We start from the raw sequence: 72,089 nt of genomic DNA, 5'->3' as shown, positions 1-72,089 counted from the left end.
AAATATCAATACAAAGTGTCAAGACAAAAAAAACTCTCTGCTGTTGCAGCAACTGAGATAAAGTATATTGGTCCGTAAGATATATAGATATCTACTATATTCATACATTGTTAATGTAGGATATACACATGTATATAACCTAATCATATTCCATCCATCCATTTTCTACCGCTTATTCCCTTTTGGGGTCGTGGGGGGAGCTGGCGCCTATCTCAGCAACAATCGGACGGAAGGCGGGGTACACCCTGGACAAGTCGCCACCTCATCGCAGACCTAATCATTTTGTTTCTTCAATTTAAAAATAGCTGACCGTTTTTTCCCCTTCTCTGGGATTATTATTCCCAGTTTTGATCTTGGACGTCTGGTCACTTATAGCATATAAGAATATTCTATTATTGTTAAGCAAACTATGAACACGCCAAACATGCGTCCTTTATCATAGTTACACGTATGACAAAAAAAGCGTGTGAAAATCAGTGGTATTCAGTGAGATAAAATGCGCTGACAGTTCATTGCTCCTGCCAAAAGAATTGCAGAGTGGAGTGGTGATGCAAGATGGCGACCCCGCGTCTCGTCTCGTCAGCGCCAGTAGGCAGTAGTGGTCGATGCTGCGTCTACTTATAAGATGTCTATGGTTCTAACGTTAGCAGTGAGTTTATAGCCTCACTGATTTAACTACACAGCAAATAAAAGTCACGTTACTCACGTTAGCTTAAATTCAAAACTTACCCGTCTTTGTGCATCTTCAAATGTCGAACGAAGTTGGAAGTTGTTGCGTCTCCGTCTGTAATCTTCCAACCGCATGTTTGCATACGGTAATTCGTTATTTGTTGACCAAGTCGTTGTTTTAATACCCGAACAAAACTATTTTTGGCATAACTTTTCCTCACTGGCGCTTTGTTTAAGAGCTCTTCTGTGTTGGTTTTCCTGCAATTTGATTGGATGAATGCTGTGTGACGAAACTAACGTGGATGTAATTTGATTGGCTGTTGGACTGACGGGTAGCGCACACACTGTCATCGGACACATGTTGACAAACACGCGTACACAATGGAAGATACGGAGCGCTCCTGAATAACTTTTTAATTGTTGGGTTTTGGGGAAAGTAGCAAGTCATGTCAAGTCAAAAGGCTCAAGTCCAAGTCAAGTCACAAGTCATTGATGTTAAAGTCTAAGTCGAGTTGGAAGTCTTTTTACATTTTGTCAAGTGGAGTCTAAAGTCATCAAATTCATGACTCGAGTCTGACTCGAGTCCAAGTCATGTGACTCGAGTCCACACCTCTGCCATTTAGTGGTCAATTGTATAGAATATGTACTGTACAGTGCAATCTACTAATAAAAGTTTCAATCAATCAATCAATCAATCAATCAAAAAACCTACAAACTTTCACAAAATCATAGATTTTTCTAAATGAATACTTTAATGGTGGAATTGGTAACTACTATTTTTGGCAATGGAGAAGACAATGAGACAATAAGTATTAATAACGGTGTGAATGATATGTTAGCAATGTTAGCTTGATTTGTCGTGTTGCTAGCTTATCCTTTTAATGCAAGACAACAGCATCGCCGTCAAAAACATTAAGAATTATCTTCCTAAGAACTACTTATAATTGGATCAATGCCTTCTGTGTTTGGCAATGGACCAGTTATTTATATAATCTGTAATTTTGTTCACGTAGACCACAGAATAGCTAACTGTATGCCTGGCTCAAGTCACTATTGTTTACAAGGTTTTGAAGCAGCATTGCAATAACATGATAAACTATAGAATAGAAAATGTTTTTATTGTCAATATACACATGCATAAATCCAGGCATGAGCATTGGAGAGATAATGACTCAGAATTATAAACTTTGCTAGCGTATATTACCTGATTTGCAGCTAGGTTTTCTTACTTTCTGTGCCCGGTGCTTTCAAGCCAAATTTCTTCTCCCTACAAAAACCTCCCCCCCCCCTCCCTTTAACTTCCGGGGTCATGATTAATACAGACGATTTGTTAACGCTACATTATAAAAATATAACGCTATATTATAAAAATACAGACGTTTGGTTAACGCTATATTATAAAAAAAATTCAAAAACAATTTACAAACACAAGCTATGCGATGACATAAGAGTAAACGTGACCCCGGAAGTAAATGCGTCATCCATAGCTTGTGTTTGTCAATTGTTTTTTTATTTTTTTTATAATGTAGCATTAACAAAACATCTGTATTTTTATAATATAGCGTCATATTTTTATAATATAGTGTCATATTTTTATAATATAGCGTTAACAAAACATCTGTATAAATCATGACCCCAGAAGTAAATGGGGAGGAACGTTTTTTCTAGGGGGGAAGAAATTTGGCGTGACAGCGCCCTCCCCACTCTGAGCCGACAACAAACCATGATGAGTCGCTGTTCTCGCTATTTCATCTGGAATCTTGTGTTGTATTAAAATTCAAGTAAAGAATACGAACCCCGTTTCCATATATGTTGGGAAATTGTGTTAGATGTAAATATAAACGGAATACAATGATTTGCAAATCTTTTTCAACCCATATTCAATTGAATGCACTACAAAGACAAGATATTTGATGTTCAAACTCATACATTTTATTTATTTTTTGCAGATAATAATTAACTTTGAATTTCATGGCTGCAACACGTGCCAAAATAGTTGGCAAAGGGCATGTTCACCACTGTGTTACATCACCTTTTCTTTTAACAACACTCAACAAACGTTTGGAAACTAAGAAAACTAATTGTTGAAGCTTTGAAAGTGGAATTCTTTCCCATTCTTGTTTTATGTAGAGCTTCAGTCGTTCAACAGTCCAGGGTCTCCGCTGTCGTATTTTACGCTTCATAATTTGCCACACATTATCGATGGGAGACAGGTCTGGACTGCAGGCGGGCAAGGAAAGTACCCGCACTCTTTTACTACGAAGCTACGCTGTTGTAACACGTGGCTTGGCATTGTCTTGCTGAAATAAGCAGGGGCGTCCATGATAACGTTGCTTGGATGGCAACATATGTTGCTCCAAAACCTGTATGAACCTCTCAGCATTAATGGTGCCTTCACAGATGTGTAAATTACCCATGCCTTGGGCACTAATACACCCCCATACCATTACAGATGCTGTTTTTTTAACTTTGTGCCTATAACAATCCAAATGGTTTTTTTCCTCTTTGTTCTGCAGGACACCACGTCCTCTGTCTCCAAATCTAATTTGAAATGTGGACTTTTCAGACCACAGAACACTTTTCCACTTTGCATCAGTCCATCTTAGATGAGCTCGGGCCCAGCTTTGCATAGTATAGTTTTAACTTATACTTATAGATGTAGCGACCAACTGTAGTTACTGTCAGTAGTTTTATGAAGTGTTCCTGAGCCCATGTGGTGATATCCTTTACACACTGATGTGGGTTTTTGATGCAGTACCGCCTGAGGGATCAAAGGTCCGTAATATCATCGCTTATGTGCAGTGATTTCTCCAGATTCTCTGAAACTTTTGATGATTTCACGGACCGTAGATGGTAAAATCCCTAAATTCCTTGCAATAGCTTGTTGAGAAATGTTGTTCTAAAACTGTTTGACTATTTGCTTACAAAGGGGTGACACTCGCCCCATCCTTGTTTGTGAATTACTTAGCATTTCATGGAAGCTGCTATATACCCAATCATGGCACCCAACTGTTTCCAATTAGCCTGCATACTTGTGGGATGTTCCATATAAATGTTTGATGAGCACTCCTCAACTTTATCAGTATTTATTGCCACCTTTCCCAACATTTTTGTCACGTTTTGCTGGCATCAAATTCTAAAGTTAATGATTATTTGCCCCCTCAAATATTTTTTATCAGTTTGAACATCATATGTTGTCTTTTTAGCATATTCAACTGAATATGGGTTGAAAATGATTTATATTTACATCTAACACAATTCCCCAACTCATATGGAAACGGGGTTTGTAGATGATTGGTGACAATCACCAGTGTCCATAGTCCATGTGGTTTTAGCAAAATGAAATAAAAGCAATTCATCAGCAAGGCTCGTCAGCGAGAGGTGGCGTGGTCACAAGTGCTTCGTTTGCTTCTCAGAACAGTTTTTGAAGGCGGCCTAAAATTTGCTTGAAAACCGTTCAAATTTTTGCTGTAAAGACCTACAAACCCTCATTACATGTTCTATAAACCAAAATGAAGTGTTTTAAAATTTATACGACCCCTTTAAAGTCAGTGAAGTGTTGTGCCAATTAGTTGTAAGAATGCTATGTATGTATTGATTGTAACTCTTTCTTGATCACATTACTGTTTGTGTGCCAGTGTGTTGACACCACTGTAAACAAAAAAAACACACTTGCCTTCCTATATTATGTGAGGTGTCTAATGGCAATTTGTTGCCCGTCACATATTTCATCAAAAGACGCCCATGGGAATCTCTTATCCGATGGACGCCTTCCAACAGCTTTGTGCTCACTAAAAGGCTGGAAAAGTCAACCATTTAGCTCAGCCCAGAGGTTTGGGATGGTGCTTTGTTTGTGGACGCTCAAAGGCTTAGAAAGGCCAAATGCTTATCATAGACCAAAAGACCTTTAAGGCTTTAAGGCCACCTGCTCACAAAATGCAATCTGTTTTGTGACTGCTGATTATTACTTACTAATATACTATTTTTAGTTAAATTATTCTTGACTTTCAATAAATGCTATTTTGTTAGAATCCAGCATCTAGATGTACTGTATGATTTAGTAGCCATTTGCTTGATGGCATAATATTTTCCCTCAAACATACAGATACCCAGGCTGCCCTCCTACCTGGTTGTCATAGAAACATATGTCACATGACCTTAAGTGAGACAAACTTTGAATGAGAGAGGATTGGCTCCCTGGAGGTTGTCCGTTGCCCTCTCGATTCATCTGACACCGTTGCCTAGGAAACAAGGCAGCTAGACAGAAAGCTGAGAAGAGATTCAAGCGCTTGTTTGTTTGTATAGTACAGAATAAGAAGCTGCTCGGCGCCCTGGGGATGTGCTATCAGATGGAAGCTTAAATTTAATGTCTCTTGATCTGTTTATCTGCTTGTCCTTTCTGTCAATCATGCACCTCTTCTGTCAATCAACGTGCATGGTTATGTATTTATCGATTGATTTCGGGAATACCTCTACATCTGCAGCCAGGCAAGGACATAACAATTACTAATCCAGGTACATCAGCACTAAGAAGGAACTACGTTGTGTCTCCCTTGGGAAACGATGCCATCATCATTTACCATAAAACAGGGTAATAGGTTCATAAAAAAGGGATGTCTAATAGTTCCAACAGCTCATTCTGACTGATGTTTCATGAGTGAGTGTCTTGGTTGAGTCTGGCATTCAATAACAGCGCCAGCCTTGATACTCATGGTGACACTAATCAGTTTTCCTTTTTGACTTGATGTAATTATTGAACTTAGCGCCCAGAAACAAATTCCTTTTTGCCCTAACTGTCTGATTTCTCACATCATTTAATGATCATAATGGCCCACTTGTCTTTTAACTATACCATTTCTTTTGTGGGACAACTGCAACAACAATCACAGAGGAGCACTCTCCTGCCTCACTTGTATAATTCTTGCCTCCTTTCATGAAACAGAGAGGCTGCTTCACAGAGTGTATTCACAACTGAGCGAACTTTGCATCATACCAATGAGCTGCTGTCTGTAAGCAAAAAGTTCGATAATCAGTTGACCCAGTTGTTTTAATTGCTTACCAGCGAACCCAAAGACGAGGAAAATAAGTAGCACAATGACGTTCCACCGGCACCAGTATCTTATGCCATAAATAACGAAGGGTCTCGCCAACAAACAGCATTTGATCAAGGCGCTCTCTGGCACACCAGCATAAAAGAGAATATATTAACCTAATATCATAATATTCCATGCAATGTTTCTGTTCAAAGCAATGGATTACAATCCAAGAAAAAATTCAAACACATTCCCACCTAATAAGAGAAGAAAGAAAGCTATGACCTTGATTTTTTGGTATACCATAATGAGCAGAGACCTTGTTTGCCATTGCTTTGAGTCTTTTATGTATTTGTCACACTTGATAGAACATAGCATTGTGTTGTCCTGCTAACACGGAAACATTTGGAAATCAGTTCTCAGTACAGGGGTACCTTAGTTTTTGTACGCCTCACTTTCTGAATGGATGGGTTTTCAACAGAAACATTTGCCAAAAGTTTACCTTCGTTTTCACATATCCTCTCGGTTGCAGCCAAACATTGTGCGTAATAATGAGTGTACAAGGCCTCATGTCTCAGAGTACAAAGTGTACCAAACAAAACAGGAAACGTCCTGACCTCAATTTGACTCAGTGTGCCAAACACTGCACATACAGGAAACAGATACTTCAGCAACAACGAACATAACAGGGAACCAAGAGTAGTTCAGCATAATTATCCCTAGACACGAGACACATAGCAACAGACGTCAGTCAGTAGACTGACCAATCAGATAACTACTGGCACAGTGTATATAGGCTGCTGCACAGCAAACTCTCATGTGATCGCTTTGGGTTTTACTGGTACTACTGTTCAAGTGTACTGTACGATCTCCGCTCTCTGCAGATTGCGTTCAATAAAATACTTCTACTTGACTCAACTTCTGCCTCCTCGAATTGTGTTCCTGCTCCCGGCCCGGGTGAGACGGCACTAAAAATGCCTCTCAACAGTAACAAAGCAATCGGTTGTGTATCATTCCACAGCATTGAGGACCCAAATACTGTCAGGCTTACCTGACAGTTTGGTTATATTTTAGTTTTAACTCTGTGTTTGTTTTATTTTCTGTCAGCGCTCTTATTTTGGTTCAGGTTCCTTCATGTCTCCCTAAGCACTGTTCCCCCTCAGCTGCGGCTGATAGGCACCAGGCCACACCTGGTGTCAATCAGCCAGCTGCTATTTATACCTGCCTTGCTCTCCAGCGTAGGCTGGAGTATTACTACCTGTCGCTGTAGCTACTACCTGTATGCTGAATCCGGATAGCTGTATGCTGTTTCCTGTGAGCTGTCTTCTAGTTCCTTGTTCCCTGTTTTCCTGGTATCCTGTTTCCTGTCTCCTTGTTCCTGGTTGTTGTTTTACCTTTATTTTGGACGATAACTTGTGTTTTCCTGCACCAAGCCTGCCGTCTCTGCATCTTGGAGTTCGTCACCAACACTTTGTGACAAATACAAAGTTTGTCATTATTTTAGTTGAGTATGGCTGCAAAATAACCCATCTTTAGGCAAAAAATGTTGGGTGACCTTTGATTGACCTATGAAAGAATCTTTAATAACTCAGAAATAAAATCAGCACAAACAACCATTTCAACTGCACAAACAAATGAGACTATTTCAACAGGGATTTTTACGAGGGGCCAATTTCACACAGGTTTTTGAATGAACTGTCAGGAAATAAACACCTGTCAGAAATGAGTAATTAGATTTTCGGGGCGATTCGATCACCATTTTGATTCTGTACTTTAGTTAAAGGATTTTTTTTTTTCTGGGAGTTACTGGAGGCATGTGCTCTTCGAGCGCTTTTCTAGTTTGTTAATCAATCAATCAATCAATGTTTACTTATATAGCCCTAAATCACGAATGTCTCAAATGCTGCCTATTATGTTTGAATGTAAAGAATGTCAGCTGGTGCAGTTGGGAAACCTCACTCCCAGACACCTTAGGTGGGACAATGAGCTGACAACACAGGCTTTTAGCTTGTTGACGAGCGCTCTTATTTCCCAATTAGTGGACTTAGCTTCCATCACCGAGTAGTGTGAAGAAGTCGGGTTACATACATTTGTGCGACACTTTTAGGTTTTGCAAATGAATGAACTAATTTATAGGCTATTTGCTGACCTGGAGAAGACCAGAAGTAAAAGCAAAAGCCTTCATTGAAAAACAAGCTTGAACATTTTTTTTAATCCACATTTTTGGACTTTTTATTTTTTTTTCCTACAGTAGATCTTTTTAATTGTTTTGGTACTTGTTGCTGAATATTGTTCTTTTTGAATGTGTACAGCAACAGTAATAGTGTCACATTTAGGCATTTAATTATTTTTTGTTTACAATCTTAATGGTGGCCTGGTCCATCGTCTTTGGCTTTGAGGCTGCGTGGTGTGCTTTTCACCGTGCCTTCTTATTATGATAAGGGTGTGTTGGTTCGGACAATTTTCGAAATGCTCGATTCGCCGAAGTATAGAGGACAGCCCGTAGCATTTAGCATTGTGTTTGCCTGCACAGAGCATTAACAGCAGACATTTGTCGGTAATTAGGTGCACCGATGTGTATGCGTGTAAGCAAAAAAGTAAAATACCAAAGTTCAACACCTCCATTCGTTATTGGTTCGACAAGATACAACACATGTAGTGCATTACACATTTTTCCATATCCAGTTACCTATAATTACATCCCAAAAACAAGATGTATTAATTTTTTCATTCTGATATTAGTTACAGACTTGGTGGAAGAGTCAGTTACCATATCTGCAGTTGGACATTAATGAAGACTTATTTTTTCATCAAGTATTTTTATTTGTATTTCATTTTCCATCCTCAGTGCAAATCGGACAAAATGATATCTAAAATCAATGTGCTTACATCTTTGACGACTCACAGGATTTTTTGCTAGCGCTGGCCTAGTGCTTGTCCTCAAAAATTGCTACTGTTGCATATTCAAGTCCATTGTCCATTTCATTCAGTAAATGTAGCAGATACAGTCCATGCTTTCCTGTGTAGCTGTTGATCCCACCATGCATTCAGCTTCAACCTACTCAGTGGCCTGGTGGTCAGAGTGTTCGCCCTGAGATCGGTAGAAGGGCTGGGCGTATCGATACCAAGTATCGATAGTATCGATACTTATTGAGTATCGGTATCGTATCGATACTTCACCAAATTAAGCGAATCACGCAGCGCAGCGCTCCTCACCACTCCGACCTCCTCCCTAGTGATGGGTCGCGAACGAGATTTAAAAACACTTTAAAAATTCATCTTCAACCCAAAATAAAATAAAATAAATACAATTAACATGATGCTTGGTGCGTTCGCGCACATGTAGTAGTTATAAAATTGCTGTAAATGTGAACATGCAGACAGTAAACAGGAAGGAAGAAAAACGAAGCTTTAATTCATTATAGAAAAACAAAGCTTTAATTCATTATAGTATCTGGTAAAAGTAAGAAAAAAAAGGGAGAAAGAACATCATAACTAATTACAAAGTTTAAAAAAAGGGTATGAAGACAAAAAGCTGTGATAAGGTGATCTGGCATCTATTACTTTTGACTGGTGCAGAAGAGTCTAAAAAGAGAAATGAAAAAAATAGTAATCTGTGTTAAAAACATTCTAATGTTTGTTTGGAAAATACTTCCTGGATTTGTGTTGTTTTTCTGTAATACCTGCGTTTTAAAAATGTTTAGTTGTGGTTTTAGTCACTGATCGGGGTTCGACTAATTTTGCCTGGCTTACCTGGTAGAGGGAGACACGTTCTTTCATTCGGCCATTACAGACTGGACCTGAATGAATAAGCATCGTGTCCGTGTTTCTGTTCAATATCCCACTCCTCTACAGGGGTGTAACACACATCAGTATAATTCGCTACGAGGTTCACTCGGACACGCACACACACACGCGTGTGTTTCCAGTGCGACTTAATGTCTTGGTTGTAAACTGTAAAGTATTTTTTTGCACTAAAATAACGATAATAATTTCTCAGTTCTTTTGTTTTGTGTTCATTTTTACAACTGTTTAATAAGTTGTGTTTTCTTTTTTACTTAAGTTCTTGTGTGTTGTGAAGCGACTAGCCAAGTTCAGTATTTGTTTTCACCTTATTTGCACTACTTACTTTATTGTAATTGATATTATTACTTTTTTATTTGAATTTCTCAGTTCTTTTGTTTTGTGTTCATGTTTACAACTTTGTTCACTAACAACAGTTTTGTTATTTACCTTAAGTGTGTGTGTGTTTTGAGGCGACAAGCAAGGTTCAGTAGTTGTTTGCACCTTTGCAGCCCTTTGAGACACTAGTGATTTAGGGCTATATAAGTAAACATTGATTGATTGATTGATTATTTGCATTACTTTATTGCTATTGATATTACTTTTGTAATAAATATTTTATTTTTTGACTTAAATCGTTGTCCTGTGTTGTATTATTATCATAATCAATTAATAAAGGCAAAACTACAAACTTATTTTTCAAAAGTATCGATACCCTCAAGTCCCCCCCTCCCCATCAGATGACGATACTTCCGGTATTGGTATCGGCGATACTGACCGGTATCGGATCGGTATCGATATCCACATTTGCGATATCGCCCACCCCTAATCGGTAGGTTGTGAGTTCAAACCCCCGCCGAGTCATACCAAAGACTATAAAAATGAGACCCGTTACCTCCCTGTTTGGCACTCAGCATCAAGGGTTGGAATTGGGGTTTAAATCACTAAAATGATTCCCGGGCACGCCCACCGCTGCTGCACACTGCTCCCCTCACCTCAGGGGGTGATCAAGGGTGATATGTCAAATGCAGAGAAAAAATTTGCCACACCTAGTGTGTGTGTGACAATCATTGGTACTTTAACTTTTAAGTTTTAACTTTAACTTCACAAATGGCTAAAGCAACAGTACCTCATAGACAACTAAAACGATAAGCAACAACGTTCCCTCCAAAATGTATACCTACACAATTGTGTGCTGCTCATGCGTCCTGTCTGAACTCTGAACAAACTAAACACAAAAAAATTTATATAATTGTGCAATGCAAATGTGAGTGACTGGCGACAACACTACGAGTGGCCACAACACATAAAACAATGTTCATTTATCGCAGGGGTAGGGAACATATGGCTCGGGAGCCAGATGTGGCTCTTTTGATGACTGCACCTGGCTCTTAGATAAATCTTAGCTGACATTGCTTAACATGATAAGTAATGAATAATTCCGCTGGTAGTCACAGTGTTAAAAATAACGTTCAAAATATAAAACATTCTCATACATTTTAATCCATCCATCTGTTTTCTACCGCACCTGTTCAAGAAGTAGCATTAATGGTAAGAAGAATTTTATTTCTCATCAGTGAGCTTCCGAATAACAATGTTATTAATAAAAAGAATAACGGACTTATGATGTGAAGATCTGTCACTTCATTTCTGTTTGTGCTTCTTTGTTTTGTATTTACTTCCCATCAGTGCTCTTATTTTGTTTCCATTTCCTGCTTGTCCCACTGGGCGCTGTTTTTTTCCCCTCACCTGCTGTTGATTGGCAGCTGGTCCACACCTGCTACCAATCAGCATGTTTCTATTTATGCTTGTCTCACGCGCTCTTCAGGGCTCAAAGATTGACTATTGTTTAGCTCGCCTCCCGGAGATGAATGGTCTCTGTTCCATTTGCTAAATTAAGAGGGGGTGGTGCAAACGGACAGACAGGTATTCGACACATTTAAACAATTACCGCAAATAAAACATGTTTTAATCGTGTGTGTGCAAGTACTGTATGTTTTAACTTTGTAAAGTTACTGTTGTGGTGTAACTTTTTAGCAATGAGAAGGGAGACATCAAGCAGCTTGTTGGGAGTGTGTTGTATGCAATTTATTACATTTAAACAACACCAACAACAAACAAACGAAATGTGTGTGTGTGTGTGTGTAACTAAACAAACGTGTTAAATGTAACAGACGTGTTATTTGTGATTAAATCGGCGCAGGAACAGTATGACTTTGTTTGTTTGTTTGGAGAACAAAAGAAATCCTAAGCTAAAATGGCCGCCATCCGCATCAAACTTTTTTTTTTCCCTAATATACTACTACTACTACTACTACTACTACTGTTGTTGTTGTTGTTGCTAGTAGTACTGCTACTGTATGACTGCTACTGTACTACTACAATAACAAATACTACTACTACTACAAGTACTGCTTCTACTACATGTACTACTACAAAAAATACAATTGCTAGCACTGCTACTACAAAAAATACAATTGCTAGCACTGCTGCAAGTGCTGCTACTACTACTACTACTACTACTACTACTACTACAACAACAACAACAACAATACAATTACTACTACTACTACTACTACTACTACTACTACTACTACTACTATTGTTGTACTGCTACTATACTACAAGTAGTACTTGTACTACAATAACAAATACTACTACTACAAGTACTACTACTACTACTACTACTACTACTACAACAACAAATACAATTACTACTACTACTACTACTACTATTGTTGTACTAAGTACTACTACTACTACAACAACAAATACAATTACTACTACTACTACTACTACTACTACTATTGTTGTACTGCTACTATACTACAAGTAATACTACTACAATAACAAATACTACTACTACAAGTACTGCTACTACTACTACTGTTGTACTGCTGCTATACTACTAAAAGTAATACTAGTACTACAATAACATTACTACTACAGTACTGCTACTAGTAAAACAAATACAATTACTACTAATACTACTACCAATGTTGTTTACTACTAATACTACTGCTACTACATATACAGCTGCTGCTACTACTATTACTACTACTACTACTGCTAAATGTTTACTACTAGTACTAATACTATTGTTGCTACATATACAGGTACTACTACTACCACTGTTGTTGTTGTTGTTGTTGTCGTCAATAATTAAAGTGTTAATCAACATGTATGTGACTTTATGCTTTGTTTTGGCAGACAATTGCTTCCTTGGACAACACAAGATGGATTTTCGCCCACTGTTTGTGTTTCATGGCTTCGCCACTGAGCTAACCCTGGAGCGTACGGCGGAGGCAGCCAAGGTGGCGAAGGCAGCCAAGGTGGCGAAGGAAGCTAAGTCCTTGGTGGCCTGCGCGGTGCAGAAAGGCGAGGAGGTGAAAGAGGAAGCCCGGGCACGCATCCGCCAGTCTGGAGGAGACCCCGGATGCCCCAAGCTGGTGCTCAGTGAGAGCAAGCTCCAGTTCGGGCAGTACCGGGGTCAAACCTTCAAGTGGCTGCTGGGGAATGACGTGGGGTACGCCTGTAGCATCGTGGTGTTGCACCAAAAGGAGCGTGCCAGCGGAGACACTTCCCGGTCACCTCTCGCGGTCAACAAAACCGCACTGGCGTCTTACGCACAGCTCTTTCCAGACATGGTCGCCGCCCTTCGCTCTCAGGCCGTGCGCATGGGGGAGATGCCCTTCAGGGAGCTGGATGGCAGAGCAGTGGGTTTTGGGGCTCATGCCAAAAGGACATACTCCGCACTGTATGAATCCCCCAACGGCGACGATCAATCGTAAGTTTGATTTGATTGATAGTGGAATACCTTCCATTGCATCTGTAACATATGTGTTGTGTCTATGCAGCTACTTGCAATGGCTACGAGGCAAGCAAACCAAACCGGGTTCCACCATGCATGCCTTCCAGCGTTACGTGTTGAAGCGTGACAAGGATGCACAAACGCAGACCGCCGCGGCCGGACGTGACGCCCCAGGTAAATGCCCTCCCCAGGTTTGTATGACTTTGTTTACAGGTGCAGGTGAAGAGGAGCCCACCGATGCAATGCTCGTTGAAGCGGCCATGGAGGTGGAATCTCAGCGTGAGTTTTCATCATTGTTCTTTTTCCAAGATATAAGCTAATCTGAACTGAAGTGAGCTGACTGAAATGTGCCAACAGCTTCTACTACCTCGCAGACGATGAGGACGCCGCTGGAAGCAGGCCCTTCCCGCCTTACCGCTCCTATCGCCGGACATGATGCTGCGTCGCCCCTGACTTCAGGTGCCGAGGTACGAGCGCATTGCGAACGCGCCGCGACGGTAGCGGTTATTCCAGCCAACGTGTTTATTTGGTGTCCCTTTTGTCACAGTTGCTGCCCAAGTCCTGGCGACAGACGCTGCCGGAAGAACAGCACAACTGGGTGGGCCGCGCGCTTTTTTTCCGAGGTCCCAAGGGGAAAGCGGTTCTCAAGTCTGGGCTGAAACTATGGTGGCAACCTCCTAAGAAATTGCCGTATTACACGCAGCCCCCTGCCTCGTCCGCCGTCTTTTTCCACTCGCGCTTTTTCCTGTGGTGCCCGTACAAGCTTTGGGGCTGCAAACTGGAGTGCCCAAAATGCAAGCACAAGCTGACGGGTTGTGGACTGTACAAGACCCTGAGAAAGGTCTTGGACTTAAGTGACTGGTACTACATGGCCACAGAGTATCTGGAGTGCCACGCGTGCCACAGGAAGTATGCCGCTTGGGCCAGCAACATCATCGGGCAGCTGAGCACGGCAAAACAGGCAGAGTTCCCGGCGATCCTCACCTACAGGTGAGTCATTTAAAGAGACGAGGATGTGTGATGCATTAGTCTGGAATCTGTGTGACCGTATGTTCCTATCCCGTTTAACAGGTTATCTTGTGACAAGAAGGTCATACGGCAAATGCAGGCTCGCACGCTGGGTAACAGTGCCACTCGGCTTCGCTCCTACTTGGTAGAGGAGCACTCACGAGAGTGGCAGACTCGGGCACTCGGCTACCTGGAGGTGATGGCTCGCTTTCGCTCCGTCAGCTCCTTCCCGCAGCCGAGGGCCTGTATCCCGCCCATGCGCCCGCTGCCTAGCGTTTCCTGGCTGCTGTCGGTGTACGTGAGGGAGGTTCTTCCTCGCATGGAGCACACGAAGGCCAGGATTACGTCTACTTTCGGAAGTATCCTGAAAATGGACTCCACCAAGAAGGTACGATTTATTGATTGATACTTTTATTAGTAGATTGCACAGTACAGTACATATTCCGTGCAATTGACCACTAAATGGTAACACCCCAATAAGTTTTTCAACTTGTTTAAGTCGGGGTCCACGTTAATCAATTCATGGTAGAAATGGCACCTACTACGATCACATCAAGTGCCTTACTTCTTTTGTGTTTCCTAGATGACCAAGAAGCTGGCAGGTGAAGCCGCGGGAACGGCTGCCTGGGTCACCAACGTCGGCAACGAGCTGGGCCAGGTGCTAATGTCGGTGCTGACGGTGGCAGAGGGGGACGGTCTGCTGGCCATGGCCCAGGGACTCATGCGCCGCTACCGAGAGGCCGGGCGAGACCCTCCTCACGTGCTCTACGTGGACCGTGACTGTTGCTGCTCCGCCGGCGGACAGCCTAAGGTGGGGTTTTGATCTGTTGTGCGGTAGTCTTCAAATTATGGCCTGTCGGGCATAACGCGGGTCTGTGTCATTAGGTGGCGGCTACGTTCGGCGAGTGGGACAGGCTGGTGGTGCGCCTGGACGTGTGGCACCTCATGCGCCGCTTTGCCAGGGGCGTTTCCACAGAGGCCCACACGCTTTATGGTGAATTCATGAACAGACTCTCGTTTGCCATGTTTGAGTGGGACGAAGGGGACATGAGCCGTCTGCGCGAGGCTAAGCGGGCGGAGCGTGGCGGGAACGGCCACGTCGAGCCGTCGCGCAAGGAGCTGTACCGTCACTGCCGCCGGCGCACCAGAGGAGTGGAGGAGACCACGCGTCTTGTCCAGGAGGTGATGGATCACCTGTGGGATGCCAAAGACACCTTGGGCGTCAAGCTGTTTGACCAAGGCAGGATGAAGGAGATTTGGAGCACTCAGCGACGCCACTTGGGCTGCATCCAGGACCCGCCTGGCGTGGCGCTTTACACAAGAACTTCCACAGTGACCAGAGGAGGGGTGGCTCTTCCCGTCTTCCGCTGTGCAAGGGGCTCCACTTCTCTGGAAAGCTTCCACCTGCACTTGTCCTGTTTCATTCCAGGTAAACGACTGTTTTTGATAAGCCATTTGGGCCACTTTTGCAGACGTACGTGTCTAACATCTTTCTTCTTTACGATGCCGCAGGTACGTCGGCCAACGCGCTCCATTTCCAGGTTTACCTTCTGGAGGGTCTGTGTAGGTGGAACGAGGGCCGAGGAAGAGCGGCGGTGAAAGGGACCGATGATGTCACGGTGCAGTGTTACGACGCCGGCCTGCAAGACGCACTCGCGCAGCTGACACAAGAGCTCATGGGTCTCACGCTGGTTGACAATTACACCCCGGCGAGCAAGTACACAGGTAACGTGGGGGCGGGGGGCAGCTTTGCTGCTGCGGTGGCCATACAAATCCATTCCGGTCTCATTTGATGTCTAATTGTGTTCAGGAGAGCTTATTGGCATCCAGTATCTGTATGCCCAGACTGGCGTCGTGCTGCAGTCCCACGTTGTGGATGATCCGGACAAGCCTGACTCAGATGACATGGAGGACGAAGACCAACTCGAGGATGATGAGGGTTACGATGACGAGCCAGTGGGAATCGAGCAGTATACGGGTGACCGCCACTCCTCCGTGACTCTGCCCCCCGACGATGAGCCAGCAGAAGAGAAGGAAGAAGAAGAAGTAAGTGTAATCTTTCTCCTGACTTACCTGACGATTTTGACTGTGAGTAATATAAAGATCTGTTTTTTGACACAGGATGTGTTAGGTCCAGACGGGAACGGCGGATACCAGCATGTCTGTCGCTTGGCCACCGCCCTTGTTGCGCTGCGGCGCCAAATGTTTGTGCCGCCTCGGCAGGAGAGGCATATAATAGAACTTTGGCAAAAGCTGACAGACGGAGATAAAGCGCCTCCCAGCCTTCCCCCCCGCCACGCTCCCAAGCTGAACAAGGGACGCTTCAGGGTCTCCAGGCAACACCACTTGGAAGGGGTGGCCAGTGTAAAACGGTATGTACGCAAAATAATTTTGCAAGACAATTTATTTTCAATGTGTGTACTAATCAGTGTGATGTTGGTGTTCTTTCCATCTAGTTTGTGCATCGGGCGGGGCACCGAGGTTGCGCACTCCCCGGACACAAGCAGGTTGATGGAGGCAGTCTTCATTCAGCTGTCGAGCCACCACAGCCAAGAGCACCGCATTTCAGGGTTCCGGCAGAGCCGATGGTCACTGATCATGCGGGACTACACGCGCATTCGCGAGAACCTGTCCGGCAACCGGGCCATCAAAGCTGCTGGCTGCAGCATTCGCCTCATGGAGGTCAACCACCGCACGCTCACTCAATGGTAACGCTTGTGTAATAATACTATGAATGCTTCGTGACACAGTGCTGATTATTGGTGGAAATGCTAATACATATACACTGTATATATACAAACACACACAGGTTCAACAAGCGGTGTAAGGACATGGCCACTGCTGATGTTGTTGCGACGGTGCCAGCACAAAGTGCAGCAGCGACGACGACACGGTCCCTTCCTGCAGCCAGGGAACTGATGGTAGACGTCGCACAACCCCATGACGCGCACGACTTTCAGCACCCTAGGTGGTATTATGGATGCCCCTCCCAAGCGAACAGAGACATTCAAGTGCAAACTCTGTGGGCAACCAAAGAAGAAAGAATATGGCCACAGTCGCTACAGAAACGAGACCTTTTGCGCACGTTCACAGGGGCGTTCGGTGGAGGAGTGGTTGGCTGAGAAAAGGAGCCAGGACACCCAAAGACAGGTACTAGTGTTTATGATTGTTGCCCTCGTCCTTTTACCTGCACTACCTCAACTTCTTTACTGATTGCTTCATCTTGTCACCCACAGAGGCAGGCCCAGCACACAAGAGCAACCCAGCCACCTGCTGTTACTGTGCCCAACCCACAGACCCCTGTGCCCAACCCACAGACCCCTGTGGTGCCCAACCCACAGACCCCTGTGGTGCCCAACCCATACGCCCATTCTATGTTGTTGCTGCGGAAGATTTTACCAAAACCACCTCTGTAACCTTATGACTTAGCTCTTTGTTTTTTGCATTGTCCCTTTAAAAAATACTTGTGAAATACAATACGTTGTACATGACTTTTGCATTGTATAGTTTTATTGCATCTTGTCTTATATGTTTGCTGTAAAAAATACTCTGTAAATACTTTGTACATGACTTTTGCATTGTACAGTTTTATTGCATCTTGTCTTATATGTCTGCTGTAAAAAATACTCTGTAAATACTTTGTACATGACTTTTGCATTGTACAGTTTAGTTTATGTGTGGAAATTAAACATGTGATGTTGATTGTAATGATTTTTTGCATTTCTTTCTTGGCAGTTGTTATTATACTCAAAAGAAACTACAGTTATTTATATACTAATAAGTTTAAAAACTACACTTATTTATATACTAATAGGTTTATTTAAATATGTCCATAAATCATGAAAAATCGTGAAGTTCTATAACTACAGTTATTTATATACTAATAAGTCAATATACACGTATATGTATATATTTAAATATGTCTATAAAATCGTGAATGAATTTTGTTTTTTGTTGGCAAGGATTAATCGTGACGAGGCCGGGGCGCGAACGCTCGCCTTCGCGGGTCGGCGCTCCGCGCTCCTCGCTACCAGGCGAGCTATACCACCGTGCGGTGGGCGCGGCTTCCCTGGAGGCGACACACCGAGCGCATGGCTAATTTGCATGCGGGGGCGGGTACGAGAAACCGCCGCGGCGGTCCGGGGTCGCGCGTGCGTCTCCGCGAAAACCGACGCGGTGGAGAGACCGCGGGCGATGCGGCACGGGGGAAAGCTTGCGCTTCCGGGGCGGAGCGGCCCGCGCGCCGCACTTCCCCCCATGACGCATCACCCGCGGTTTTCGCGGAGATGCACGCGCGACGCCGGACCGCCGTGGTGGTTTCTCGTATCCGCCCTCGCATTCAAATTAGCCATGTGCTCGATGTTTCGCCGCCAGGGAGGCCGCGCCCACCGCACGGCGGTATAGCTCACCTAGTAGCGAGGAGCGCGGAGCAGTCCGACCTGTGACGGCGAGCGTTCGCGTCCCGGCCCCGTCACGATTAATCCACGCCAACATATAAGACAATAAACAACAACAAAACTCATTCACGATTTTATAGACATATTTAGATATATATGTGTATATTGGCTTATTAGTATATAAATAACTAGTTATTTGAGAACTGTTCACGATTTTCAATGATTTATTTAAATAAATATATGTATATTGACCTATTATTATATAAATAAGTGTAGTTTTTAAACCTATTAGTATATAAATAACCGTAGTTTTTTTTGGAGTATAATAATAACTGCCAGTAAAGAAAGCAATGCAAACAATCATTACAATCAACATCACATGTTTAATTTCCATGCCAACATAAAACTAAACTGTACAATGCAAAAGTCATGTAGAAAATATTTACAGAGTATTTTTTACAGCAAACATATAAGACAAGATGCAATAACAAAACTATACAATGCAAAAGTCATATACAAAGTATTGTATTTCACAAGTATTTTTGAAAGGGACAATGCAAAAAAAAGAGGGCCAAGTCATAAGACGTCCCACTGGGTGTGAGTTTTCCTTGCCCTTATGTGGGCCTACCGAGGATGTCGTAGTGGTTTGTGCAGCCCTTTGAGACACTAGTGATTTAGGGCTATATAAGTAAACATTGATTGATTGATTGATTGATAAGGTTACAGAGGTGGTTTTGGTAAAATCTTCCGCAGCAACAACATTGAATGGGCGTATGGGTTGGGCACAGGGGTCTGTGGGTTGGGCACAGGGATCTGTGGGTTGGGCACAGGGATCTGTGGGTTGGGCACAGGAACAGCAGGTGGCTGGGTTGCTCCTGTGTGCTGGGCCTGCCTCTGTGGGTGACAATATGAAGCAATCAGTAAAGAAGTTGAGGTAGTGCAGGTAAAAGGATGAGGGCAGCAATCATAAACACACACTAGTACCTGTCTTTGGGTGTCCTGGCTCCTTTCCTCAGCCAACCACTCCTCCACCGAACGCCCCTGCAAACGTGCGCAAAAGGTCTTGTTTCTGTAGCGACTGTGGCCATATTCTTTTCTTCTTTGGTTGCCCACAGAGTTTGCACTTGAATGTCTTGGTTCGCTTGGGAGGGGCATCCATAATACCACCTAGGCTAAGTGCCTTCTTTTTCCGATACCAGGCTGTTGAGTGTGGTATCCTGGGAGGAGGAGGAGGAGGAGGAGCAGCAGCAGCAGCAGAGGATGATAATGATGATGATGGAGGAGCAGGAGCAGCAGCAGCAGAGGATGATGGAGGAGGAGGAGCAGCAGAGGATGATGACGATGGAGGAGCAGCAGCAGCAGCAAAAACAGCACGGTAGTGTTCTGGCACCACAGGCCCCCTTCGTGTGCAAGCCAGGCCAGATGTGTCAGCTGGGTGCTGAAAGTCGTGCGCGCCATGGGGTTGTGCGACGTCTACCATCAGTTCCCTGGCTGCAGGAAAGGGACCGTGTCGTCCCTGGCTGCAGGAAGGGACCGTGTCGTCGTCGCTGCTGCACTTTGTGCTGGCACCGTCGCAACAACATCAGCAGTGGCCATGTCCTTACACCGCTTGTTGAACCTGTGTGGGTTTGTATATATACAGTGTATATGTATTAGCATTTCCACCAATAATCAGCACTGTGTTACGAACCATACATAGTATTATTACACAAGCGTTACCATTGAGTGAGCGTGCGGTGGTTGAAATCCATGAGGCGAATGCTGCAGCCAGCAGCTTTGATGGCCCGGTTGCTGGACAGGTTCTCGCGAATGCGCGTGTAGTCCCGCATGATCAGTGACCATCGGCTCTGCCGGAACCCTGAAATGCGGTGCTCTTGGCTGTGGTGGCTCGACAGCTGAATGAAGACGGCCTCCATCAACCTGCTTGTGTCCGGGGAGTGCGCAACCTCGGTGCCCCGCCAGATGCACAAACTAGATGGAAAGAACACCAACATCACACTGATTAGTACACACATTGAAAATAAATTGTCTTGCAAAAGACACAATGAAATTGTGAAATTATTTTGCGTACATACCGTTTTACACTGGCCACCCCTTCCAAGTGGTGTTGCCTGGAGACCTTGAAGCGTCCCTTGTTCAGCTTGGGAGCGTGACGGGGGGGAAGGTTGAGAGGCGCTTTGTCTCCGTCTGTCAGCTTTTGCCAAAGTTCTACTATATGCCTCTCCTGCCGAGGTGGCACAAACATTTGGCGCCGCAGCGCAACCAGGGCGGTGGCCAAGCGACAGACATGCTGGTATCCACCGTTCCCGTCTGGACCTAACACATCCTGTGTCAAAAAACAGATCTTTATACTACTCAGTCAAAATCGTCAGGTAAGTAAGGAGAAAGATGACACTTACTTCTTCTTCTTCCTTCTCTTCTCCCGGCTCATCGTCGGGAGGCCGAGTCATGGAGGAATGGCGGTCACCCGTACACTGCTCGATTCCCACTGGCTCGTCATCGTAACCCTCATCATCCTCGAGTTGGTCTTCGTCCTCCATGTCATCTGAGTCAGGCTGGTCCGGATCATCCACAACGTGGGACTGCAGCACGACGCCAGTCTGGGCATACAGATACTGGATGCCAAAACAATTAGACATCAAATGAGACCGGGATGGATTTTTATGGCCACCGCAGCAGCAAAGCTCCCCCCCACCCCCACATTACCTGTGTACTTGCTCGCCGGGGTGTAATTGTCAACCAGCGTGAGACCCATGAGCTCTTGTGTCAGCTGCGCGAGCGCGTCTTGCAGGCCGGCGTTGTAACACTGCACCGTGACATCATCGGTCCCTTTCACCGCCGCTCTTCCTCTGCCTTCGTTCCACCTACACAGACCCTCCAGAAGGTAAACCTGGAAATGAAGCGCGTTGGCCGACGTACCTGTGGCATCGTGCAGAGGAAAGGTGTTAGACACGTACGTCTGCAAAAGTGGCCCAAAGGGCTTATCAAAATCAGACTTTTACCTGGAATGAAACAGGACAAGTGCAGGTGGAAGCTCTCCAGAGAAGTGGAGCCCCTTGCACAGCGGAAGACGGGAAGAGCCACCCCTCCTCTGGTCACTGTGGAAGTCCTTGTATAAAGCGCCACGCCAGGCGGGTCCTGGATGCAGCCCAAGTGGCGTCGCTGAGTGCTCCAAATCTCCTTCATCCTGCCTTGGTCAAACAGCTTGACGCCCAAGGTGTCTTTGGCATCCCACAGGTGATCCAGCACCTCCTGGACAAGACGCGTGGTCTCCTCCACTCCTCTGGTGCGCCGGCGGCAGTGACGGTGCAGCTCCTTAGCCTCGCGCAGACGGCTCATGTCCCCTTCGTCCCACTCAAACATGGCAAACGAGAGTCTGTTCATGAATTCGCCATACAGCGTGTGGGCCTCTGTGGAAACGCCCCTGGCAAAGCGGCGCATGAGGTGCCACGCGTCCAGGCGCACCACCAGCCTGTCCCACTCGCCGAACGTAGCCGCCACCTAATGACACAGACCCGCGTTATGTTAGACAGGCCATAATTTGAAGACTACCGCACAACAGATCAAAACCTCACCTTAGGCTGTCCGGCGGCGGAGCAGCAGCAGTCACGGTCCACATAGAGTACGCGAGGAGGGTCTCGCCCGGCCTCCCGGTAGCGGCGCATGAGTCCCTGGGCCATGGCCAGCAGACCGTCCCCCTCTGCCGCCGTCAGCACCGACATTAGCACCTGGCCCAGCTCGTTGCCGACGTTGGTGACCCAGGCAGCCGTTCCCGCGGCTTTACCTGCCAGGTTCTTGGTCATCTTGGAAACACAAAAGACGTAAGGCGCTTGATGTGATCGTAGTTGGTGCCATTTCTCGGACGTACCTTCTTGGTGGAGTCCATTTTCCGGATACTTCCGAATGTAGACGTAATCCTGGCCTTCGTGTGCTCCGTGCGAGGAAGAACCTCCCTCACGTACACCGACAGCAGCCAGGAAACGCTAGGCAGCGGGCGCATGGGCGGGATACAGGCCCTCGGCAGCGGGAAGGAGCTGACGGAGCGAAAGCGGGCCATCACCTCCAGGTAGCCGAGTGCCCGAGTCTGCCACTCTCGTGAGTGCTCCTCTACCAAGTAGGAGCGAAGCCGAGTGGCACTGTTATCCAGCATTCGAGCCTGCATCTGCCGTATGACCTTCTTGTCACAAGATAACCTGTTAAACGGGATAGGAACATACGGTCACACAGATTCCAGACTAATGCATCACACATCCTCGCCTCTTTAAATGACTCACCTGTAGGTGATGATCGCCGGGAACTCTGCCTGTTTTGCCGTGCTCAGCTGCCCGATGATGTTGCTGGCCCAAGCGGCATACTTCCTGTGGCACGCGTGGCACTCCAGATACTCTGTGGCCATGTAGTACCAGTCACTTAAGTCCAAGACCTTTCTCAGGGTCTTGTACAGTCCACAACCCGTCAGCTTGTGCTTACATTTTGGGCACTCCAGTTTGCAGCTCCAAAGCTTGTACGGGAACCACAGGAAAAAGTGCGAGTGGAAAAACACGGCGGACGAGGCAGGGGGCTGCGTGTAATACGGCAATTTCTTAGGAGGTTGCCACCATAGTTGCAGCCCAGACTTGAGAACCGCTTTCCCCTTGGGACCTCGGGAAAAAAGCGCACGGCCCACCCAGTCGTGCTGTTCTTCCGGCAGCGTCTGTCGCAAGGACTTGGGCAGCAACTGAGACAGAAGGGACACCAAATAAACACGTTGGCTGAAATAACCGCTACCGTCGCGTCACATCCGCAATGCGCTCGTACCTCGGCACCTGAAGTCAGGGGCGACGCAACAGCATCATGTCTGGCGATAGGAGCTGTAAGGCGGGAAGGGCCTGCTTCCAGCGGCGTCCTCATCGTCTGCGAGGTAGTAGAAGCTGTCGGCACATTTCAGTCAGCTCACTTCAGTTCAGATTAGCGTATATCTTGGACAAAGAACGATGATGAAAACTCACGCTGAGATTCCACCTCCATGGCCGCTTCAAGGAGCATGGCATCAGTGGGCTCCTCTTCACCTGTAAACAAAGTCATACAAACTTGGGGAGAGCATTTACCTGGGGCGTCAGGTCCGGCCGCGGCGGTCTGCGTTTGTAATTGTCTGCCGAAACAAAGCATAAAGTCTCATACATTTTGATAAACACTTTAATTATTGACAACAACAACAACAGTAGTAGTAGTACCTGTATATGTAGCAACAGTAGTATTAGTAGTAGTAGTAAACATTTAGTAGTATTAGTAATAGTAGTAGCAGCAGCTGTATATGTATTAGCAGTAGTATTAGTAGTAGTACCTGTATATGTAGCAGCAGTAGTATTAGTAGTAAACAACATTACTAGTAGTATTAGTAGTAATTGTATTTGTTGTACTAGTAGTAGTAGCAGTACTTGTAGTAGTAGTAATTGTTATTGTAGTAGTAGTATTACTTGTAGTAGTATAGTAGCAGTACAACAATAGTAGTAGTAGTATTAGTAGTAATTGTATTTGTTGTAGTAGTAGTAGCAGTACTTGTAGTAGTAGTAGTAGTAGTATTTGTTATTGTAGTAGTATTACTTGTAGTAGTATAGTGGCAGTACAACAATAGTAGTAGTAGTAATTGTATTTGTTGTAGTAGTACTTGTAGTAGGAGCAGGGGACGGCGTGGCGCAGTGGGAGAGTGGCCGTGCGCAACCCGAGGGTCCCTGGTTCAAAATCCCACCTAGTACCAACCTCGTCACGTCCGTTGTGTCCTGAGCAAGACACTTCACCTTTGCTCCTGATGGGTGCTGGTTGGCGCCTTGCATGGCAGCTCCCTCCATCAGTGTGTGAATGTGTGTGTGAATGGGTAAATGTGGAAGTAGTGTCAAAGCGCTTTGAGTACCTTGAAGGTAGAAAAGCGCTATACAAGTACAACCCATTTATCATTATTTACTTGTAGTAGTATAGTAGCAGCAGTACTAGCAATTGTATTTGTTGTAGTAGTACTTGTAGTAGAAGCAGTACTTGTAGTAGTAGTTATTGTAGTAGAAGTATTACTTGTAGTAGTACAGTAGCAGTACTACAAGCAACAACAACAACAGTAGTAGTAGTAGCAGTGTATTAGGGAAAAAAAAAAAGTTTGATGGGGATGGCGGTCATTTTAGCTTAGGATTTCTTTTGTTCTCCAAACAAACAAACAAAGTCATACTGTTCCTGCGCCGATTTCATCACAAATAACACATGTCTGTTACATTTAACACGTTTGTTTCGTTACACACACACACAATTAAACGTGTTTTTTTCGTTTGTTTGTTGTTGGTGTTGTTTAAATGTGTTAAATTGCATACAACACACTCCCAGCAAGCTGCTTGATGTCTCCCTTCCCATTGCTAAAAAGTTACACCACAACATCCATCCATCCATTTCCTACCGCTTATTCCCTTTTGGGGTCGCGGGGGGCGCTGGCGCCTACCTCAGCTACAATCGGGCGGAAGGCGGGGAACACCCTGGACACCACAACAGTAACGTTACAAAGTTAAACCATACAGTACTTGCACACACACGATTAAGACATGTTTTATTTGCGGTAATTGTTTAAATGTGTCGAATACCTGTCCGTTTGCACCACCCCCTCTTCTCCTCCTCGTGTTAAACGTGTTAAAACGCACACCACAACGTTAACGCTATTAATGTAAAAAGCCCAAAACTTTAACACACTGAACGTTAACATTTTAAAGTAAAAACTTACCGTCGTCTTTGTCTGAATTTGAAGAGCTGCGTATATTCCTATCGAAGTGAAGAAGTGAAAAAGACGCGCACCGCTAAGGGTGGACTCCACCCTTTTTTATGGGGCGGACTCAAGTACATGCAAGACTGCTTCATTCTCCTCTGTTGATGATGGTGTCAAAGCGCTTTGAGTACCTTGAAGGTAGAAAAGCGCTATACAAGTACAACCCATTTATTTATTTATTTATTTTATGATATTAAAAACATCTTACCTGCCCTTCGCTCTCCTGGTACCTGCTTCTTGGGGTCGCCACTACCACTGCCGTGCGAGTTTCTGACATATTATGATAAGTCGTAGGAAATGGATGGATGGATAGTCTATAAATGTTGGTTTTACTTGATGATATTAAAAGCATCTTACCTGCCCTTCGCTCTCCTGGTTCCTGCTTCTTGGGGTCGCCACTACCACTGCCGTGCGAGTTTCTGACATATTATGATAAGTCGTAGGAAATGGATGGATGGATAGTCTATAAATGTTGGTTTTACTTGATGATATTAAAAGCATCTTACCTGCCCTTCGCTCTCCTGGTTCCTGCTTCTTGGGGTCGCCACTACCACTGCCGTGCGAGTTTCTGACATATTATGATAAGTCGTAGGAAATGGATGGATGGATAGTCTATAAATGTTGGTTTTACTTGAAAATGCAAATATTTAGTTAAAAAATATTATATGGCTGTCACCAAAATACATTTTAAAATGTTTGGCTTAAATGGCTCTCTCAGCAAAAAAGGTTCCCTACCCCTGATTTATTGTAACGTTCCTCTCAAATATTGTTCACAAATCCATCTAAATCTGTGTTCATGAGCACTTCTTCGCCAAGATCATCCATCCCACAGGTGTGGCTTGTCAAGATGCGAATTAAACAGCATGATTATTGCATAGGTGTGCCTTAGGCTGCCCACGATAAAAGGCCACTCTGAAATGTGCAGTGTTATCACACAGCACACTGCCACGGATGTTGCAAGTTAGCATGCTGACTGCAGAAATGTCCACCAGAGCTGTTGCCTGTTATTACTCTACCATTAGCCATCTCCAAAGGCATCTTAGAGAATTGGGCAGTACACAGTAGCAGACTATGTGTAACCACATCCTGCAGAGACCAGCCAACCGGACAGCTGCTGTGACGTTTGTTTTGCATAATTTAAATAATTTCTGCTCAAACTGTAAGAAACCGTCTTAGGGAAGCTCATCTGCATGCTCGTCCTCTTCATGCTGGTCTCGACCTGACTGCAGTTCGTTGTCAAAATAAACTTGAGTGGGTAAATGCTCAAAATCGGTAGTGTCTGGCACGTTGGAGAGGTGTTCTCTTCACCGGTAAATCCCAGTTTTCATTGTTCAGAGCAGATAGCAGACAGTATGTGTGGCGTCATGTGGGCTGGCAGTTGGCTGATGTCAACGTTGTGAATGTTGTGGCCCATGATGGGGGTGGGATTATGGTACCATACAATCACAAGTGCATTTTACTAATTACATGATGAATGTACAGAGATACCGTGAAGAGATCCTGAGGCCCATTGTTGTGCCATTCACAGGAGACCATCACATCATGTTGCATCATGACAATGCATGGCCCAATGTTGCAAGGCTCTGTACACAATTCCTGAAAACATGCCATTTCTTGCAGGGCCAGCATGCTCACCAGATATGTCACGCAGTGAGAATGTTTAGGAGGCTGTGGATCGACGTATACGACAGCGTGTTGCAGTTTCTGCCGATATCCAGCAGCTTAACATTAAAGAGGAGTGGACCAACCTTCCACAGGCTACAATGAACAACCTGATCAACTCTATTCAAAGAAGATGTGTGGCACTGCGTGAGAAAAATGATGGTCACGCCAGATACTGACTGCTTTTTTGACCCCCCCTAGACCTCCAATAAAGCAAAACTGCACATTTCAGTGTAGCCTTTTATCGCGGGCAGCCTAAGGCAATTGTAGCTGTTGCTGAGAGAGTTTGCATGCGTTAAATATGTTTCATAAATAAATACATATTCATATATAAGTTCATGATGCAGAGTCATACAATATTATTACAAAATGTGTGATTGTAAAATCTCCTGAGGAAAATGTATATGTGTTGTGTTAAATGTCTTGCAAAGCGGAATGAGTGTTGTGATGTTGCGACCCAACGGCGTGTAAACAAGGATGAACATGCAAGAGGGGAAGGTGTTTGAGCACGTTGTATTCAGCCCTTCGAAAGATTTAAGTGTATTCTTTGATTTGTGCAAAACTTCAAGCAAGTGTTGAATGGTATTAGAACCTCCTTTCTTTACAAGCAGCCAACGAGGTATTGTATTTTTTCTCATTTAAATTATTTTCAAATGTTTATTGATGTGAAATCGAAGTCTGATGTACTGTATTGTACTGTAATTACTACATTCTCACAGCGTGTTGGCGTGGAGGCGTAGATGGTGAGTACAGCAAGAAGGAGTCGTCAATAAACGCCCGTTTTACAAAAAAGAACGTTCCTGTGTTGCCGTATATTGAAAGGAGCTACAGCAATAATCATGTTTAATCAGTATCTTGACATGCACACCAGTGAGGTGGGATGAATTATCTTGGCTAAAAAGAAATGCTCCCTAACAAAGATTTAGACAGATTTGTGAACATTATTTGAGAGGAATAGGTATTTTGTATACAAACGTACATGGTAACAGATTTAGATCTTTGAGTTCAACTCATGAAAAAAAGGGGCAAAAACGAAAGTGTTGCGTATATATGTATATTAGGGCTGTGAATCTTTGGGTGTCCCACGATTCGATTCAATATCGATTTTTGGGGTCACGATTCGATAATATATCGATTTTTTTCATTTCGATTCGATTCGATTCGATTCTGTATTCATTCAATACATAGGATTTCAGCAGGATCTATCCCAGTCTGCTGACATGCTAGCAGAGTAGTAGATTTTTTTTTTTAAAGGTTTTTATAATTGTAAAGGACAATGTTTTATCAACTGATTGCAATAATGTAAATTTGTTTTAACTATTAAACAAACCAAAAATATAGCTTATTTTATCTTTGTGAAAACATTGGACACAGTGTGTTGTCAAGCTTATGAGTTGCGATGCAAGTGTAAGTCACTGTGACACTATTGTTCTTTTTTATTTTTATAAATGTCTAATGATAATGTCAGTGAGGGATTTTTAATCACTGCTATGTTGAAATTATAATTAATATTGATGCTGTTGTTGATAATATTCATTTTTGTTTCATTACTTTTGGTTTGTTCTGTGTCGTGTTTGTCTCCTCTCAATTGCTCTGTTTATTGCAGTTCTGAGTGTTGCTGGGTCAGGTTTGGTTTTGGAATTGGATTGCATTGTTATGGTATTGCTGTGTAGTGGTTTGTTGGATTGATAGAAAAAAAAATACATATATATATATATTTTTTTAAAATGAGAATCGTTTCTGAATCGCACAACGTAAACGATTCAATTCGTATTCGAAGCGATTTTTTTCCCACAACCCTAATATATATATATATATATATATATATATATATATATATATATATATATATATATGCATATATATGTATATATATATATATATATATATATATGTATATATATATATATATATATATATACATATATATATATATATATATATATATATATATATAAATATATATATATATATATATATATATATATATATATATATATATATATATATATATATATATATATATATATATATATATATATATGAGTCGCATGATGTTTAGTGTGTCAAAACGCACACACATAGGGCATACAAGCAATAACATTTTGGAGAGGAGGAATGGCAAAACACGACAATTGTACTTGTTAATAAAGAGTGTGCATGAAGCACAATATGCAGATATATTTGGACTTCAAAACTAACAATAAAGATGAAACTTTAAACAAGGAAGCAACGTGCTTCAAGCGTTGCTTTAAAACACGCCTTGCCAAATGTGGCGATTAATATGAGCACCTTTATTTCAAAAATAAATAATAAGCATTCAGATCTGCACAAAGAGTTATAAAGAGTGACAGGTAATAATGTAGTTGTTACACCTGTCCTGCTGTTCTGCTCCGGTGCAGAATGTAGTCGAGGAGCACAGGGGACACGTTCCCTTCTGGGTCTGTGTTTTACCTGCTGCATGTCTTATCAGTGTACAGTCATCCATAGTTTTGTTTTTAGTACTTGGAAATAGTTGAATTTTTCTTAAAGCATAGACCATCCATCCCATCCATCTTCTTCCGCTTATCCGAGGTCGGGTCGCGGGGGCAGCAGCCTAAGCAGGGAAGCCCAGACTTCCCTCTCCCCAGCCACTTCGTCTAGCTCTTCCCGGGGGATCCCGAGGCGTTCCCAGGCCAGCCGGGAGACATAGTCTTCCCAACGTGTCCTGGGTCTTCCCCGTGGCCTCCTACCGGTTGGACGTGCCCTAAACACCTCCCTCGGGAGGCGTTCGGGTGGCATCCTGACCAGATGCCCGAACCACCTCATCTGGCTCCTCTCCATATGGAGGAGCAGCGGCTTTACTTTGAGTTCCTCCCGGATGACAGAGCTTTTCACCCTATCTCTAAGGGAGAGCCCCGTCACACGGCGGAGGAAACTAATTTCGGCCGCTTGTACTCGTGATCTTATCCTTTCGGTCATGACCCAAAGCTCATGACCATAGGTGAGGATGGGAACTTAGATCGACCGGTAAATTGAGAGCTTTGTCTTCCGGCTCAGCTCCTTCTTCACCACAATGGATCTGTACAACGTCCGCATTGCTGAAGACGCCGCACCGATCCGCCTGTCGATCTCACGATCCACTCTTCCCCCACTCGTGAACAAGACTCCTAGGTACTTGAACTCCTCCACTTGGGGCAGGGTCTCCTCCCCAACCCGGAGATGGCACTCCACCCTTTTCCGGGAGAGAACCATGGACTCGGATTTGGAGGTGCTGATTCCCATTCCGGTCGCTTCACACTTGGCTGCGAACCGATCCAATGAGAGCTGAAGATCCCGGCCAGATGAAGCCAACAAGACCACATCGTCTGCAAAAAGCAGAGACCTAATCCCGCGGCCACCAAACCGGAGCCCCTCAATGCCTTGACTGCGCGTAGAAATTCTGTCCATAAAAGTTATGAACAGAATCGGTGACAAAGGGCAGCCTTGGTGGAGTCCAACCCTCACTGGAAACGTGTCCGACTTACTGCCAGCAATGCGGACCAAGCTCTGACACTGATCGTACAGGGATCGGACTCCCACAATAAGACAGTCCGACACCCCATACTCTCTGAGCACTCCCCACAGGACTTCCCGAGGGACACGGTCGAATGCCTTCTCCAAGTCCACAAAGCACATGTGGACTGGTTGGGCAAACTCCCATGCACCCTCAAGAACCCTGCCGAGAGTATAGCGCTGGTTCACAGTTCCACGACCAGGACGAAAACCACACTGTTCCTCCTGAATCTATCCGGCGTAGCCTCCTCTCCAGTACACCTGAATAAACCTTACCGGGAAGGCTGAGGAGTGTGATCCCACGATAGGTGGAACACACCCTCCGGTCCCCCTTCTTAAAGAGAGGGACCACCACCCCGGTCTGCCAATCCAGAGGTACCGCCCCCGATGTCCATGCGATGCTGCAGAGTCTTGTCAACCAAGACAGCCCCACAGCATCCAGAGCCTTAAGGAACTCCAGGCAGATCTCATCCACCCCTGGGGCCTTGCCACCGAGGAGCTTTATAACTACCTCAGCAACCTCAGCCCCAGAAATAGGAGAGCCCACCACAGATCCCCCAGGCACTGCTTCCTCATAGGTAGACGTGTTGGTGGGATTGAGGAGGTCTTCGAAGTATTCCTTCCACCTATCCACAACATCCGCAGTTGAGGTCAGCAGAACAACATCCTCACCATACACGGTGTTGACAGTGCACTGCTTCCCCTTCCTGAGGCAGCGAATGGTGGTCCAGAATCGCTTCGAAGCCATCCGGAAGTCATTTTCCATGGCTTCCCCAAACTCTTCCCATGTCCGAGTTTTTGCCTCTGCGACCGCAGAAGCTGCACACCGCTTGGCCTGTCGGTACCTGTCCACTGCCTCTGGAGTCCTATGAGCCAAAAGAACCCGATAGGACTCCTTCTTCAGCTTGACGGCATCCCTCACCGCTGGTGTCCACCACCGGGTTTTAGGATTACCGCCACGACAAGCACCAACTACCTTGCGGCCACAGCTCCAATCAGCCGCCTCGACAATAGAGGTGCGGAACATGGTCCACTCGGACTCAATGTCCAGCACCTCCCTCGTGACATGTTCAAAGTTCCTCCGGAGGTGGGAATTGAAACTTTCTCTGACAGGAGACTGCCAGACGTTCCCAGCAAACCCTCACAATGCGTCTGGGCCTGCCAGGTCTGTCCGGCATCCTCCCCCACCATCGCAGCCAACTCACCACCAGGTGGTGATCGGTAAAAAGCTCCGCCCCTCTCTTTACCCGAGTGTCCAAAAACATGAGGCCGCAAATCCGATGACACAACTGCAAAGTCGATCATGGAACTGCGGCCTAGGGTGTCCTGGTGCCAAGTTCACATATGGACACCCTTATGTTTGAACAGGAGTGGCAACCATAAATCATGAAGCATTTAACATAATGTCAGTAAAGTTTTTTATTATATTCTATCCTAATCTTTGATAATGGCAGACTATATGTAATAGTATTAATTGTAAATTGTTCTTTAAGTGCAACAAAAAAAGAACAATGTGTTTAATGCTCTATCATTTATATTTTAACCTTCTAAAATTGTTCTTTGAGTGCAATAGGAAACATATGTTTATTGTATTGTAGGATTTTATGTAAAATAAAGCCAGTATTGACTTAATTTGGAGTTCCCTTTATTTGTAAAAGTGTCAATATACATTTTGGTACCGGTACAACCAATAATAAGTTACTTTAACGGCACTAATTTTTATCATGTGCGATGAACTCTCATGTGTCCTGACTCTGAATGTGGCTGATTTCACCATTTTATTGATGAGCTACAAGTGGGAAAATAGCAATCAGAAATGAATGAAAAAAGGGGTAGATTATGGAAATACCAGGTCCAAAGCCAAGACAAGTTATTCTCCTGACGAAACAAAACCATTTTGTTGTTTTACACAATCGCTGTGAGACAACACATTGAAGAAACAGCCGGCTGCTCAGCTTGCATTGAGAGGTTTGTCGAGCTAACATTAACAATAACATTACATGTAAATTGTCGATTTCTTAGTTTATTTATTTATAATTCTGCAACATTTTCAAAACATTTTTTTTTTTTTACATATTCATTATGGGGTATTGCTATATTATTTATTTTTTACTAAGGCTTCAACATAACAAAATGTGTAATGTATATATATATATATATATATATATATATATATATATATATATATATAGGTGTGGGAAAAATCACAAGACAACTTCATCTCTACAGAACTGTTTCATGAGGGGTTCCCTCAATCATCAGGAGATTTTAATGGAAGCATTCACATACATTGGTTTATATAGGGCACAGAGTGGGTGGGTACAGGCAGGCGTAGGGTGTGGTGATTGGCTCATGTGTTACCAGGAGGTGTTTCCGTCTGTGGCGGCATGTTGAAATGATTTCACTGCGCTTGTTGAGAGATGATAGATCTGGATGATATATAGTAAACAGTTTCTCCTTTAAGCATAGGTTGCATCTTTTATTACCACTGTTGTAAGGTGTGCTGGATGCAAGAATTTGCCATGTTATTGAATATTCAACATTAGTGTCTTTGAGGTTCCAAATGTGCTTGCTGAGTTCTGTAGAATTCCGCAAAGTCTGGTTTCTAAAGGAGGCCTTGTGATTATTCCATCAGGTTTTAAACGCTCCTTTATATACATATATATATATATATATATATATATATACCGTGTTTGTATATATAAAATTAGGCAGCATAAATCTGCTCATTCACCTTGAATAAATGAATATAATAATTGTGAATAATTCATGTTTGAAATCCATTATATTTACACCAATTCTAAACATTTAAAATGTTAGTCACATGACCAAAATTCAATGGTTGGTTCATTGGCAGACAGTTGCAGGTTGCCTCTGAGATGCAGCCAGCAGTTGTATTAATTGCAGGGAGTGTAAACAGCTTATTCGACCATCATGCGGGGAACCAAAATGGCTATTGACACAGTGATTATATTTCAAGGTGTTTTGACATGCCTTTGGGTCTATATTTTGAGACTGTGCGGTAGTAACAGCATTTAGTGCATAGTAATTATAGCTGCTGGCTCTTCATTGATCTTTGGACAAAAAAGGTGATCCCCTGTCTGGAAAAATAATAGTTAGACCTTTAACCTAAACTTAGATCAATAAACCTCCTAGATCCCGCTTCCTTGTGAAATACATACACCAATGCGGTGTGTATGTGTTCTATATTCGTCCCTATTTTAAAAAAAAGAAAAGTACTATATTTACAGAATGTATGCTGCTTTTTAATTTGTGATGAGCTGATTGTTTCCTGTGTTTGTAATATTTAGAAAGCCTGATTCATTGTAGCCATTCTCTCTTGGATAAATTATTCATGTTTGTTTTTCAACCAGCCTTTACGAAACTGGCATTCACTAAATAATATATGTGTGTGTCCCTGATAATAGCGTTTGCATTAAAGGTAATATGCTTTCCGTCATTCTATACTACAGATATTTGCCTGGGTTTGTTATTGAGTTAACACAGATTTCCCAAGATTCCACTGTCCCACAAGCCATTCCTCTGGATTGTCTGGTGGGTAAAGCTCCAAGTAAGAACAACACTACATGTTGCTACTGGAATGTGCAGCAAATTGCTTACACTTCCACATACACTCTAAGATAAATCTTATTACTTCTATAATGAAGATAAATTGCTGAAAAAAAGGATAAATAAGATGAAACAACTTTCTTTGGAGATGGCAAATCTACATTGAGACTTATGAATTCGGTTTATTACCATCTAATGTGATTTTCTGGCACTGGGTGGCAAATACAGTACCTGAACCTTTAAAGGGGAACATTATCACAATTTCAAAAGGTTTAAAAACAATAAAAATCAGTTCCCAGTGGCTTGTTTTATTTTTCGAAGTTTTTTTCAAAATTTTACACCTCACGGAATATCCCTAAAAAAAGCTTTAAAGTTTTTGGTTTTCCCTATTTGCGATGCGACGGTCCATTTCCCTGTGACGTCATACAGGGCTGCCAATACAAACAACATGGCGGTTACCACAGCAAGATATAGCGACATTAGCTCGGATTCAGACTCGGATTTCAGCGGCTTAAGCGATTCAACAGATTACGCATGTATTGAAACAGATGGTCGGAGCATGGAGGCAGATAGCGAAAACGAAATTGAAGAAAAAATTGAAGCTATTGAGTGAATAGCTATTGACGCTATTCGGCCATAAAATGGGTGTACCTAATGAAGTGGCCCATAGCATGGCTGCCTTATTAGCATCGCCGGTAAAATGTGCAGAACTTTTGCATCTTGTGACACTGGAGCAACTTAAATCCGTCGATTGGTAAGTGTTTGTTTTGCATTAAATGTGGGTATCTAGTTTCAAATGTACATACATCTAGCGTAAATAGCATGTTAGCATCGATTAGCGTAGCATGTTAGCTCCGATTAGCTGGCAGTCATGCCGTGACCAAATATGTCTGATTAGCACATAAGTCAACAACATAAACAAAACTCACCTTTGTGATTTAGTTGACTTAATCGTTGCAAATGCATCTGCAGGTTATCCATACATCTCTGTGCCATGTCTGTCTTACCATTCCCGGTAAAATGTGCAGACACTCTGGCAAATTCAATGGGGGCCTGGCGGCAGATTTCTTGCCAGTGGTGCAACTTGAATCCCTTCCTGTTAGTGTTGTTACACCCTCCGACAATACACCGACAAGGCATGATGTCACCAAGGTTCCAAAAAACAGTCCAAAGAACGGAAAATAACAGAGCTGAGACCCAGTGTTTGTAATGTGTTGAAAATGAAAATGGCGGCTGTATTACCTCGGTGACGTCACATTCTGACATCATCGCTAAAAGACAGATAAACAGAAAGGCGTTTAATTTGCCAAAATTCACCCATTTATAGTTTGGAAATCGGTTAAAAAAATGCATGTTCTTTTTTCTGCAACATCAAAGTATATATTGACGCTTGCATAGGTTTGGTGATAATGTTCCCCTTTAAAGATATTCAATGTTGACTGATGTTTGAAGGTAGTGTAAAGTCATTAAAGTTATCTCTGGCAAAAAGTTATGGATTAGCTAGGGTTTGCTTGTTAGTTTGTCAGAAACACAGCTCAAAGACCTTTGAACGGATTTTGATTAAACTTTCAGGAAATGTCAGAAATTGGAAAACCATAAGAGGTAAAGGGGCTATTTGTAAAATTTACACGGATGTCGAGAAGGCGCTACCTTTCCAATGTACTTAGGGCAGTATATTCCGCCCTCTTAAAGGCTTCTAGGACATACTCGAATGACGTATACTACGTTCATATGTAACACATGCATACTCATTAGCTTTGGTGTTGTTAGATAACGTATATTACTAAAGACGTGAGACAGGCCTCAGCATTGGCAATGTTCAAATCCAGACTGAAAATACTATTAATTGTCCAAGTGACAGCTGAAAATATTTTATTTACAGTATTTGATTGATTCTTCTCTCTGAGCTGCCACCTTATCCGGGTAGAGGAGTTTGTGTCCCCCAATGATCCTAGGAGGCAGGTTTTCCGGGGGCTTCCATTCCCCTGGTAGTTTCTCCCAAGACAAACAGGTCCTAGGTGAGGGATCGGACAAAGAATAGCTTGAAGACTTGTATGGTAATATAAAAACAGAGACCTTGATTTCCCATGCCCGGACGCGGGTGACCGCGGCACCCCTCTGGAGCCAGGCCCGGAGTTGGAGCATGACGACGAGCGCCTGGTGGCTGGGATTGTTCCCATGGGGCCCGGCCGGGCACAGCCAGAAGAGGCTACGTGGGTCCCCTCTCCAATGGGCTCACCACTCATGGGAGGGGCCATAGAGGTCGGGTGCGTTGTGAGCTGGGCAGGGCATTTGGCGGTCTGATCCTCGGCTACATAAGCTAGCTCTTGGGACGTGGAATGTCACCTCGCTGGAGGGGAAGTAGCCTGAGCTAGTGCCCGAGATGGAGAAGTTCTGACTGGATATAGTCAGACTCACTTTGACGCAGAGCAAGGGCTCTGAAACCAGTTTCCTCCAGAGGGGCTGGACTCTCTTCCACACTGGTGTTGTACGTAGTGAGAGGCAACGGGATGGGGTAGCAAGTCTTGTTGCTCTTCAGCGCAAAGCCTACACGTTGAAGTTCAACCCAGTGGATGAGAGAGTTCAACACAGTGAATGAGAGGGTAGCTTCCCTCCGCCTTCGAGTGGAGGAACGGGGGACAGGGACTGTTGTTTGTGCTTACGCACCAAACAGTAGTTCAGAGTACCCACCCTTTTTGGAATCACTCTGGAAAGTGTTCCCCCGGGCGATTCCCTTGTCATACTGGGGGACTTCAACGCTCATGTTGGCAGCGACAGTGAAACCTGGAGAGGCGTGATTGGAAAGAATTTCCCCCCGAATCTGAACCTGAGTGGTGTTTTGTTATTGAACTTTTGTGCTCGTCACAGATTGCCCATAACAAACACCATGTTCAAAGATAAGAGTGTCCATATGTGCACTTGGAACTAGGACACCCTAGGCCGCAGTTCCACAATCGACTTTGTAGTTGTGTCATTGGATTTGTGGGCTCATGTTTTGGACACTCGGGTGAAGAGAGGGGCAGCGCTTTCTACTGATCACAACCTAGTTGTGAGTTGGCTGCGATGGTGGGGGAGGATGCTGTACAGACATGATAGGCCCAAACGCATTGTGAAGGTCTGCTGGGATCGACCAGCAGAGTCTCCTGTCAGAGAGAGTTTCAATTCCCACCTCCAGAACAACTTTGAACATGTCACGAGTGAGGTGTTATACATTGAGTCCGAGTGGACCATGTTCCGCCCCTCTATTGTCGAGGCGGCTGATTGGAGCTGTGGCCGCAAGGTAGTTGGTGCCTGTCGTGGCGGTAATCCTTGAACCTGTTGGTGGACACTAGCGTTGAGGGATGCCGTCAAGCTGAAAAAAAGAGTCCTGAAGGGTTCTTTTGGACTCCAGAGGCCGTAGACAGGTACCTAAAGGCCAAGCGGTGTGCGGCTCCAGCGGTCACAGAGGCAAAAAATCGGACATGGGAGGAGTTGGGGGAAGCCATGGAAAATGACTTCATGACTGCTTTAAAGCAATTCTGGACCACCATCCGCCGCCTCAGCAAGGTGAAGCAGTGCACTGCCAAAACCGTGTATGGTCAGGATGGTGTTCCGCTGACCTCGACTGTGGGTGTTGTTGATCGGTGCAGGGAATACTTTGAAGACCTCCTCAACCCCACCAACACGTCTTCCTATAAGCAGTGCCTGGGGAATTCCGTGGTGGGCTCTCCTATTTCTGGGGCTTAGGTTGCTGAGGTTGTTAAAAAGCTCCTCGGTAGCAAGGCCCCAGGGGTGGATGAGATCCAACCAGAGTTTCTTTAGGCTCTTGATGCTGTGGGGCTGTCTTGGTTGACATGACTCTGCAGCATCGCATGGACATTGGGGGCGGTACCTCTGGATTGGTAAACTGGGGTGGTGCTTCCTCTTTAAGAAGGGGAACCGGAGGGTGTGTTCCAACTATTGTGGGATCAAAGTCCTTAGCCTTCCCAGTAAGGTCTATTCAGGTGTACTGGAGAGGAGGCTATTCCGGATAGTCGAACCTCGGACTCAGGAGGAACAGTGTTGTTTTCATCCTAGTCGTGGAACTGTGGACCAGCTCTATACTCTCGGCAGGTTCCTTGAGGGTGCATGGTATGTTTGCCCAACCTGTCTACAGTTGGTTTGTGGACTTGTTGAAAGCATTAGACCGTGTCCCTTGGGAAATCCTTTGGGGAGTGCTCAGACAGTATAGGGTATCGGACTGTCTGATAGTGGCGGTCCGCTCCCTGTACGATCAGTGTCAGAGCTTGGTCCGCCGGTGGTAAGTCAAACACGTTGCCAATGAGAGTTCTGTTCCCTTTTACATGTTTTCTTCCATCGCTTTGGTTTTGAGCTGTGTATTTCGCTCCCTTGGACTTCCCCCCAGATCTCGACTGCTTTCCCGGAACTCAACTCCTCCTGCAAAACATAAAAAGTTTATTTATAGAGCATAATTTGTACAAAAGGCAATTTAAAATTCTTTACAGAAAATTAAAAGAAGGCAAAAATAAAATTATAAAAATCTTATTTTAAATTAAAATCTGATTAAATACAATACAGTCATATTTAATTAAAAATCTAAATCAATCATCCATCCATCCATCCATCTTCTTCCGCTTAGCCGAGGTCTGGTCACGGGGGCAGCAGCCTAAGCAGGGAAGCCCAGACTTCCTTCTCACCAGCCACTTTTTCCGGCTCTTCTCGGGGGATCCCGAGGCATTCCCAGGCTAGCCGGGGGAGACATAGTCTTCTCAAAGTGTCCTGGGTCTTCCCCGTGGCCTCCTACCGGTAGGACGTGCCCTAAACACCTCCCTAGGGAGGCGTTTGGGTGACATCCTGACCAGATGCCCGAACCACCTCATCTGGATCCTCTTGATGTGAAAGAGCAGCAGCATTACTTTGAGCTCCGTCCGTATGGCAGAGCTTCTCACCCTATCTCTAAGGGTGAACCCCGCCAACCAGCGGAGAAAACTCATTGCGGCCGCTTGTAGCCGTGATCTTGTCCTTTTGGTCATAATCCAAAGCTTATGACCATAGGTGAGGATGAGAACGTAGATCGACCAGTAAATTGAGAGCTTTGCCTCATGGCTCAGCTCCTTCTTCACCACAACAGATCAATACAGCATCCCCATTACTGAAGACGCTGCACCAATCCGCCTGTCGATCTCACGATCCACTCTTCCCTCACTCGTGAACTAGCTGTACGTACATATTGCATCATTATGCCTCATTTGTAGCTATATTTGCATCCAGCCTTTCCCTCCACCCACATTTAATGCCAAACAAACACATACCAATCGTTGGTTGGAAGGCGATCGCCAAATTCGTCTGTGCTTCCTCTCGTGCCACTGTCTGTCGCGATATGGCTCAATAGCTTCAGTTTCTTCTTTAGTTTTGTTTTTGCTATCTGCCTCCACACTCCAACCATTCGTTTCAATACATGCATAGTCTGTTGAATCGCTTGGGCTGCTGAAATCCGAGTCTGAATCTGAGCTACTATGCTATACGTTTCTGTACTATCCGCCATGTTTGTTTCTGGTGGCTTCACGCAGTGACGTCACAGGACAATAGACGGGTGGATGTAACGACAGTTAAAATTAAGCATTTTGAAACTGTTTTTCGGGATATAGCGTGATGGGTAAAATTTTGAGAAAAACCTCAAAAAATAAAATAAGCCACTGGGAACTTATTTTTATTGGTTTTAACCCTTCAGAAATTGTGATAATGGCCGAGGCTGGGTTCTCCTATACGCAGAACAAGCACTGCGTGTAGGGCCCCACAATCAATGGGGGCCACGTTTTGTAGCTGTCAGTCAAAATGTCAATCAAATGACAGAATGCTTAGTATGCTTGTGGCGTGAAGTGTTAGTGCTGGTCTTCCTAACAATTGGACTGGGTTTGTATCCACGTTTGAAATGGGTCGAGATTAATCACAAATTTATGTTTTGATTATCTTAAATTTGTTATTCTGCACTGAACAAATTATTAAAGATGCTGTTTGTAACTTGCTCACAGTTACAATTCTCAAAGCTAAAAACAAAAACACAATTTCATAGCTTGCGTTTCTATAAATGGTTTGACAGAACATATTTGTGTTAAAATGGTCAACATTTTTTACAATTACTAAGTTTGTGTAGTAATAATCTTTACCAGCCCGAATAGAATGATTGGTGTTTACAGCAGTCACTCACCCTGTCTCGTCAACATGTACACGCAGGGAGTGCGTGCAAACATACAACAACAGTTGTAGAGAAGCAACGAACAGATTGAAGTCATGTTGTGGTTATTATAGAAAATACATTCGATGACAGTTGAAGCTAGCTGTCCAAATTGCTATTATTACCGAATAACACCCAAAGCTTATGCATGTGGCCTGCGATAAGGTGGTGACTTGTCCTGGGTGTACACGCGAAGGGACGCGCCATGATCACGTCATGCCTCCAGTACCTGCAGCCTGCTCAGATGACGTCATGCCACACACAGATTTTATTTCCCTCACCAGAGCATTATTTTTTCTCATTCCGTTTTTCGTCAGCCTCTCTACAGAGACATTAAACTCTCCATAGTTTACTCCCACTTCACTGTCATTTCCCTCCTTGTCTCCACAACAACCGCCTGTTGGAATTTTACATGGATATTGTGGACAATCTACAAAGGAGGAAGCTGGAACAGTTGCCATCTGCTGCTCCAGCTCTGCAGACGCCGACGGTGCAGCCGGCAGCGTGCTGCTCCAGTTCTGGACGCGTCTTCAACCGAGCTACCTGCTGCTCCAGTTCTGGACACGTCTTCAGGGGGTCTTTCCACGACGCCGACATCTTCCTATCCAGCGGGCCGTGTCACCGCGCCACCATCATCATGTCTTTCATCCAATTGTGGATTCCAAAAAAGGTGCAGTTCCCCTTTAAGAAGTGTTCACTTGAAACTGTATAACTCTTGTTAGTGTGTGTGACTTTGACGGACTTTTGAGGATTAATTATTGTGTTAAAAACTTTTTGTGTGGGGTTGCCTCTTATTTGTAATTATTGACAGCTAATTTATTATGTGTTTGCATCAGTCACTGAGCCGAATGTGACTGTTGTGTACGGGAGGAGTAGATGGCACAGACTCAAAGGGTCTTAGTATTTAACTCTTCTAACTCTATATATATACATATATATACAAAGCATGACGTGGCTTACTGTACGCAAACAGAAAATTACGTTCTGGCCCGGAACGCAAGTCTACACTGGCTTAAGAAACCCAGGAAACACATCAATCACAGGTGCACTGAGTTCAGATTGATTGCAGCTGCTTGCTGCCGTTGGATGAGCGGCCGTGGGCGTGTCCCGAGATGCGCTCTGCGGGGCTCATAGACGAATGCACATTGGCATGCACCCGAGCCGTGACAGTGACAGCGTGTCATAATTACAACGATCAGCTTCATAAAAAAATACTGGTAGCAGTATCATTAGTCCAGAATCTTTAAAGTCCAGGAGGACCAACCCAGTTAGAAACCGGTAATAAAAAATACTGGTAGACTGTATTCATCCCTAATGAACAGTGTAGTAGATAATGTTATATTACCTCGCAGAGTGGTGGCTAAGTTGGGGCTTTAAGTCTTTCAGACCAGTGTCTTTGTTTTGCCAGTTGGTCCGTCTGCTAGCATTAGCATCACTAGCTGCCTCATTATCGGTATTGTGCGGCTTGTAATTTATGCTTGTAATTCAGTGCTCAGATAAGTCGTGCTGCCGCTATTTTATTGTTGCTTTCCAAACGGTACACATGACCATACTTTTGTCCAACTGACCATTCTTTTTTTTTTTATCCAAGCGTTTACCACGCTTTAAATTTCCCATTCGGGAATGCATTGTTTGTAAACTCTTTCTATGATGTCTGCTATGTCGCTCCGTTGTCTGTCGCAAACGAGAACGATACTATAACATCATCAAAGAGATGTAGCAAAATTACAGTGGCCATGTTTCGTAGTAGATCCACAGGCAGCCGTATTCATGACCCTTCAGACGGGTATCGACCAATTTATATGATAAAACCCAAAACCAGTGAAGTTGGCACGTTGTGTAAACCGTAAATAAAAACAGAATACAAAGATTTGCAAATCCTTTTCAACTTATGTTCAATTGAATAGACTGCAAAGACAAAATACTTAACTTTTGAACTGGAAAACTTTGTTATTTTTTGTAAATATTAGCTCATTTGGAATTTGATGCCAGCAACATGTTTCAAAAAAGCTGGCACAAGTGGCAAAAAGAATGAGAAAGTTGAGGAATGCTCATCAAACACTCATTTGGAACATCCCACAGGTGAACAGACTAACTGGGAACAGGTGCCATGATTGGGTATAAAATCAGATTCCATGAAATGCTAAGTCATTCACAAACAACGATGGGACGAGGGACACCACTTTGTGAACAAATGCGTGACCAAATTGTCGAATAGTTTAAGAACAACATTTCTTAATCAGCTATGGCAAGGAATTTAGCGATTTCACTATCTGCAATACCATCAAAAGGTTTAGAGAATCTGGAGAAATCACTGCATGTGAGCAGCAAGGCTGAAAACCAACATTGAATGCCCGTGAACTTTGATCCCTCAGGCGGTACTGCATCAAAAACAGACATCAGCATATCCCCACATAGGCTCAGGAACACTTCAGAAAACCACTGTCAGTAACTACAGTCTTTCGCTACATCTGTAAGTGCAAGTTAAAACTCTACTATGCAAAGCGAAAGCCATTTATCAACAACACCCGAGCTCATCTAAGATGGACTGATGCAAAGTGGAAAAATGTTCTGTGGTCTGACGAATGCACATTTTAAATTGTTTTTGGAAACTGTGGACGTCATGTCCTTTGGACCAAAGAGGAAAAGAACCACTCAAAATGTTATAGGCGCAAAGTTCAAAAGCCAGCATCTGTGATGGTATGGGGGTGTATTAGTGCCCAAGGCATGGGTAATTTACACACCTGCTGAAAGGTACATACAGGTTTTGGAGCCACATTTGCTGCCACCCAAGCAACGTTATCATGGACTGCTTATTTCAGAAAGACGATACAACAGCGTGGCTTCATAGTAAAAGCGTGCTGGTACTAGACTGACCTGCCTGTAGTCCAGACCTGTCCCCCATTGAAAATATGTTGTGCAATGTGAAGCCTAAAATACCACAACAGAGACCCTGGACTATACATCAAGCAAGAATGGGAAATAATTTCACCTGAAAAGCTTCAAAAATGTGTCTCCTCAGTTCCCAAAAGTATGCTGAGTGTTTGTAAAAGAAAAAGCCATGTAACAGAGTGGTAAAAATGTCCCTCTGCCAACTTGTTTGTGATGTGTTGCTGCCATTAAATTCTAACTTAATGATTATTTGCAAAAAAAAAAAGGTTTCTCAGTTCAAACATTAAATATCTGGTCTTTGCAGCCTATTCAGTTGAATATAAGTTAAAAACGATTTGCAAATTATTGTATTTTGTTTTTATTTACACAATTTGCCAACTTCACTGGTTTTGGGTGAATACATGTGACTTACATATACATTGCGTGTCATGTGATGGTGGTGGTAGCTTAGCACTGGAAATAGTACATTCAGCGGTTCACCTAACAGTTTTTTTGTGTTGATTTTAAAAGGGGGTGTATGAGGAAGTCCTTCTTTAATGGACCACCTTATTTTTATATAATAGCCATGCCTTTGCACATGTACAGTAGGAACCACAGTATTTTTGCCTCATCATTTACTTCAAGCAAAGAGCAAAGAATGTGTGAAGAATGCACTACCGAATTGACAAAGCCTTATATGTCCGAAAGAGATAATACAGTATTATCTGCTCACAGATGGCACCTGGTAGTTGTTTGAGCACACTGCAGGTAGACCTGGTTAGTCCCACTCCTTAATGCTCCATTCACATGCAAGATCCTCACAGGAATGAGGCAAAAATGCAGTGGTATCGACTCTAAAAATCAATACTTTTGGCAAACTCTTTGGGTTGTTAGCTTCCAAAGTTAGATTATCAATGGTTGTCGTGGTTAAGGGGAGAGATTGAGTGTTGGTAAATGTTGGATGCTGAAAAATATTTGGTGCATTGCGACAGTCAGCCTTAATGTGTTGCCTGTCAATACGTGGACTTTGGGGTTTGTTTTTCCGGAAGGCAAAGGAAAGTGGGCGTGAAGGTAAAGACATATTTTATTTTTACACTATAACTACAAAAAAGAAACATACAAAAGGCGCGCACAATGGCGGAGAACAAACTTGACTAATGAAAACAAAACTAGCACAAAGGCAGAACTATGGACAAAAACAAAAGACACTTACTGTGGCATTAAACAAACCAAAAACGTATGTGGCATGGGCTGTAGGGGAACTATGGACAGTATGAAGCAGAGTAGAGGTAACATGGCATGGCGTGAATAGATGTAGCATGGCATGACGTGGGTAAAGGTAAAGTCGCCAGGTTGGATATCTGGCAACTACAGGTTTAAATAATGCTGTGGTGAATAGTGACAGGTGTGCGAGTGCAAAACGTGAGACAGGTGCGTGACTTGAGGACAAGGTGAAAACTAATGAGTTGCTATGGTGACAAAAACAAACAAAAGTGCACAAAGAGTCCAAAAACAAAACCAAACATGACTAAAACAAAACATGATCACACAGACATGACATTTCCACAGCTCGATGATTTATTTTCTTAAAGTGCACGTTGTGCAACGCAAGTTTGCGGGCTAAACTGGCGTGGTGTGCACTGCAGCTATCTCTAGGTTTCCGGGGCTGATTTTAGAGGTAGGGACCAATGTCGACATTAAAGAGATGCATGCCTGAAGAGCGGCGAGGTGCATTAAGAGGTAAAATGCAAGCTGGTTTGGTCACTCTCCAGGATGATTTACATTATTTGTTCTGATATTTTCAGAATTTACGAGTACAGTCCCAAAGATTGACTCGTTAAAGGGTTGGCGACCGCTGATCTTGCTTTAATCTCCACACCCCTATCTTTGATATGTACTTTACAATATACTATGACATCCTGTCTAAGAAGTTGTAACATTCTGGTCTGTTCTGATCAGGAAAATACTTCAGTGTCACATTTTGAATAACTTTTTATATAGTATTCTACTGTTCAGATAGCATTGGTTTTTTCTAGTCCACGATGAGTGTCCGCAATAGAGAGAATTTTGTTTTGACATATTTCTCATTAAAGTGTTTTGATCAATGACATTGTTGCCATTATCAAAAATGTTGACACTAAATAGACTGACGAAAGCAGATACCTGATCTCAGGAGTTTATGTCAGATTTAAACTTATTTTTAAAGCCTTACAATGGAACTTGGATATTTTTCACATGTTTGGTTTCTAAGCGGTGATCAATCACACAATGACTAAAGCCAATCAGTGAGTTCTGTTTCTTGATCAGCAATAATTACAGTTTGGCTGGCTGGCCGGCTACAGTATATGATTTATGACATAACATTATGGATATTAATGGATTTTGTAATTGCTGCATATGTTTAGAAAACTAGCTGTCTGCTCCTGGCGTACAGAAAAGATGTTAGCCCAAGCACAATTTGTCCCATGGCCAGCCAGCTGAACACGGCATAAGACAAAGAGAGCGACCTACTTCAAGTGGACCCAATTAAAAATAAGCATGTCCTGCTATGTAAATGAAAAATTCTAAGATTAAACTGCAGTCTGTGCAGTGAAGTATGACAAAGGGTCCATATGTGGTGTCTCCAAACGTCACAGAACATTATCAGTCAGCCATAAAATGGCGCAGAAATTGAATGAATACTTGGCTTTGTGTAAAGAGTTACATTGGATGGCAAAATATGCTTTGTATTTTTTAAATTATAGTATGTTGTTGAGATCCGCTGCTCGGATCTTACATTATTTGGTTTTGAGTCTTTTGTGTTTATCTTGTTGGTTCATGAACGCTTCCCATTCTTAGTTGGTGCACTTCCTTGTTTGTTTTTGTCACCATGGCGACTTGATTTGTCCACCTGCACTGGCTGTTTGACGCACACCTGTTTTTGATTATTGTTTCTGTATTTAAAGCTGCCTCTTCCCTTTGTTCCGCCTGGGTTCGTCACTTGCTCTATGCAACACGCACGTTTGGTTAAGTTTGTCCTGTTCTGGCTTGCTAAGTTCCTCCTTAGCTTCTGTGCGCTCGACACGCGCTTCTGTGGACTTTTTATTGAGTGCTAGTGTTTAGCCTAGTTCCCGTGCGTTGCACGCGCTTTCTTTTGCATTTGTATCAGTGTTCTTTTATCATTTTATACATTAAATCAAGTATTACTTGCTACTCCTGCCTGTCTGGTCTTCTTGCATCCCGGGGGTGACGCAACACGCGCACACGATGCATGCCGAACGTGACAGTATGTTACCTAAATTTATAAAGATTTTTTAGAAACAATAGGCAGTAGAGATGTGATGTATTGCTCTTTGAAGGCAGCTGTACCTGGAGGAGCTGGTAGAAAATTTGGATACAAATAATTACAATTTATACCAATGTATACTCTTATTTGGAGGAATTATTTTAAGGTGTTGATTATATGAATTTAACTTGGCATATGTTTTTTGTAAACATTCCATCAGGGCAGGGTTTGTACACTTTTTCCATGGCCAAATTCAATAACTTTTTAAGGACTTTCAAGATAAATGTTCCAGTTTTTCCAGTACCCTTCAAAAGGCGAAAACCAGTGTGAATCAATCAATAGCCTTGATGTTTGAGATCACCAAATGCTGTATGGAGGAAAAATACGGAGAATCTGCTAAAACCTAAGCCTAACATTGAACCAGCAGTCATCTTAAACCAAATGGGGCATATACATTAGATATACTGTAGACTATACATTGTCATTGGTGTTTGCAAACGTTGTGTACTTGTTTGTTTGTATCATCATCATCATTCATGTATACATCATTCCTTACAAGAAATAACATTAGTTATTGTTTACTTGTTTGTTTGTATCCTACTTCGCAGAGACACCTTCCTTACAATAAATAGCATTAATTATTATTTTTTAGTTGTTTGTTTGTGTCATAATTCATGTAGACATCATTCCTTACAAGAATGATGTCTAAACAATGTTTACTTGTTTGTATGTATCATAATTCATGCATACATCATGTTCATGAAAACGACAACCTCCCGGCATAATGGACCGATGCACCACTGTCCTCTTGGGATCGACACAGGTTCTGGCATGGCAACAACCTAATGTAAGGACTCGTGCAAAGCCAACAGATCAAGCGTGTAACTTTCATTTTTAAGGAAACTTATTTTATTTTTTTCCATTTCATAATTAGTCTATTGAGTCAGACTGCCGAGCTATATGATGAAAATTTCCAAGCATTTACAAGCACTTCACCCAAAATTCAAGCATTTTTCAAACCTTCAAAAAACACAACTTTAAAATCCAAGCATGTTCAAGGTTTTAAAGCACCCGTACAAACCCTGCAGGTGGTAGTTTATCTTGATGCTTTGACAGTGAGATCAGATGGATAGATAGCCTAATACTATTTATTATTATTAGCTTTATTGTCAATGTACACCAGCCTTTACAACAAAATTGACTCTTTTTACTGTTTACTAAAATAAAAATAAAAAATAAAGTTTACACAGGCTACAGAAGAATTTACTGTAAAAATGCTTCCACACGAGCATTTTAACAATGCATGAGCACAATGTGTACACTAAAATATAAATACAACCAGAATAAACATTAGGACACTATATAAATGCAAATGCAAAACTCCTCTACTTCTACCTCAAATGTAAATGTGTTACCTTTGAAATTATTTAATTTTGTGTTTCTTTTTGTGTCATAGGTGGGGCTATTGTGCAGACAAGAGTAGGACATTTGCAAATCAAAATGGCTCGCAAACGAATGCCCTGCAACTGCGAATCAGTTTTTGTTCACTTAAAACAGCCGTTCAAAAGCCTTGACTCCTAATTGCATACTATCAGAGATGGGTAGAGTAGCCAGCAATTTTACTCAAGTCAGAGTACTGTTACTTTAAAGATGTATTACTCAAGTAAAAGTAAGGAGTAGTCACTAAAATATTTACTTGAGTAAAAGTAAAAAGTACAGTATGTTGTGAAAAAACTACTGAGTAAATGATGAGTAACCTGTTCGTTTAAGGATGACGGCAACAAGAATAGCAATGAACAAATTCAGAGCCACGAATATCTGTTAAGCAACTAAAAGAAAAATATATATCAAATAATATATATTTGGTTTTACACTGTATTTTGAAAAAAAAATGAAATTGAATTTTACCTTTGCAACCTTATTATACTATTGGCTAAGGTTTATATTCATAAATGTAAGTTTCTCAGTACCCGACCTGTTTTTGTGCCTTTAAAAAAGATTTAGAACTCTACATTCAAACACTCTACCTCCAACAACCAAAAAGCTTTGAAAACGATGACGCTGTGTTCCAAATTTAAGTCATTTACTGAGATTGAGTGAGCCTATGGCTTTGCAATTTGTTTATTTTATATACCGGTATACATTTATTTTGCATTCCATTTTAGTTACTTTGAATTTACAACCCCCTGGCGCGGTTTTGTACGGTTTTTATACTGTTTTGTACTGTTTTTGTACTTACTTTGATTATTATTTTCAACTGTTTGTAAACGTTGACATTTATAAATAAATGTTTTAAAAAAAATAGTGTGCAGTTAATCATGTGACCGCCTGGCTCTGTTTGATTGGTGAAACTGAGTCAAACGTCACCAGTGACTGCATTTGATTGGTGAAACGCAGGCATGGTATAGATCCTACTTTGAAGGTCTGTCTGACAAACCAAAAAGAAACAAAGCGTGCATTAACAGATCGATAAAAACCAGTAGCGAGTAGCGAGCTGAATGTAGATAAATGGAGCGGAGTAAAAGTAGCGTTTCTTCTCTATAAATATACTCAAGTAAACGTAAAAGTATGTTTCATTAAAACTACTGTTAGAAGTATAATTTATCCAAAAAGTTACTCAAGTAGATGTAACGGAGTAAATGTAGCGTGTTACTACCCACCTCTGCATACTATCAATAATTGTGTCATGAAATGGGAACTAAGGTGCAGAAAGCATGTTACACAGAAATCTCAGCGTTAGAATGTGTTAAACAGCTGGCTCTCTTGTCGACGTTTGATATAAAGCACAGGGCAAAAAATATTGCACATCAGTTATGTTTCATTGAAACATGCTTCACATTTAATGGCAAAGTTCTCTCTTGTAAGTAGCGATGATGCATCAAAAAGAGCAGTGATCTGGTTTCTAGGCAACCATCTACCTCTTGTTACTTATTAATCATACTTCACTCTGTCAGGTGTGTGTCGTGCACACAAGGGAGCACTCAGTGGATATTCGGCCAGAAAATAATTAGTTGATTGAGCGATTGATTGATTGATTGGTATTTCTATCCACATATTTCAGAAAAAAGATGGATGTATTTTTGTTTTCTGTGACGCATTTTCAGGCAGGAACTGCTGTACATAAATGTTCTGCCCTATTAACATCTCTTCTTGCTGGCCCAGCAGACAGATAACATATTGTAAATACAGACTGCAGTTGAGGTGCTATTAAGATAGGCTGACCATATGTCCCCTTTTCCCTGGACATGTCCTCTTTTGCGGGGGTGTCCGGGCTTTTTTTTTTTAAATGTGTCAAATGTCCGGCATTTTGAATTAGGGTTGCGTGTATTTTCAATGTAGGTCCAGGGTTAAGTTACCTAAGTTATAAATCTATATCAGAGGTCGGCAACCTTTACCACTCAAAGAGCCATTTTGACCTGTTTCTCAAAATAAAGATAATGGGAGCCGCAACCATTCTCACTTATAACTGCTGATGGTCACCCAGATTACAATAATAAGAGCGTGCTATGAAGCCATTGCCTTTGACGCCTTCTACGACATGTTCAAACAGTTTGCCAGCCCAGTAACATGCTGTATGTGGCTTCCACTGATGCACGTACCCGACTGCAAGGCATATAGTCAACAGCCATACAGGTGACACTGAATGTTGTGATATAAACAACTTTAACACTCTTACTAATATGCACCACACTGTGAACTCCCACCAAACAAGAATGACAAACACGTTTCGGGAGAACATCCTTACAGTAACACAACATAAACGCAAGAAAACAATTGCCCCGAATCCAATGCATCCATGACTCTTCCAGGCTATATTATACACCCCGCTAGCACCAAAGGTGAAATGTAATTTAGAAAAAGTTGCAATGTTGACTAATAAAACAAAGCTGTTATTTTTTTCTTTCAAGCTGTCATTGCTCAAAACATAATATTGAATCAAAATCAATGTTATTATAAATTATTGACTTATCCAAGGTTCCCATTACTTCACATCAAATAATCCACTAAGAAAAAGATTTTTGGTGGAAGATTTTGCATATTTTGTGTGTTTGCCATTAAAAACATAGTTTTGTTTGACAAAAGGGCAGAAAACAAACAAACAAAAAAAAAACATTAAAAAAACTAAAACATTTTGAAATGAGGGAGAGATGTGAAGTCTATGTAGACTCCAGAGATTTAAGCGTTACATATAAAATGTATGTATGCCCTGGCACACCATTATCATCATTTCATGACCCAAGCAAAACACTTTTTACACTTTTATACTAAAATAAATACACTTACAACTTATTAAATAAAAACATAGAAAAAACTACCATCAGCGGTAAAGTTTAGATCCATGAAGGAAAGAAGAAAGTGAATGAATGTTTATAACTGAGTACATTTACGTATGTATACACATTTGTTTTCTTTTTTATGCGATGAGGTGGTGAATTGTCCAGGGTGTACCCCACCTTCCGCCCGATTGTAGCTGAGATAGGCGCCAGCGCCCCCCGCGACCCCAAAAAGGGAATAAGCGGTAGAAATGGATGGATGGATGAATTAAGTAACGTTTATGACAACCTTTTTCCAAAACACGATATATAATGTGAGATACAACAGGATAATGAATACGTTTCTCATTTGTTTTCAAAACACTTACAAAAAAGTGGGAACCCAAAAATTTACTGTGGGACCCCATTTTTATGACTTGACGGGGTCCCTGAGACCCCATTTTAAAAATCCCTAGCGCCAACACAGCAGTCAACAGAAGAGAAAAAATGCATTTAAATAATGATATTATTTATAAAGCAAGTTCGAGTATCATTGGCAAATTTTCACCTACTCCCGGCCTTGGCGCGCTGCCCGCCTTGGCACGCATGTATGTGTCCTCTTTTTGGGATTTCACAATATGGTCAGCCTAATTAATTAAGAGGCTTTACTCCAAAGCACTGTAAAACTGAACAAACAGAAAAAAGTCAAAATAATTTCCATGCAGGGGCGGAGCTAGAGGGGAGGCCTGGGTAGCACTGGACCCCCCTGAAATCTGATTGGACCCCCCGGGTGCCACCCCAGATGATTGACATATCGCGGCACCGCACGTCTTGTCGGAAGGAGCCAGTTGCATTTTTAAATCAGTGAAGCCTATTGACTGCTAAGTCCCTCCTGTACAGTAGTTGGCGCTATGTACCACAAAGCCTTGCGAGCCACGTTCATTAGGGGAGGAGAAGAAGAATCCCCACTGAAGAAGAGGAAGATTTAAACTGGAGTCAATTATCGTTGCTGGAGACCGGAGAGCCGGAGATCAACAAAGTTACAAAGAAAAAGAAGGATAACCTTCTCGTCGTAAAGTAAGTTTTACAGTGGTGTCCTAATGAGTCACTGTATAAAATAAATGTTGTAGATAGAAGTTTTTTTTTCTACAAGCAGAGATCCACGGCAACAAGCAAACGTTAATGTTACATCTCATGGCGTCTTGCTTCCAACAGCCGCTAACGTCTCGTTTAATTCATTTGGTTCACTATTTATATTTACGTGTTTCTCCAATGATTCTAGAGCAGTGGTTCTCAAATGGGGGTACGCGTACCCCTGGGGGTACTTGAAGGTATGTCAAGGGATACGTGAGATTTTTTGAAAATATTCTAAAAATAGCATCAATTCAAAATTCCTTTATAAAATGTATTTATTGAATAATACTTCAACAAAATATGAATATAAATTCATAAACTGTGAAAAGAAATGCAACAATGCAATATTCAGTGTTGACAGCTAGATTTTTTGATTTAAATATTGATGTTAAAGATTTCTTTTTTTTTGTGAAAATTTTTTTAGAATTAAGTTGATGAATCCAGATGGATCTCTATTACAATCCCCAAAGAGGGCACTTTAAGTTGATGATTACTTCTATGTATAGAAATCTTTATTTATAATTGAACAATTGTTTATTTTTCAACAAGTTTTTAGTTATTTTTATATCTTTTTTTTTCCAAATAGATCAAGAAAAACCACTACACATGAGCAATATTTTGCACTCTTATACAATTTAATAAATCAGAAACTGATGACATAGTGCTGTATTTTACTTCTGTATCTATTTTTTTTAACCAAAAATGCTTTGCTCTGATTAGGGCAGGAGTAGGGAACCTATGGCTCTAGAGCCAGATGCGGCTCTTTTGATGACTGCATCTGGCTCTCAGATAAATCTTAGCTGACATTGCTTAACACGATAAGTAATTAATAATTCCGCTGGTAATCACAGTGTTAAAAATAACCTTCAAATTATAAAACATTCTCATGCATTTTAATCCAACCATCCGTTTTCTATCGCACCTGTTCAAGATGTCGCATTAATAGTAAGAAGTATTATACTTATTATTGGTTAAGTTTCAGATTAACAATTTTATTAAAAAGAATAAGAAACTTACTATACTCTAAAAATATTGGTCTTACTTAAAAATGCTCGCATTTAGTTGTATTCAGTGTTAAAAATATTATATGGCTCTCACGGAAATACATTTTGAAATATTTGGCTTTCCTGGCTCTCTCAGCCAAAAAGGTTCCCGACCCCTGGATTAGGGGGTACTTGAATTAAAAAAATGTTCACAGGGGGTACATCACTGAAAAAAGGTTGAGAACCACTGTTCTAGAGGAATGAACCAAGCGGAGAATCAGACAGTCAACTAGCTGTTTCATGCTGCCAACTAACTGAAAAGTCTGAATATTAAACTTAGGTCTAGAGTGGTTTATTTGCCCAGACATGTTTTAGGCTTAAAGTTGAGATTTAATAACACTTTGTGATTGTAAGTGATGCCAGGAGTAAAGTTAACAAGACTTGCTTATTTTTTCATAGGGTCAGTTGAGAATGAAAAGGCAGGGGGAGAAGATTTATGACCTCTTTTTAAAAAGAAGCAAGTCAGGGTCAGGAAAAGATGAGGCAGACAAACAGCCAGGAAATAGCCTTGGCCACCCCCTGGCCACCCCAAGGATACAAGTCTAGCTCCGCCACTGCTTCCATGAGACGCAAAATAACTTATTTGTGATGTTCCAACATAAAGAAAATATGCTAGATTGATGCTAGTTTTCATGCATGTATGTTATCGATTAGAATCAGTGATTCAATATGTTCTTTACAACACCTCCAAATTATACAATTGAGATGACAATCTGATGTATAATACGTACAACATTCACAGGCGCTTTGACTAAAAACAAGACTGCCAGATTCAACTAAATGGCTTTTGACTACTTCCTGGCTATGGCAACACCTCTAACAACAAAAAGATGAATGAATACAGTGATAGCTCGGCTAAAGTGCCCCAACTTTCCAGTTATTGGGGGACTCAAGCTGTCTCTGCTCATTGTTAGTTATGCTTTAGGTTGAAAACAAAATTTCAGGTTGCAAGCGTCCCAGGGCCAGTTGGTGTTTGTGCAGACCTGAGCAATTATATTGACCCGGAGGCCACGTTAAGAGAAAAAAATGTGTCCAGGTTCATATATTTATATATATGTGTATATATATATATATATATATATATATATATATATATATATATATATATATATATATATATATATATATATATATATATACCCCGTTTCCATATGAGTTGGGAAATTGTGTTAGATGTAAATATAAACGGAATACAATGATTTGCAAAACCTTTTCAACCCATATTCAGTTGAATATGCTACAAAGACAACATAATTGATGTTCAGACTGATAAACTTTTTTTTTTTTTTAAATAATCATTAACTTTAGAATTTGATGCCAACAACACGTGACAAAGAAGTTGGGAAAGGTGGCAATAAATACTGTTAAAGTTGAGGAGGGCTCATCAAACACTTATTTGGAACATCCCACAGGTGTGCAGGCTAATAAGGAACAAGTGGGTGCCATGTATGGGTATAAAAACAGCTTCCCAAAAAATGCTCAGTCTTTCACAAGAAACGATGTGCGAGGTACACCCCTTTGTCCACAACTGCAAGAGCAAATAGTCAAACAGTTTAAGAACAACGTTTCTCAAAGTGCAATTGCCAGAAATTTAGGGATTTCAACATCTACGGTCCACAATATCAGCAAAAGGTTCAGAAAATCTGGAGAAATCACTCCACGTAAGCAGCATGGTCGGAAACTAACATTGGATGACCTTGACTTTCGATCTCTCAGACGGCACTGTATCAAAAACCGACATCAATGTCTAAAGGATATCACCACATGAGCTCAGGAACACTTCAGAAAACCACCGTTATTAAATCCAGTTTAGCAGAAACCATTTATCAACAACATCCAGAAACGCTGACGGCTTTTCTGGGCCCGGGATCATCTAAGATGGACTGATGCAAAGTGTAACAGGGTTCTGTGGTCTGACGAGTCCACATTTCAAATTGTTTTTGGAAATATTCGACATCGTGTCATCCGGACCAAATGGGAAGCAAACCATCCAGACTGTTATCGACGCAAAGCCAGCATGTGGGATATTATGGGGGTGCATTAGTGCCAAAGGCATGGGTAACTTACACATCTGTGAAGGCCCCATTGACGCTGAAAGGTACATACAGGTTTTGGAACAACATATTCTGCCAATCTCCGAGCCGTCTTTTTCATGGACGCCCCTGCTTATTTCAGCATGACAATGCCAAGCCACATTCAGCACGTATTACAACAGCGTGGCTTCCAGACCTGTCTCCCATCGAAAATGTGTGGCGCATTATGAAGCCTGAAATACGACAGCGAAGACCGCGGACTGTTGAACGACTGAAGCTCTACATAAAACAAGAATGGGAGAGAATTCTACTTTCAAAGCTTCAACAATTAGTTTCCTCAGTTCCCAAACATTAATTGAGTGTTGTTAAAAAAAAAAGGTGATGTAACAATTTGGTGAACATGCCCTTTCCCAACTACTTTGGCACGTGTTGCAGCCATGAAATTCTTGTCTTTGTAGTGCATTCAATTGAATATGGGTTGAAAAGGATTTGCAAATCATTGTATTCCGTTTTTATTTACCTCTAACACAATTTCCCAACTCATAAGGAAATGGGGTTTGTAATACTGCCACCACCATGCTTGACGGTAGGGTGTTGTTCCTGGAATTAAAAGCCTCACCTTTTCTCCTCCAAACATATTGCTGGGTATTGTGGCCAAACAACACTAAACAACTTTTAATAGTCATTAAAAGCGTGTTTATATCCTTTTTGTGTTGAGCTGTTTGAAAAAGCATAATCTTTAAAACACAATTCATAAAAGCAAACTAATTGTTTAGTCCTGGCATTATAAACCTCAAAATTATCTGTCATAGTGTGTGAAAGTGAGTGTGAATGTTGTCTGTCTATCTGTGTTGGCCCTGCGATGAGGTGGTGACTTGTCCAGGGTGTACCCCGCCTTCCGCCCTATTGTAGCTGAGATGGGCACCAGCGCCCCCCATGACCCCAAAGGGAATAAGAGGTAGGTAATGGATGGATGGATGGGTACACTTTTTATTCTACCCCGCCTTCCGCCCGAAAGCATCTAAGATAGGCCCCGAAATGGACAAGCAGTAGAAATGGATGGATGGATGGAAACCTTCCATTATTGCGATTAATTTTGAGTTAACTGTGAACCAACTAAATAGCTGTTCCCCATTTATTTTCCAATGTATACTAAATGACTGTTTACCTATACGATTGGGGTTAATAATACTGTGTCCACATAATGGCCTGTGCATACCTATGGTTATCAGATGGCACACTTTGAGTGTATTACAAGGGTAGCCAAAGCACTGTTGGCAAACCACAGCGGAAGAGTGGTCAGCACAAAAATTGTATGAACACTGACTTGACAGTTGCCCTGACATGCTTTGTGTTTTTAGTTCCTTTTGTACAGATAAAATGTGTGCACCAAATACAAGTCCACACACCTATATATGTATATATCCATCCATCCATTTTCTACCGCTTATTCCCTTTTTTGGGGGGGGGGCTGGCGCCAATCTCAGCTACAATCGGGCGGAAGGAGGGGTACACCCCGGACAAGTCGCTAACTCATCGCAGGGCCAACACAGATAGACAGACAACATTCACACTCACATTCACACACACATATATATATTTCCTTCTTTTTTTTTTTTTTTTAATTAGCACTTTTTGGAGACTTTCATAAAGATTTACTGTGTGTTACAGTTTGCATGTCTGCGAAGGACATGTCTCTCAGAATGCAAAGAACAGCATGAAAGCAGCTTACATGTAGGAATACTTTAATAATTCCGAAACAAGGCAGAAAAACATACAGGGCATTAGCCTAGCATGAAGCAAACTTTAACACAAAGGGTCGTGAAGGAATGTTATATTTTTAATACTAACTACACAAACTGCTAGCATACACATACACCTAATGAAATGAATATATCAATCTTCCCATCAAATTTCTGCATGCTAAATATTATATTATTATTGTATATAATTTAATTGATATACTACACTAATTTGATTGATTGATCATTAGTTTTGGTTGACAGTGGACTCCCAAAAATCTCAGCTGTGTCACACCATCTATCCATCCATCCATTTCCTACCGCTTATTCCCTTTTGGGGTCGCGGGGGGCGCTGGCGCCTATCTCAGCTACAATCGGGCGGAAGGCGGGGTACACCCTGGACAAGTCGCCACCTCATCGCAGGGCCAACACAGATAGACAGACAACATTCACACCATTTTTTGTAATATAATCAGAAGGAAAATAAAGGTTATCATACACCGATTTCAATGCTCAAACAGTTAGATGTATTTGCATCAAAAATAGAAATTTACTTATAAATTTAAACTGTTGGTAACTCTAAACTGTTGGCAACAGGATCACTAAACTAATTGGATTAAGTGAAGGCAAGAGTCCCGTCACTCAAAATAATTTGCTTTTTAAGATAATACAAGAGGAAGGGGCCATACACGTGGGCTCCTGTGTTCTTTCCTTTCACACTTTGATATATTATTTTACAGACAGGAGCAGTCATGATCTTTCCGTTCATACTTTGATATGGTCTTTGAACGAATATAACAGGACTGGTTGTTCATACTTCTGCAAAAACCAGCAGGTCATAAGGTTCAGTGATGCACAATACATTTCTCTCTGATATATGTAACTCTTTATGTTCCAAAAAGCATCGGAATACAAAAGGTGTTTTAAGGATCTAATTTAAGCATGAATATTATAAAGCATTCTAAGCTAATCTTTATGTGTGAATAGTTAATGAGCTGCTCAAAAGGCACAATATATTTTAGGAGTACAATGATTCAAAAATGGGGTTAATTGTAACATTAAAAATAGTCCAATTCACAATTCCCGCATGTGGCCATGAGGCAATTGTATTTCTCTGGTTCAATAAATCCCTCTGTAAAATAAATCTTAATATGGTGAATCTGAAAATTGACAACGACTTTGTGAGCTTTAAACGAACACGCTCAGGAGAAAAGGATTATCTTCCCTTATTTATTTATTTATTTTATCAGTTGCAAACGGCAAACAACAAAATAGTCAAATGCCCAATCCCAATGTTCCTCCTATCTCACTACCACTAGCCCTCACCTACTACCACTACACCCTCAAGATGAAGCAACAAGGGGTAGAGCTTTGTAATTTTCCCTAGGGAATTGTGCTTCTAATTGTTTTACAGCTTCTTTATTCCTTCTCCAACTTATTTAGTAGTCTTATAAAACTTACAAAGCACCCACTGTCTGTTTCACTGCCTCACTTTCAGCTAGCTAGCTGTTAAACTAGCGAAGCTAAAGTAGTCCCGGTTCAAAGCTACTGTGCTGTTTGCTGCTCACTCTTCCTACAAACATTGATTACTGGTTGAGTCACACTTGAGTAACTACTCTAGAGCAAGCTCAGAGAGAGGCAATTACCTGACTCCTCACTCGGGCCTGTTAGCCCTGGTGAGGAGTTCTTTCCACTAAACAAGACATCCTCTCCTAACAATGCCACTGCACATATTGCTCATCCCCTTAAAAGGGGCGCAGGTGTTGCACTCATATCCAATGAAAACCTCAACCGTAGCCCTAACCTATGTAATACATTTAAATAATTTTTGAGGTGCTTCCTATAAGGGTCTGTCACCCCGCTACCTCTCTATCTGTCTGGTATGTATCACTACTCTGGGTCCCATTATGACTTTGATCAGCAATTTTTCAGTGTTTGTCGCTGACGTAGAGACGCAAGTTGATAATATAATTAGAATGGGACACATCAATATCCATATGAATACTCCGTCAGACCCTCCATGCATGGCTCTCCAGATAATAATTGATACCTGTGGTCTTACACAAATAATAAATGGACACAAGCATTGCAACGGTAATACAATAGATCTAGTCTTTTGTCCGGGGTGTCACCATCTCCAAAGTTATGGTAATCCTGTACACTGAAGTAATGTTCATTTACTACCTTATAAAATTTGAAGTTCTGACTCATTGTCAAGCTACAAATAACCAACCGCCACATTAATGCTGCCACCACTACAACCTATGCTGGCCTCCTGCCCTCGGTATTGGCACCATTCACAAATTATGTATTGATAATTGCACGAAAATCTTTAAGGTTGTCCTTTGCATTGCCATTGATAGTATAGCTCTGCTATAGAGCGTAACAATTAGAGATGCTACCTCAGTTGAAACATTCACTGCTGGCCTCACTATGAAATGGACTCTAAAAATTTAGACATATAACTACATAACCGACAGAAACCATCACTACTACAGCGACACACACTACACGTGACAAAGGTGAACTTCAGTTGACTATTTTAACTACTGAGGTGAATTAATGCTACAAAGATGATGCTATTTGAAAGGGTTAAATTATACATGCTATCAGCTTAATGAGGTTTAAGGGCAGTAGTGCAAAAAGTGGGTATGCACTATGGACGGTGGTGCATATGGGTAAGGTGATAGAGAGGGCGCCAGAGGGATGGGCGGGATATTATTTTGATTCGGCATTTTCTGTATTAAACGACTGTTTGTGAATGTATTAAATGATATAGCCTAATAAAAAAAAAAATGTCTTTTGTCCTGTCATATCTTTGTTTTGCCTCTATAAAAGCCAACAAAATAGTGTCTCTTACTTTTAACACCAGGATAAAAAGTGTTTATTGGTTACAAACACAAATGTACTGGTAGGTTTGAATAGGATGACGCATAAAATATTAATCAATTATAATAATCAGTATTTAGTATATGTGATTGTAACCCCAACTAAGCCAAAGTCGTCTCACTCCAAGTTTTTCTCACAAGTTGGCAGCCCTGAACGAGAAAGAAATGGAGAGTGTTAATAGTACTGGAACACGTGTTGCGATCTGCTGCTCAGATCTTCACGTGTTTGTTTTTTCATTCTCTGTCTGACCCGTTTATTTCCTGTTTTTATCCATCACTATGGTTACACATCAGTCCACCTGCTAGTCTCGCCCCGCACACCTGCTAATAATTATCACCCTCCTATTTAAGCTCACCTTTTCTGTTCACTCATTCTCGGATCCTAATTTGCCCACGCGCATCAGTGACGACTCTCATCATTCGTATGTATTTTCTCGCTAGCTCTCACGCCAAGCCACTTTATTGTCTAGCTTTCATGCTAAATGTTTTGTTTACTCTTTTGTGTCCTCGTACCAAGTTCTAGTTTTCCTTGTTTTATCCTAGCTTTCACGCTAGCGTCTTTTGTTTACTTTTTCTCTTTACACCAGTATTTTTGTTCATAGACTTTTGTTATTAAATATCCTTTATCTTACCTATGCTGTGTTCTGCTTCGACGCATCCACGGGAAAACCACACCGGCATTACAATGCCGAAGAAGAGTCTTCACAACACGTCTATCAATCAATCAATCAATGTTTACTTATATAGCCCTAAATCACTAGTGTCTCAAAGGGCTGCACAAACCACCACGACATCCTCGGTAGGCCCACATAAGGGCAAGGAAAACTCACACCCAGTGGGACATCGGTGACAATAATGACCCAGTGGGACGTCGGTGACAATGATGACTATGAGAACCTTGGAGAGGAGGAAAGCAATGGATGTCGAGCGGGTCTAACATGATACGGTGAAAGTTCAATCCACAATGGATCCAACACAGTCGCGAGAGTCCAGTCCAAAGCGGAGCCAGCAGGAAACCATCCCAAGCGGAGGCGGATCAGCAGCGCAGAGATGTCCCCAGCCGATACACAGGCAAGCAGTACATGGCCACCGGATCGGACCGGACCCCCTCCACAAGGGAGAGTGGGACATAGAAGAAAAAGAAAAGAAACGGCAGATCAACTGGTCTAAAAAGGGAGTCTATTTAAAGGCTAGAGTATACAAATGAGTTTTAAGGTGAGATTTAAGTGCTTCTACTGTGGTGGCATCTCGAACTGTTACCGGGAGGGCATTCCAGAGTACTGGAGCCCGAACGGAAAACGCTCTATAGCCCGCAGACTTTTTTTGGGCTTTGGGAATCACTAATAAGCCGGAGTCCTTTGAACGCAGATTTCTTGCCGGGACATATGGTACAATACAATCGGCAAGATAGGATGGAGCTAGACCGTGTAGTATTTTATACGTAAGTAGTAAAACCTTAAAGTCACATCTTAAGTGCACAGGAAGCCAGTACAGGCGTAATGTGATCAAACTTTCTTGTTCTTGTCAAAAGTCTAGCAGCCGCATTTTGTACCAACTGTAATCTTTTAATGCTAGACATGGGGAGACCCGAAAATAATACGTTACAGTAGTCGAGGCGAGACGTAACAAACGCAAGGATAATGATCTCAGCGTCTTTAGTGGACAGAATGGAGCGAATTTTAGCGATATTACGGAGATGAAAGAAGGCCGTTTTAGTAACGCTTTTAATGTGTGCCTCAAAGGAGAGAGTTGGGTCGAAGATAATACCCAGATTCTTTACCGTGTCGCCTTGTTTAATTGTTTGGTTGTCAAATGTTAGAGTTGTATCATTAAATAGAGTTCGGTGTCTAGCAGGACCGATAATCAGCATTTCCGTTTTTTTGGCGTTGAGTTGCAAAAAGTTAGCGGACATCCATTGTTTAATTTCATTAAGACACGCCTCCAGCTGACTACAATCCGGCGTGTTGGTCAGCTTTAGGGGCATGTAGAGTTGGGTGTCATCAGCATAATAGTGAAAGCTAATACCGTATTTGCGTATGATGTCACCTAGCGGCAGCATGTAGATGCTGAAGAGTGCAGGGCCAAGGACCGAACCCTGGGGAACTCCACACGTTACCTTAACGTAGTCCGAGGTCACATTGTTATGGGAGACACACTGCATCCTATCAGTAAGATAAGAGTTAAACCAAGACAGGGCTAAGTCTGACATACCAATTCGTGTTTTGATACGTTCTAATAAAATATTATGATCGACGGTATCGAAAGCAGCGCTAAGATCGAGGCGCAGCAACATAGATGACGCATCAGAATCCATCGTTAGCAATAGATCATTAGTCATTTTTGCGAGGGCTGTCTCCGTGGAGTGATTTACCCTGAAACCGGATTGAAAGGTTTCACATAGATTGTTAGACGCTAAGTGTTCATTTAACTGCTCAGCAACAATTTTTTCGAGGATTTTTGAAATAAAGGGAAGGTGAGAAACCGGTCGGTAGTTTACCATGAGGTCAGGATCGAGGTTAGGTCTTTTAAGAAGAGGATGAATAACCGCTTTTTTGAATGCTAGGGGAACAGTGCCCGAGGAGAGTGATAAGTTTATAATATTTAGCACTGATGGACCTAATAATACAAAGAGCTCCTTGATCAGTTTCCCAGGAAGAGGGTCAAGCAAACATGTTGTCTGTTTTATTCCATCTACACGTTGTAACAATTCCTCCAATGTTATTTCCTCAAAACGAGAGAAACTATTTTGGAGGGCAGTATCCGCCGTATATACCATCGTATCAGTGTTAATAGAACCCAGTTGTAGCTGGGACGTATTGTCTTTAATCTCCTTTCTAATGACTTCAATTTTCTTACTAAAGAATTGCATAAAGTCATCAGCTGAGTGGGTTGAGCTACTGGAAGGGGTCCCTTGTTGGGTTAGGCGATGCTACCGTACTAAACAAAAATTTAGGATCGTTTTTATTACGGTGGATGAGATTTGAGTAATATTTAGCTTTAGCTAAGGTAAGCATGCGTTTATAAGTTATTAAACCATCACTCCATGCTTGATGGTGCACCTCAAGTTTAGTCGTGCGCCCTTTGCGTTCCAGCTTTCTACATAATAATTTCTGAGCTCTAGTTTCTTCTGTAAACCACCGGGTACGCTTTTTTGGAGCCTTTTTTAACTTTAGCGGTGCTATGTTATCAATGGTTTCGCGCAGGACGTCGTTAAAGTTGTTAGTTAGGTTATCAATAGAGCCCACATACTTTGGGAATGGTGCCATTACCGAGGGCAGTAAGTCTGCAAGAGTTGTCGTTGTGGCCGTATTAATGTTGCGGCTGCTATAGCAGTTATTATTATTATTAGTTTGACGAACATGCGTCTGAACCTCGAATTTTATAAGGTAATGATCGGACAATACTTTAGTATACGGAAGTATCGTAACTTTGGAAACGGTGATACCCCTGACAAGCACTAGGTCTATCGTATTACCGTTGCGATGCGTGGGTTCATTTATTATTTGTGTGAGACCACAGCTATCAATTATAGTCTGGAGCGCTACGCACGGTGGGTCCGATGGGGTATTCATATGGATATTAAAGTCCCCCATTATGATTATATTATCGGCGTGTGTCACTAGATCAGCAACGAACTCTGAGAATTCATTGATAAAGTCCGAATAGGGCCCTGGGGGGCGGTAGTTAACAGCCAGGTGTAGAGGCAAATATTGATTTGAAATCAGTGGAAAAGTCCTTCTTTGAAGTAGCGAACAAATCATATCAACACAGGAAATGTACTAAAAGCTAACCAATTACAACCTTCACAGTTTGTGTACCTGTAACAGGTTTGAATTTTTTGGAGGTGTACGTCACGCTATGCAAGATGATTTGGATGGGGGTCTGGGGGCAGAGCTTCCCTTGACTCAGCAGCATAAACAAGTTGTAGATAATACCTACCAAAAATCCATCCATCCATCCATTTTCTACCGCTTGTCCCTTTTGGGCTCGCGGGGGGTGCTGTGGCCTGTCTGATCTGCATTCGGGCGGAAGGCGGTAAACCCTGGACAAGTCGCCACCTAAAAACTGTCCAAATACTCAGTAAAGGAGGCAATGGCGGAGAAGGAAACATGTGCCAACACAACGGATCAGAGGAGGTTAATTCTGCAAAGACTGATGTAGGAGGCACACTTTAGTTGTATTCCCTGAAATTTGTCGAAAAGAACATTTTTCCTTGTGGATTATTAAAGATCATCTAAGTCTAAATGGTGTATGGTCACCTTAACAGTGCGCAGATTGGCTGTGGGTCGCACTGTGTACGTTGTGTTTTAATCATAGTAAGCACATTCACCTGCGCAGGCTATGGCCGGGATAATGATGGCGGGGTGAGCCTGGAGAAAAAATTTTCTTCGACCGTCTGTTACGTCATTCTTGTCATTGTCATAATCAATAACTTTCTTTTTATTTTGATCATCTGTAGGTCATGTAGATGAAATAACACAACCTAAAATCGTTCATCAAGAGTAAGTGCCTGTTTGCTAGTCACAAAAGACGGCACAATAAAGAGACCATAAGTGAATGTGTTCAGTCTGATACATCATTCATGTCAATAACCCCGTCTTATCCTGGATTTCCCCTGGATTCAGAATGGCAGCTGAAGGGCACCGCTACGGAACGACGGCGCCTTCTGCAGTCCAGCAATCCCCACCGTTGTTCTGTTGCGGCTTCTTCATGGAGCGAAATAGCGCAGACTTTGATGGTATCTCGCAAATCCGTTCATAATCACGTGATTAGGGAGGGGAATTGTAGCAGAGGGAACCACAAACAGTTAATATGGCTGCACACCTGCACAATCTCACACACACACACACGCGCGCGCACACACACACACAAAACTCCAAGAATTGACCCCAACTTAAACACGTTGAAAAACTTATTCGGGTGTTACCATTTAGTGGTCAATTGTACGGAATATGTACTGAACTGTGCAATCTACTAATAAAAGTATCAATCAATCAATGCTATCCCGGTTTCAGTGTCAGCTTGAATTAGACACAAGTTTTCATATCCCTATGTAGCTGCCCCGGGAAATGCCTCTATTTGAGTCGATGTTTTTGTACCGCCAGAATCAGCATATCCTCATCCATTTGCGTCAACGAGGTGAAATCACATGTGAAAACTTTTGACAAGTTGACTTCGTTTGCATTGAAAACTGAGTAATACATGTTGTGGTTGTGCATGACTTTCTGTGCAACACAAGCAGATTTTAATTAAAATGAACAGCGAATTAGTCTGGTTTAGCGTTTGATTGACAACGTGATTAATACGGCACAATAGTGGCTCTTAAGAAACATCACTAACTGCCAGGTAGCAACAGGTGTGGCTTGTCACCAGTGACGTGCAGTCAGGGGAGGCAGGTGAGGCCTCACCTGCCATCATGGAAAGAAAAAATGTAAAAAGAAAAAAATATATATATTGTTATTGGTATCCAGTGATTATACTATAAAGTTATTTTCCATTTAACTTCACCAGTTTTAAATTATTTTTTATTCAAAATCGCTTAATTTTTACATTTGCTGTTCAAATACTGAGAATTACTTGCGGTGAGTCACAGCCAGTTGAGCCTCCCTGTGGATTGCACAATGACTTGGCTAACTGCTGGCTGCTGTGCAGTGAGACCGTATTGTTAAATTAATTATATTATACATTTCCATAGTTTAGTTAGCTGAGGTTTATAATGTACAGTGTATTTTGTCAACAACTGTATGTGTGTAACGTATTTCTTGTGCTGGGCAATCATAAAATGGCTGCCAAGACGCACTATTTGAAGCACCTGTTCCCCGGCCTCCTGGCGGTAGAGGGCGCCAGTGATCCCAGGGATCATTCTTGCGGCTGCAGAAAAAGTGACAACAATCTACAGTTAGCAAGTCAAATTCAGCGGCAGCGATCGTTTATTTTTTCCTCTCGCCTGGAATTTTAAAATGAAGGATTATATATTTAAAATAAAACAGTTTGGTAAACTGGACTTCCAATCGAAGCAGGAGGTAATAATTAATGGAAGACCAACGCCGGAGCTAAAAGGTTTGCTTCAGACTTCGGGACAGAAGACCCGTACTTTTCAAACGGCATGGTACACACGAAAAGGCTGGCTGTGTGGATGTCCAGCAAGAAACCGCCTTTTCTGCTTTTCCTGTCTTCTTTTCTCGTCTTGTGACAATGTCTGGACTCGGATGGGATATTGTGACCTGAAGAATTTGCAGAGAAGCCTCGTCAAACATGAGCGGTCGACCACTCACATTCAAAGCCAGATTGCGCTCAAAACGTTCGGGATGTCCAGGATAGACTTGGCTTTGGATAAACAGCGAAGACTCAAAATCAGCACCCACAATGCTAAGGTAAAGAAGTACCAAGAGATTTTAAAATACCTCATCAATGCCACTTGCTTCCTCGCCAAACAGCAACTGGCATTCCGTGGAAATGGATAAAGTACGGCCTCTACCAATCGTGGCAACTATGTTGAACTATTGCATGTTTTTGCTGAGAATGATCATGATGACAGGCTAGCTAGACATTTGGAGACATCCACTTTATTTTCTGGTTTGTCAAATAGAATACAGAATGATTTAATCGAAGCAGTTGGGGATGTCATTACAAATGACTAGAGATGCGCGGTTTGTGGTCTCATCCGCGGAGTCGGCGGATAAACCGCGGGTCGGGCGGTTGACATGACGAAAAAATAGATTTTAATTAGATTCGGGCGGGTGGCGGTTGAATCATCCGGAAATATTTGATATGCATTGCTCTGTGATCAGTATCCTTTGCCATTCAAAGTGCCATTTAAGACCCGTGTAATAAAGCGAAGAAGACAATTAGAGACGCTATTATTCTCCTGAATGACTGCCGGTAGTCACCCAGATAATAAGTATTAGGGTGTGGTATGAAGCCATTGGCTTTGTCGCCTACTACAACATGTACGCTCTGCTTGTCAGTCCAGCATCATGTTGTGTGTGGCTTCCGCGGCAACACACACACAACTGCAAGGCATACTGGGTGACACAGAGTACACTAATGGTTGTGATATAAACAATTTTAACACTCTTAGTAATATGCTCCACGCTGTGAAGCCACACCAATTAAGAACGACAAACATATTTCGGGAGAACATCCTCACAGTAACACAACATAAACGCAACACAACAAATACCCATAATCCTTTGTATTCATGACACCGCCTGACTATTTTATACACCCCGCTAGCAGCAACCCCCCCGTGCGTCGGTAAGGTGGGCGGGGTTTGGGGCGCAGGGGTGTAAAATATATTCAGGAATTGTCACGGATACAAAGGATTATGGGTATTTGTTGTGTTGCTTTTATGTTGTGTTACTGTGAGGATGTTCTCCCGAAATGTGTATGTCAATCTTGTTGGGTGTGGCTTCACAGTGTGGTGCATATTAGTAAGTGTTAAAGTTGTTTATATCACAACCATCAGTGTACTCTGTATCACCCAGTATGCCTTTCAATCTTGTACGTATGATTGCGGAAGCTGCACACAACATGTTGTCGGACCAACAATCGGTTCATGCATGTTGTTGAAGGTGTCAAAGGCAATGGCTTCACAGCACGCCCATATTATTGTAATCAGGATGAACGCTATTGGGTTGTTGCGGGAACGTTAGTGGCTCCAATTGTCATCGTTACTCTGTGAAACAGGTTAAAATAGCTCTGTAAGTGGTAAAGGCAGACAACCTTTGATGTATTTCAGCGGGCGGGTACGGTCCTGATAAAAAGTTGGTTCGGGGGGACGGCGGGTGGATGACGACTTTGGAGATGCGGATGCGGATGATATAATTGCCTATCCACGCATTTCTAGAAATGACATTAAAAAGGAGATCAGTGCAGCTATATGTGTTGCTGTAGAAGTGGACGAAACCACAGATGTCAAAAACCATGCTCAGATTTCTGTCATATTACGGTATGTGGCTACAGCTGAAGCAGGCTGTGCAGTGAAGGAGGCATTTTTGGGATTTGATAACGTCAGTAATGACAGACGCGCTCCTGCCATTGCTGAGTTTGTCCTTGGAGTGTTGGAGAAGTATGGCTGTGTTGAAAAGCTTGTAGCTCAGACCTATGATGGGGCCGCTGTAATGGCCTCAAAGTCAATGGCGTGCAAGCTAAAATTAAAGAAAGAGTGCCCGAAGCCATGTTCACCCACTGTTACGCACACAAGCTGAAATTACTGCTCTTGCATTCAGCAAAGTGCATGCCCGAGTGGCGCACGTTTTTTAAAACAGCTGAGGGACTAGCCTCATTTTTCAGCAAGTCCACAAAGCGCACTCATTTGCTGGATAATGTTGTCAAGCGCCGTTTACCCAGGGCAGCGCCCACAAGATGGAGCTCTAACTCTATGCTGCTGCAGACAATAAGCATGCACCACAATGATCTACGCGCGTTATTTCACATCATCATTGAAAATCCTGACAGCTGGGATAATGACACGCTAATGATGGCAGCAGGATACGATCAGTGGCTGTCAAAAGCATCTACATGCTTTCTCCTTATAGTATATGAGGACATTTTCAATGAGACTAATGCACTTTTTAGAGTACTGCAAAACAAAGTGATGGACATTGAATATTGCCTTGCACGCATCCGCGACACCATTGCAACTCTTGAGCGCATGAGACTGGGGTTGGGATTCAAAAGTTTCTGTGACCGATTTGAGAAGAAATGCAGCGCACTTGGCCTGGCAGAGAGTGAAGGCAGACAGTCAATTAGATTGGAACGAAAACAAGTGTTCTGTAACATTCTGGATGACATAAGCTTTCAAATGAAGGCTAGATTTGATCATTTTGGTGAGCTGGCTTTCCTTGGTTTGGTTGATAGTTCAAAATTCAGTGAAATGTCAAAACATTTTGATGACATAAAACTGCAGAGCCTGTCCAAATATGCCAGATTCTTTGACTAAGGGCGGATCTAGTTGGACTGTAAAGCTCACAAACGGTGAGGAATGAATGTAAATCTCTGGACAGCATCTCAGCTTTTTGGCCCGGAAGGACCTCATCCAGACTGTTCCTAAGGAGACAAAGTTACTCCAGCTAGTGCTCACTGTTCCAGCTACTACAGCATCGGTGGAGCTGTCATTCTCAGCACTGAAAGGAATGAAAACATACAGTCGGAACAGGACCGATCAAGGACGACTTGGTTCCCTGGCAGTGATCTCCATCGAGACAGAGAGACTTGTAAAACTGAAGGAATATAAGGAATACTTCTATAAACAAGTTATCGATGGTTTTGTTTAGAAGGAGCGGCGCATGGACTTCATTTAAAAGTAAAGGTAAGACCATAATAACGTTTTTTTTTTTTTAAATGTGCTTTTTTGTGTGCTACAGTTTGTATGTGTAAAGAATGCTGAAATTAACTTTTAGACATAACCCGTTAACTGCTGCCAATCAAATGGTGAATAAGATACTCTTCATATGTTTGTAAATCTAACTGTGATGAAGTCAGTGCCTCACCACCCATGAACCTCACCGCACGTCACTGCTTGTCACGTAGGGAACAAGGGAGGAACCAGTAACAAAATAACAAAAAAAAAGAACAAGACTGGAACATAACCGAATAGGAAGCTCTATATGTAGCATTACTCTTAATTTTCCCTCTTGGATTATTAAAGTGTTTCTGATTCTGATTCTGTAGCTGAGAGAGGCACCAGCGCCCCCCGATGGATGATTCTGATTCTGATTACCTTCGATTTAGTGGTCAAGTAGGTTTTGTGGCTCCAAGGGGGTTTTAATTTGGTGGAAATTGATCTTTGATGGAAAAGGTTGCCTATCCCTGGTCTAAAGGAAGTAAACGTTGTGACAAAGTTTCCATAGGTGAACCTGCGAAAGGATCCTTACCATTGCCAGAGAGCAGTGATGGACCCTTTCTGTTCGAGCGAACAGGTCAAAGCTACACCCTGGTGATACAGGTGAATTCCAATTTTCAGCAAGTTCCACCAGGGTCAATGGCAGGCCCGTGGTGTGTCTGACGGGGGCCTGCACGTCTGGCATTTCGAAACATTCTCTCAACACACCCGCTCTACACAGGGGGCCTTGCGTTCTTAACTTGCTCTTTCCCTTCAGGAGGTATGAGGATGTTTGATATCAATTAATTCTACTGCGAGGTTGATACTCGAATATTCGACTATTCTAAGCAAGGTTTGTAAACTCATGGCTGATTGGTGTTGGTGTAAATTAACTTGGGAGCTCTAACAAAGGAAAGTGAGCTATATAGTTTAGATATGAAGAAAATGTGTTCTGTTATATATTCCTGTGTACTGTATAATGGTCACATACCTTTGTTAATTTGGTGTGGACTCTGAAAGACACTTTTCTTGCTTTGTGCAGGTGTGAGATAACACCTGAGTCTTCAAAATTACAGAGTGAACATTAACTTCTATGGGCTGTTAGTCCATTTTGTGTGTTTCAAATGTGCATGCAGGAACACGATAAGCAAGGTAGGAAGGGGAAATATGGCCTGGATTTTCAGTGATGCGTTGAACAATTAAAATGGATTGAATAATGACCCACAGAGGGTGGAATTTCGGATATAGCGACGCTAGTGTCCAAGCATCAGGCATGAGCATGATGACCAAAAAAATATCATAAAAATAAATTGTCTTGGTATAGAATGGAACTATACTGCCATTGCACTCAAATGGTATAAGAAAATTACATTTTCAGTACAAACCCATTACAGCTCAGACAAACATCACACAGCGTGTATGGAACAGGAACACAGATGAGTCACCACAAGAGCCGCGTCCTGTAAAGGTGGTAAAAAGTTAAAACATTGGGTGAGGAGGAGGATAAAAGAGCAAGTCCCAAACTAAACTCCTGTGGGGGGGCTTAGTTTAAGACAAAGAAAAACAACCTCCAAAGTTAAGACAAGACAAAAGACACAAAAGCAGGAGAGATACAGGAGAAGAAAGGGAACGTCCGTCCGCCTTTGCTGAGAGCCAGAAAAAAAATATATATATTTTTGAAAATATACTGTGTTGTATCTCTAGTAAATCAATTTAATTTGATTGGCAAACTATACATCATTTACTAACAATAATCTAGCTATTTAAAATGAGCAACTGAATAATATGATCACTGGATTAGGGGCTGCAACAATTAATCAGTTGAATCCATCCACTTTCTACTGCTTCCTTTTTGGGGTGGCTGGGCCTCAACGCAGGGCCAACACAGATAGACAGACAACATTCACACTCACATTCACACACTAGGGCCAATTTAGTGTTGCCAATCAACCTATCCCCAGGTGCATGTCTTTGGAGGTGGGAGGAAACCAGACTACACGGTTGTATCAATTATTTAAATGAAAAAAGCTCATATTTATATTCTGTTGATTCGATTAATCGTTTTGTAAATTTAACAAAACGTTTTTTAACAAAATCCAGACAGCATGGAGTGACCGGGCTTCAAATGAGCGGACTTTAGTTTTTTCGCTTGTCCGCTCAAAAGAACGCATATGAGAGCAGTGTTGTGTTGTTGCCGTAAACTGTGTGGCCGCAAACAGATATTCATTAATGGATTATTTTAATCATTGCACACATGTTAAATCTGCAATTTCAATATTGATGGTGTGCATTTATTATACAAAAATAATGAAGATAATGGCAAGCGGAAAAATGGTTATTTCTGATATTTTCCCTAAAATACTTATTTAGGCTATTAAGTGTGTTTTATTTTATTAATCGATCAATCGATCTTTTCCAAGATGGTGCTGCTGTAGTGGCTGCTGTAGGCAGGAGCTCTGTGCTCTTGTGTCATCCTTTTGTGTTTCCCTCTTGTTTTCATGTGTTATTATATTTTTTTTATTTTTTCTTGCCTTTTGGTTTGGGACCCTTTGGGACTGTGTGACAAGGGGTGGCAATTTTGTGACCTCTGCGGTGCTTTTTTTGTGGACTTCTGGATCTGCCTCCCGGGAGCCTTTTGGCCATGGAGACCAGCTGCTGGGTCTCTGCCACACCGGAGTCGGTTTGGAGGGACTGGAGGAGATGCGGATGAGGGGACAGGGCTGCGGAGCTAGCACTGAACGCCGGGACGGAGAGGCTTCGCGGTGTCTTGGCTGGGTGAGCAGGTGTCGGACACCTCAGTCGCCTTGGACGTATCCTCACTCATCCATGCGGACTGGACACTGGCCGAGAGTTAGTTGGCGGCCGAGAGTGGAGTCGGCTCTCTTGGTTGCTTTGTTGGGTCTGCTCCTGTCTCTGGCCATGCTCCCTCCACCCCAGCGGACGATGGCGTGGAACACCGCAGAGGCCACCACAGTGTACATGTTACTTTTACTTTTTATTCATAGCTGTATGTAGACGTGGCTGGTTGTATCCGCTGCTTTAATGTCTTTATGTCTTTTGTGTTCTTTGATGTTTG

General features: G+C 42.5%; 2 protein-coding genes across 4 annotated transcripts; one reads left to right on the top strand and one right to left on the bottom strand.

Moving 5' to 3' along the window:
* The first annotated feature begins 12,698 nt into the window (after positions 1 to 12,698).
* LOC133551273 (uncharacterized) lies at positions 12,699 to 17,769 on the top strand. 3 transcript variants are annotated; one of them, XM_061897824.1, is made up of 14 exons: positions 12,860 to 13,011; positions 13,128 to 13,272; positions 13,343 to 13,575; positions 13,654 to 13,763; positions 13,844 to 14,286; positions 14,368 to 14,692; positions 14,888 to 15,115; positions 15,190 to 15,733; positions 15,817 to 16,029; positions 16,115 to 16,350; positions 16,426 to 16,676; positions 16,761 to 17,012; positions 17,114 to 17,454; positions 17,541 to 17,769. In XM_061897824.1, the coding sequence occupies exons 1-13, from the start codon at positions 13,002 to 13,004 to the stop codon at positions 17,424 to 17,426; spliced, it is 3,303 nt and encodes a 1,100-aa protein (XP_061753808.1). In that variant the 5' UTR covers positions 12,860 to 13,001; the 3' UTR covers positions 17,427 to 17,454; positions 17,541 to 17,769. The 3 variants fall into 3 exon arrangements, 2 of the variants coding, with proteins under 2 accessions (XP_061753807.1, XP_061753808.1); XM_061897823.1 differs by having other exon boundaries at positions 12,699 to 13,272; XR_009806460.1 differs by lacking the exons at positions 17,114 to 17,454; positions 17,541 to 17,769 and having other exon boundaries at positions 12,699 to 13,272; positions 16,426 to 16,489; positions 16,531 to 16,676; positions 16,761 to 16,903.
* Positions 17,770 to 19,722: 1,953 nt separating this feature from the next.
* Positions 19,723 to 21,151, bottom strand: LOC133550436 (uncharacterized). Its single transcript, XM_061896420.1, has 4 exons — positions 21,101 to 21,151; positions 20,777 to 21,027; positions 20,421 to 20,672; positions 19,723 to 20,319 (listed from the first exon to the last, which is right to left on the bottom strand). The coding sequence occupies exons 1-4, from the start codon at positions 21,149 to 21,151 to the stop codon at positions 20,181 to 20,183; spliced, it is 693 nt and encodes a 230-aa protein (XP_061752404.1). The 3' UTR covers positions 19,723 to 20,180.
* Positions 21,152 to 72,089: the final 50,938 nt, after the last annotated feature.

The sequence above is a fragment of the Nerophis ophidion genome, linkage group LG04, assembly GCF_033978795.1.
Source record: "Nerophis ophidion isolate RoL-2023_Sa linkage group LG04, RoL_Noph_v1.0, whole genome shotgun sequence".
Lineage (NCBI taxonomy): Eukaryota > Metazoa > Chordata > Actinopteri > Syngnathiformes > Syngnathidae > Nerophis > Nerophis ophidion.
This window is presented reverse-complemented; position numbering and strand designations above follow the sequence as displayed.

Coding starts and splice junctions, on each gene's coding strand:
- LOC133550436 (XM_061896420.1), bottom strand. CDS start 21,151: ATGACTCGGCCTCCCGACGATGAGCCGGGAGAAGAGAAGGAAGAAGAA. Junction 21,028..21,100: donor AAGAGAAGGAAGAAGAAGAA/GTAAGTGTCATC, acceptor TTTTTGACACAG/GATGTGTTAGGTCCAGACGG. Junction 20,320..20,420: donor CACCGCACGCTCACTCAATG/GTAACGCTTGTG, acceptor AAACCCACACAG/GTTCAACAAGCGGTGTAAGG.
- LOC133551273 (XM_061897823.1), top strand. CDS start 12,722: ATGGATTTTCGCCCACTGTTTGTGTTTCATGGCTTCGCCACTGAGCTA. Junction 16,351..16,425: donor AAGAGAAGGAAGAAGAAGAA/GTAAGTGTAATC, acceptor TTTTTGACACAG/GATGTGTTAGGTCCAGACGG. Junction 17,013..17,113: donor CACCGCACGCTCACTCAATG/GTAACGCTTGTG, acceptor AAACACACACAG/GTTCAACAAGCGGTGTAAGG.